Below are 65,657 nucleotides of genomic sequence, written 5' to 3' on the forward strand. Positions count from 1 at the left end.
AAGCTGGAGGGTGACCTGATGAGGGCAGTGGAGGAACAAAGAGCCTTTGCAAGATTTGACACAAATTAGTACTTATTAGTCTAGTCTGTTTTCAGCGCATTAAAATGAAGAGAATGCACAAATGCAGGGGAAAAATGGAATTAACTACTATTGAGGGGAAAACGGATGCAAAAGATGGGGGTGGGCATGTAGTCTGAATTTTACAGTTGACATGGCACATTGATATGAGGGGAGAAAATAGTGGTCAGGCCTGCTAAAGGGGATTATCTATTGTCACCTAAAGCATTACTTGATCAAACATTTACTGCATACAGCACACAGTCCTTGCAAGCTGTCCTTTGCAAAAAGGACAGTACTGCATCAGCAAAAGGGTCATATCATAGATAATTATAGATCCAAACTATGCAACAACAAAAAAATTAAATATATATATATATATATATATATATATATATATATATATATATATATATATATATATATATATATATATATATATATATATATATATATATATATATATATATATATATATATATATATATATATATATATATATATATATATATATATATATATATATATATATATATATATATATATATATATATATATATATATATATATATATATATATATATATATATATATATATATATATATATATATATATATATATATATATATATATATATATATATATATATATATATATATATATATATATATATATATATGTATATATATATACATACACATGCTATTTGTGCCATTGCTAGTGTTAATTTTGTTGTTGTAATAAATAAGTTTAGATTTAAATTTTTTAGTCAATAAAAAGTTTTGAGTTAAAATATAGTATAATACAACAATAACAAAAGAATATTCACATAGATGAAGTAAATTTTCTCCTTTTTCATTTCAATCAAACCAACTCTTGCCTTTGCTTCAGACACAGGTATTTTAGTTAGCTGGCATGTTTCGATGGAATCTCTCGTGATCAAGATGTGTGACAATAGAAACATGTCAAGTAACTCAAATACTTATTTGTCTGTGAAAATAAAAGAAAAATGTGGGTTTATTTAATAATTTGAAGTGAAGAAGTTTGAACAAAATTGTATTGTATTGTGCTTTTTATTCAAATATTAAAGGATTATTGCATTCATGCTCTTATTTGCAAACAATCCTATTTGAATTCAACCAATACATTTGGATTTTTGATTCACAAATTAAAAAGGTCCTGAAAGATACAGAGTTCATAGGACCTATTATTAAATGGTGAATTACAGGTAATGTTCAGCTTCAATAACATAGTAAGAAAGAGCTGGACTTCTCGGTAAATCTTCAGTTGTGAGGCTCACGTTCTGCCCAGTCTTGCCATCCACCCGGGTAATGCTGAACACTGAAATGGGGCACAATGTAATTGTGAAATGGGAGCTAGTAATTGATGGGTTAACCATGTTTTTTTCTTTTTTTAAAGTCCTAATTAGTTAAGGTTTTATGTAGTGTATTTCTTACCCTATTAAAAAACAACAACAAAAATAAATAATTTATTACTTCACTTCGGTATATTTAAATCAGAGTATATCATTGAGTTAGCTTTTCATTTAAATGAAATAAGTAATATTTATTTAACAATAATAGCAGCATTACTGAGATAAATAAAGTAAACTGTAAAAAGTAGGTACTCTAGTAATATCATCAGAAATTCGGGAGGAATCTTACTCATGAGCAAGATAGCTAAGAAATGCGTAGATAGGATGTTAGCCAAGTTTGTGATGCAAGATTATCCCGCAAAATAAATTACCATTATTATTATTATTTTTTACGAAAGGACACAACCCCCCCTGTTCTCCACCCGCATCTGGAAATGACTTACACTCCCCTGTGGTTTCTATATACATTTTAGAGGCTAATGATGTTTGTTGTAAATATTCCATGTTGTAAAATGTGTGTCAATAAGTCTTACTCTTTGTATCCCAGCTCAGAGGCTATATTAATTGCAGTCTTGCTCCTGATGCCTCGCCGGCAGGTGAACACAATGTTGTCGACTTGCTGAGGCATCTTACTCCCATACTTTTCAGTGAACTCTTCTGGACTTAATTGCAGAGCTGTGGGCAACTCACCCACTGCAAAGAAAAAAAAATAACACACATGATTAACCCAATAACAGTAAAGTTGTGGGCCGAACCACCAGAAGTGGCTTGTACCCGTTTCTAAAACGTAGATACCTGACTAGCCTGTACGGCTCCACGCCCTTGTAGCCAATATTTTCAAGTAAAAGACAAACAACACTTACAGGGGAGATTAATTGCGCCAGGGATGGGGCCATCTTCTCGAAGCTCCACTGGTTCTCTGACGTCTATAACGAAAGATTTGCCTGCGGCCAAAAGTTTCCTTAACTGCTCGTAACTCACATCAATGTTTGGTGGCATAGAACTGAACTGGCTGCACCACAACTCTGGAGCTGAAAGACAACATATTGAACCTGCGGTAGACATGTATGCGTACAAGTGCACATACAAATAATGGGTAAAATTACAGTGCAAAGATTTAAACTCGGACGGCCTGGCGGATGAGTGCTTAGCGCGTCGGCTTCACCGTATGGGAATCTGGGTTCAAAACCAGGTCGGTCCACCTGCGTGGAGGTCGCATGTTCTCCTCGGACCTGGGTGGGTTTTCTCCGGGTACTCTGGATTACTCCCACATTACAAAGACATGCATGGTAGGCTCATTGGACCCTCTAAATTGCCCATAGGTATGAGTGTGATTGTGAAATGTTGTTTGTCCCTTGCGATTGGCTGGCCACCAACTCAGGGTGTTCCCTGCCTCTGGCCCGAAGTCAGCTGGGGTAGGCTCCAGCACCCCCGCGACCTCCGTGAGGATAAAGCGGGTTCAGAAAATGAGATAAAATATGAGATGAGAAATTAAAACTCACTTGTGCTGACACGTCCAGTGCTGATAAATCCTGCCAAATGGATTGTCTCACGAGGCACAAATACACTAGGAAGGACGCGACTTTCACACAACAGTCGTGGAGCGACTCTGGACAATCTACTAAACATCCGGAGAGCCATGAACTAAATTACTTAATCGCGTCTAAAAAAATCGAATCTTCTGAAAGAAGCTACCTATATATGAACTATGCACTCTATCAAACAGGTCCACTATCTGCAAAAGGAGCATGCGCACTACACAAAACGATTCACGCTGACTTAGGGCAAAAAGCTCACAATACTTTTTTTTGACAGAGGCAATGATAATTGGGAGTATCCGATATGATATGAATCATCAAATGCATTCACAGATATACAATGAATGAATCACACTATTAATAGGATTTTTATTTACTATTTTAGGTTTTTATTTTAGTATTCATTACTATTTTTGATTTTATTGTTAGAGTTGTGCTTTGCTAAGTGAAATTAACGTTGTATTTGGTTCCTTGCTAAACATATTTCAGACGTCTGACTCATTTATTCCTCATTCACCTAAACTTTGCAACCACTCAGGAATGATTCGAATTTCTCGAACATTTTTTAATAACAGGACGTTAGTGTTTTCTAGTTTCCCATGAAACTTGAACGCAACGCTGCAGTTTGCTATATTGCTTCCGGGTGCGTCACGTGTTTATGTTGATATTTTGCTAGTTTAGACTATCAGTGGGTGATATTTAATGTTATTTGCATGTTTTAAGTTCGTTAGCCATACAATTGCATTTCAGTGTACTGGAAGAACACAGTCCTGTTAATTTAGGCGTTTGGTCTGGTGGTGAAAAAAAAAACAACCTGTGGGTAGTCGAGTTAGCATCACTGATTTAGGCTAAAATTGTCATTCAGTGGAATCCTCCAAAATTGAGGTGAGTTCCACAACTTCCCTGTTCATCACTATAGAATTGTACGAACAAAATGCTTTTGTGTCTCATCTGTGTCTTCGACGCCTATATATGTTCCTCAGTCGTTTTAGTATCGCGTGAAAGCATTTTTAAAGTCATCCATTGGTCATTGCCAGAAATGTTATATTCAAACCTATCCTATCCGAAGTTATCATTAAATGGAGAATTGTACCTTCAATATCCCGAGATCAGCAGTTATTGTTGGTTCACCTGCAATCTAATCAAAGGTCACCCTAGACTATTGTAAATTAATATCACTTGGAAAGTCTGCTATATATTAGATTATTAACAACCATTGTTAATAGATCAATTTTTTTTGCTGCGGGCTGTTGCCAAGTTAGACCCTGATTTGGTTGCCACCCAATAGCAGGGCCCAATGAGACTAATATGCATGCATGCACACAATCAAACTTAGGGACAATTTTCAGTGATCAATCAGCCTACCATGCATGTTTTTGGGATGTGGGAGGAAACCGGAGTACCCGAGGTAAACCCACCTAGGCAAAGGAAGAACATGCCAACTCCATCAGGGATTGAATCATCGATTTGAGAATTGTGTCCTGAACATGCTTCCAACATGCCACCTGTCCTTAAGAAATATTTTTAAAAAATGAACATAATCAAATTTAGTTTGAAGCTTTTTAGCACTTTATGTCCAGCTCTGGTTTGGCCTTTTCTCATGTTCATTTTTATTTGGATCTTATATGTAACCCAATGGAAAATGTTTCCGTGCTTTTAGCATGTTTTTCCAAGTAGAAATTAGGTTTGTGTTATTTTTTTGGTTTATATTAACACCCTCCCCCCATTTAAATCTACAGAGCTCCAAATGCGTCTTAAGGACCCCCTGTCCACGACAGCCGCCAGCATGACTAAGCGGACAAATAAACCACGGAAACCTCGAAATGAAGAATCATCAGATGAAGTCAGCGGTAAGTCACAAAAAAACAACATCACCATTCTGCAAACACATGGGTATAAAGCAAATAAATAACTAATAATAATTAAAATTCTAACAAAAAAACCAATCATTTGCATCAGCGACGGGGTTGATCCAATACAGTATCAGCATTGGGTTCTGATATTCTACTTTTCTGAAAAGAGATCTTTCTCTATCAAACGTGATCTTTGCTGGGAAGATTTAATAGATAGGCGGAGATTTCCAATTTGTTATATTGACTTCTTGAGTTGTATTTCTCAACATGACGAGAAAACCAAATTGATCAGCAAACAGCAACGACTGGCTACACTTCTTTATCTGTCATGACCACTTCCGAATCACTCTTTTGAGCAAATTGGCAGATTATATCTATGCACGCTTGCTAACTACTTTTGATCTCAAAAGGAAATCATTCAAATGAATTCCTCCACATTATCCCCATGCAAGGTCAAAATCTTGTAGATGTATGTGCCAAATGATCTTTTCACTTATAAGTTAAGTCAGCATGCATCCCTGTTTGTTTTTAGTGAGCACAAGCAGAGCGGGTCCCACCTGCTTGGGCGACAGAGCCTCCACTTTCGAAGCAGCCGCATCGGTTTTTATCGATTCTTAGCTACGTGCAGCCATTGACCAGGAAAAATGTAGGCTTAAAATGTTTGCGTCTTGATTGTGCTTTAAATAAACAAGCAATTTTTTTCTAAAAGTGTCGCATGTACCAAAAAAAAATGACGGTGGGGGGCATTAAGCGGTGACACTTTGTGCACCGGTCAATCATAATATAACAAAAACTAATTTAAATGAACTTGGATTACGATGCAGACACACTCAACAATAAATTTAATCTAACCTTACACTAAACCTAATTCTAATTTTGTTTGGCATTTTTATACCTTCTCCTGGCCGGGTTGGCTGTTTGCCCCGCCTCCACCCTGAGTTTCAGATGCAACCTATCGATGGTGATTTGCTTTTGTATTCCCCTCAAAATATTCCCAAAATGATGCACACAAATGTCCCCACAATAGGAGCCAATGGGAAGTAATGTATACTACTCCTCGTAACAGCGATCGCACCGCCATTTGCGCTGAGTGACGAGAAAAAAACACTGAAAAAAATCCAACGCTCCACCCAGTGCTCGTAGATATCTGTTATACACGACAGAGACGTGGCAAAAAAGTGGCTTTTTCTTATCTCTAAATGTTTTTCGTATCTAGAGATAATTATTTGCTCTAAATTTTACTCGTATCTCATAATGCTCGTATGTCAGGGTGCTCGTATGTCGAGGTACCACTGTGCTTGACCCATTCAGCCTCAACATACTGATGTTGAACCTGGACCTCAATGCTGAACTGAAACCATGATAACCACAATGGCTATTGCCTGAGACATTTATTCTGCTTTACCTAAATGCTTATTTGCTTTATTTCTTAAACAGGGTTGACTTGCCAACACGTGACAAAGGCAGTGGAATTGAACTCAATGAAAAAATCTGTGTTGTCCAGTTTATGGTGGGTATGTTGTGACTGTCTGAAGGAACGCACTATGATCACCAGTGAGCCAACAGCATTTCAAGACATCTTGGTCTGCCTCAAGTGTGGTTTCCAAGTAAGAGCTCAGCAATAAAGCTAATTGCATATCATATTATACATTCAAAGACATAACCACAAAAGCTTTCTTTTTATTCAGTGTTTCTGAAAATGTCCATGATTAATAACAACGCATAATGAACAAGTTTGTTGCAGAAGGAAACATGCATAATTACTATCATATTTATTACATTAATCTTATTCTTAAAATTATTGTAACAATAAATTGTCAAAAAAATACCATGTTATTGGACTGGATTGACTTTCTACTGTCTTTTACCCATTCCAATTCTGTTATTTATTTATTTCCTTCATTGCCAAGCAAAACTTCATATACAGTTGGATGGTATATTTTTACAGGGCTGTAACCACTCAGGGGTTGAACATGCTACCAAGCACCATCAAGCTTTTCATCCCGAGTCTCATTGCATCACCATAAGCTTGAGCTCCTGGAAAGCCTGGTGAGACACCTTTTCATTTTCATACAAAATGCACATGCAGGATGCCAATGAAATTCATTCCAAGCTGAGAAAATCAGAAAATTATGAAACTCAAAACACTTTATATCTTCTTGTTGAACTTTCTTTACAAGAATGTATCAGTAAGGTCATGTTACACGGTTCTGACTGAATCCTTTTGAAAAAATAATATCTGAGGGTTAATGAGTTTTACATTGAAATTCTAAGATTATTTTTTTCTGCTTTGCTCCTCTTTTTAGGTGTTTTGAATGTAATGAAGAGCTCTCCACTCAATGTAACAGAAAAATCCTGGCACAGGCCCTCGATTTTTTACAAAAGCACTCTCTCAAGGCAACATCAGGTAAGGCGTTTATCTCACAAGTCCTGCACTTAATTGCAAACACTTATGCTGCAAATTGAGTGATGGTAGACTACAGTAATAGAAAATGTAATTATTAATAGAAGCCCAACACAAAACCAATCCACAAAATTAACGTCACTAAGGTGTTCTCAATAACAAGGAAAAGGTCATAGTGAAGTACAGTTTTTTATTATTTGTCAAGGAGCAAAATTTTATTATATTGGTATAGTAAATACCCGCCACCTTAGTGAGGATAAAGCGATTCAGAAATTGAGATGAGATGAGATATTGTAAATATGGTGGCCCGGCTGATGAGTGGTTAGTGCGGTTGGCATCACACTTCTGGGGTCTCAGGTTCAAATCCAGGTCGGTCCACCTGTGTGTAGTTTGCATGTTCTCACCTGGTTTTCCGTCTACTCGTGCCCTGCGATCAGTTGTCTGTTATCTCACCCTTTTGCTACTGTGACATTAACATTTCCCAAATACGGGATGAATAAAGTTATCTAATCTAATCTCATACTTACCAAATAAGAACAAGAATCCGATCAACATGTTTTGACGTAATTACGAATAGTCCTCACACCTCATTGTGTATTTTCACAAACTTAATTTTATATTAAAAAGCTCCATTAAATGTTCCAATTTATAAGATTCTGCCTTATAGTACTTCAGTATTGTTGCTCCCCCCAGTGGTTAAAGTCATCATCATTCCTTAATTTCACTTGTCTGCTTCAGTAATTAGAAGAAACTCGTTTAGCTGTATCATTCTTCTTACTTATGACAAAAAACTTTTTCATGAGTAATATCACATTTACTGAAACTCAAATAATTATCAATATATTTAAAACGTGACTAAGTTTGAGTATATTTTATAACATGGGCCTTCTTACTCTTCCGACGCAATAGGCCACAGGGTAGGAATGCACATTGATGCTGGTCTTGAGCCAGTCTCACAGCCACAGCTGAAGAGTTACAGGAATGATGCTCTTGTGGTCACCCACCCTCTCTGTGCATGTCACATGACTGCACACATTAGTGAAATTAGGGGCTTGAGTGATGCTTTCCCGGCTGGGTTCCCTGAAGAACATGAGCAGCTGTGAGGGGCTCAGACCCCACTCTGTTATCCATTGTCTTTTCCTTCCTATCGTTTCCCCCTGGTTTCTCTATTTTTCTTGCCACCTCTGGGCCTGTGTGCAACACTAGTGGGAGACACGGTCCTGATGTAGTTACAAAAACTGGATCACTCTACGCAGCTGGAGTGTGCTTACTTCTATTATGAGCACCAAATTGAAGATAATGTTGGGAAGAACATTAAACCAAACATCCTTCACATTTTAAATGTTGTTATATTTTTCTGAGTAGACTAACCTAACCCCTAATATCAGTACAGGCTAATGAAAGAATAATTGAAAACTAAATGTTATTGCCTAAATATATGCCTGATGTAATTTAGATGTGTTTGAATGTGTATAATATTGTTTTCTCTTTAACTCTGAGGTACCGAGAACCATTTTTATAAACAAATTAGCACCAGGTATTTTTAGAGAAATGGGAGATGTTTGTGGGGCTTGAGGGGAATTTTTGCTTACTTAATAAAACAATGTAACATATAATTATATTATTGTTCTGGATTCTATAATGACGTTTCAGTAGATGAGTATTATACAAGCCACCACAGTAAATGTATATGGGAATTTAAGCTTTTTGGAAGAGAACACAGCATGTTCCCACATGTAAGTTTAAATGTAGTCCCTAATGCAGCTTTACTAAACCACCAATACGTGTGGACAATCTATATCTGAGCTGGATCATCCTTGCGTCTCTTTCTATTGTATAACTTACCTGTCTCCTTTCCTACCACCCAATTGTCCCACACCCGTTGGACAAATCACTATAGAAATAGGCAGCCATTACAGTACAGAATAGGCCATTTTTGTTGAGATGCTTGTAAAATTGCATTTGGTCTGAAGGCCAGGTTTTTTGTTTCATGTTTTTTTGTTTGTTTTATTTTTTTTAGATAGAGTTATGTTGCTCTCTTCCTAGGCTCCCCAATCACAAAGGGCCCCTAACACAAATCGTTTTTTTTTTCTTTCTTTTTTTCTTCAGAATCTACAATAATAACACTAAAAGTCGATTAACTATGCTCTCTCACCATCAAGGTCCTTGGTTCAAGTACCGGAGTTCCAGTATAAAGGCGATTTATGGTTTTCTTCGGGGGGTTCGCCTGTCCTACGATACAGCTGGGGTGTCTTTGTGAAGTAAATGAAAAGGTTCACCCCCTTTTAATCGAAATAAAACACTTTCAATTAGAATGCCGTAATTCCATATTGTTTTATTATGTTTATAGAGCTGTTTAATTACGCTCCTGTGTAAATATATATTTGATTCATTATACTTCTTAACATCTGTTATTACATTTTAAAAAATGCTGGCTGCCAAATCAGTATAAAATATATAATATTTTGACGTTTTGTGCATGGATTACCCCATTTTCGAAATAAACTATACATACAGATGACCCGTTGTACCCTTCCGAATTGGTAAACTATAACAATATCTATCTGTTAAAAATGTTCAACCAGTTATTATTATTGTTTTAATTTTTACAATTAGTGAACATTGTATTTGAATTTTATAAGAAACTGGACCGATTAACCATACATCTTTTAGATATGACATATGATCTTTTTTAATCCTTAGGAGTTTTGGCTGAAATATTTGCCTTCATATTTTATTTTTTTTATTCATTCACCTTTGAATTGAGAAAATTTAAAAATTATTTCAATGCATTTCTTGATTATTGTATTACTGTACACTTGTGTCTTTGTATAGGCGTGAAAACAGTTATTATTGTAGTAATACGTAATTGTGTAATAAGGGTGATCCTGAATTGCGGTTTTTAAATGATGACAGTTGGCCATGTACATTATCTGTAAAATTCGAGGGATTACTGTAATAGAATCCTCTAGTGCTTGAACTACCACAAAAATGAGAGAATATGATCTTAGGGGTATAATTAAGTTCACAAAACAATGTTGTGTGGAACGTTTCATTAGATTAACTGATCAAGTTTCTATTATTGTGCTAAATGTCTATTCTCTGACAGATGACTTTGGCCGATTGCTTCGACCACCAAAAGTTAAAATATGAAATGTGCACCAAGCTGTTTTTCTCACTTGTCTAGACGGGTCAGTGGCCAGTAAAAGGCCTGTCCCCTGGTGGTGCTTTCATGGAGGTAATCAAGGGTGATCTTATGTATCTTAATTCCCACCACTGTGCATGAAAGTAGGCCACCGTGTGTTCACGTCCATTTATGTTTGTCTGTATAAAATAATCCATCAATATCTCCTCTTGTATAGTTATTCTCTGAATATTACATCAACTTGCTATCTTTGAAAAAAAAAATAAGCCAAATCGTTTTGCATAGAATTAAATTCACTTGGTGCACATACTGTTTGCATGTGTATGTTTTAGTAAAATAACGCTGAGCTTGTCCGGCCTCAGATGGCAAGGAAGCAAGCTTTTTATGCCCTGTAGTCACAACAAATTAGTGAATTAATAAGACATTTGGTGTTGCTCGTCTTTCCTCATGACTGCTTGCTCTGCATGAAGGGAGATGGCTTTGCTTTGCCGCACTGTAAGCAAACAAGGAAGCAGAAGCCTCACTTTCCAAATGATGGTTGAGTAATCCCTTGAATTTCGGGGATAATGTAGACCAGACATAGCCATAATCGAAAAACCGCCAAGTGGGATCACCCCTATTATCACTACCATACTCCTTTTTTTGCGCTTATACAAAAATACAAGTACACAAGCACAATTACCAAGTAGTGTATTTATTTTTTTAAATGTTACAGTTATAAGCATATGAAAAGACTGTAATGTATGTATTAATATATAAATATAATCTTTATATAAAAAAGTAATTACTTTATTCCGTTTTTATAGATCTAAAACAATGTTTATTTTTTAAATATATTTTTAAATTTTACAAAATGATTTTTGAACTAAAAACAGAAAAAAAATGGATTAAAAAACTACTGTGATTGATTTAAAAAGTGGAAAATCAGGCAATATATATATATATATATATATATATATATATATATATATATATATATATATATATATATATATATATATATATATATATATATATATATATATATATATATATATATATATATATATATATATATATATATATATATATATATATATATATATATATATATATATATATATATATATTGTTTATATATATATATGTCTGTGTCGATTTGTCTAAAAGTTTACAATTCCTGTTTCTTTGGATGTCTCGTGAAAATGAGCAGGGAGTTCATTAGGTGTTGGTTTTGTTGGTTTACATGCATGCATGTGGATGAGTCTGAGCACTGTGGTGCTTTTCTTCACCCCGGGGAAAGGCTCCACTCTCTGTGTTACTGTTGCCTATACTCGTTGGCTGAGTAAGAAGGGCCAGGTGGTGGTGCATAGTGCGGCACAGTCAAGCGTGGACATGGCGCATGCTGACATTTGCCATCGTTGATCGCTGCAGGGAGAGAATAAATCTGCTTTTCCATATGCTTGTGCTCATTGCAACCCTTCCCTCCACCCACTACACCCCACAACTGTCCTCTACCCTCCCACCCCCAGTCTCAACCAGATGGCTCCGTGAACATTGTTTACCTTGGGTGGCGGTCCCAGATGCAGAGTGTGTCCATAGGCATCCCCATTCCGCCCAGTTAGTTTCCTAGTCCCTCTCCCTCTTAGCTAGTGCCAGTTTCAACTCTCGTGCTCAAGTAGCATTTTTGCTGTTGACTATATTCCATATATCCTCACACACGCTACAGTAACTAGACATGCTGTCTTTTCTTTGTAGTTAAGGTCATACTTGCATTTTTACTTGCCACATATTGTGTTAATGACAGTGTGGAAATGTACTTTGTTTTTCTGACTAAGGTTAGAGTTTCCCTGCTTCAACCTTGTGTGTTCTGACATATGGGAGCTCCCTTATGGCTTCATGGGTTATCTGCAAACCCCAGATGTTGTCAACACAGTAGGCCAGATGTACTTAGCACTACTAAGTGATATACTTTTACAGAATGTCATCCCAACATGCTTAACCTCCAATTAACATGTTTAATTCAAGCCGCATCGTTTAATGGACAATAGTATTAGATACCACTGAGAATTACCTTGAAGTTACACGTTAGAAGGATGTGAGCCTCTTGTTGAAAATGATTTAAAATATTGTTATATTTTTCTTTTTATTTCTTGTTCGAAAGTAAAAATTACAACATCTTAAGCTTCTGGTAAGTAATTTCTGTCATTACAAAGCATCAGATTCTCATCAAGATACTTATTTCATTTTTCAAATTGAATAAATAATACAATAATACAAGTACACAAGTAGAATTAGCAAGAAGTGTATTTATTAAGGCGGCCCATTGGATTAGTGGTTACTGCGTCGGCCGGCCTCACAGCTCTGGGGTCCTGGGTTCAAATCCATGTCGGTCCACCTTTGTGGAGTTTACACGTTCCCCCCGGTTTCCTCCCACATTCCAAAAAAACATGCACGGTTGGCTAATTGGACACTAAATTGCCCCGGTTGTCTGGCTCGCTTCTGGCCCAGAGTCAGCTGGGATAGGCTCCAGCACCCACTGCGACCCTAGGGGAGGATAAAGCGGTTCAAAAAATTAAGTGTTATATTACAATTATAGGCATATGAAAACACTATAATGTATTAACATCTAAATATGATCTATAAAATTAAAATCACAATGAAAATAGTTCCTCTCTTGATTTAAATAATAAAAAACTGGTTATTAGAGCTATACTCCAAGTCCTCTTTGTCAGATTCGAGAGGCATTTTTCTTACAAATATTGCTGTTGTTGTTGTCTTGACACAGTCAAATTCAATGGCTCTGTCATCAGTCTCCTTCAGAGTGGCGCAGCTTCATGGCTGTATCTACGGCGTAAATCCATCATAATGCTGGATCATTTTTTTTGCATTCCTTGGTGTTGGGGTGTCTTTGTCCACTTGAGAACTTCACCTCACAAGAAATTATTTTTAATTATTCCCAGCATACAGATCGCCACAAAACGCTTACAGCTCCAGAGATGAAAACTGTTCACTTTCTGTGTCTCATGTTTAACTGTGCAGCGGAGATCCTTAACATGAACAAGATTCCTTCCAGCCAGTACAAAAGAACACCACTTATGCCGCAGTGGCGTGCTACACGTTTAGCATATCAAGGATATTTAGGAATCCAATGCAGATGAGAAAGAAAAAAAACAATTTGTGATTTGTGATGGATTACTTCAGCTCTCAAGCATTATAAGTGAATGTCAATTACATATTGTTTGGTCTGCAAGATACCCAGACTTCATGCTTGTCATTTCTGTAATGGGAGGTTATGTAGGATTGTATTAATGTTCCATCACTATCATCTAACATTGATGGTAAAAACATTTAATAACAACAGTGATTGACTTATCATAACGATTTTGCCTGGATTGTGATATGCTAATACTAATAATTCTGCTGTTGTCTGCACCACAGTTTGTGGGCACGTGAACACTTTCAAAATAGAAAATAAAACGTAATTTTAAGCATAGCATTTGGGACATGTTTCAAAATTTCTAAAGCTATAACAATCTGGAAGTTTTTAAGTAATTTTCTGTACATTTAACAATACAAGAAATATTATCACTTTTTGTGAAGTGTTGTTGGAGATAATTAAACTGCTGGGAGTGACAGGGAAAAGCATTGCTTGTTGAAAAGTTTTTAATCAACACGTTAAACCATCCAATCCATCACCAATTTCTAAAATCATTTCATTTTGTATTTTTGTTGTTTTCATATTTTAGCAACATCCCCCAAGATAATGAAGTTAAGAGAGGAACTCTCTGATGATCATGACCTCCCGAGAGGCAAAAGCTCAATTGTCACCAGTGTCTTAACTCCTGTTAAAGGCATCAATAATCTCGGCAATACCTGCTTCTTCAATGCTCTTATGCAGGTTGGTACATTTCTAAATCAGTTATGCTTTGTCAAAGGTTCGAAATACTTTGGACTCCATAGTTTGATATTTCCAAATTACCCATAATGTGAATTTCAACCGTGAGTGTTACGAAAGGTTTGCGTCTAGATGTCAAAAATTAATGTCTGATAGCACCTTAAAAAGGAAAGCCTCGTAGATGTCTAATATGTCCGACTGGCACTACACAATATTTATATGCATTCTACAGTCCTGTCATAATTATTGTCCTCCTTCACAAACTCCTTTTTTTGGGCATTTTTCCTGCCATAATGTGTCAGATCATCCAACACAGTTTTGATATTTTTTCCCCCTTTCATGGGAAAAGAACCGTTGATGAATTTTAACACTAAAACTGGGAAACTATGTAAGTAAAACTAAAATTGCAAAATTTGGGGAGAGAAATACTTTTTCAGACCACAGTATATCACACGTCTTCACAATAGGCACATAGCCCTCCCTCATTGCAACAATAATCATTTACATCTTAAACAAGACTGAATATATGGAGTCACTGATTAATTTTCCAAGCTCGCTCTATTGTAAATTTACGTGAAGCTCCACAGTCCACTTATGTGATTGGAATGAAATCCTGCAACCACTGTAAAATAGTTTGAAGACCCCTGCCTCTCATAGTCAAACCAATGTTTAAGAAGGTTATTGTTGGTCAATTTTGACATAGTTTTGGGGAGTTGGGTATCGTAACCCAAGTGGTGGTATTTTCCAACTATAATAAAACACTTATTTTTTCTGTGTTGGCTTTTACAAAGCATATATTGACTTTGTATGTACACAGACGAGCTATTGAGGCTGTACTAAAATATATTCAATGCAGTGAAAAATACAATGCAAACGTGGTCATGTTTACCTGCCCACATGTGTGTCTTTCGGTTGGTGTAAAGCATGATCACAATACAATTCAACCATAAAGAAACCCTAGTCTCTCTCTGGTTATGTCATGGTCACTGTAAACTGACATGCTCCTTTAACAATAAACCTGTTTTTTTCTGCCATTTTGTTAATCACCCCTGCGACCTTCCTCTTTGATTGAAATTCGAGTGAGCGGGCTTTACTTGCTATTCCCTCTTTCACTTACTCTTTTTTTTCTTTTGTATTGTCTCCTTGAAAACTGCAATCTTCTTGGTCAAAACATGTAATTGTTAGAGGATGAGCTGTGTCTGTCTTCACAATGCCAGCTCCATTGTGCCTTTTCCATAGCAACTGTCTTCATTGCCAAGATGTGACCAAACAAATCTCTTGTGAGCAAAAGAAGATCTTCCCTCATAAGACTACTCCTAATATATCTTGCTTCATTTTAAAGGAATATGTGAGAAAGTGACCATAAATCCTTCTAAATTGGAATATAAGTTCACAAAAATATTAAAAATTACCACATGGAATTGCAGCATGGATGTTTAGATTGGATATTATCATGTGATTCAAACATAAATGATATCAAAAAACTATTTTCTTCCAGAATCTTTCCCAAACACACATGCTTATTGACCTCATCCAGGAAGTGAAGGAGAAAGGGTATAGACTAAAGATCTGCCCCCCAGTTGAAAGCCATCTGGTAAAACTTCCATTTTCTTTTCTTGACTTTTATATGCTTAATTTTTCTATTGCTAATTGTGAAGTTTCTTGATGCTTGTTTAACAAATTGTGTGATTGTATTACTGATAATGTTAATCATGGAAAAGTAAAAATCTTGATGACAAATCCATGCCTCCCCGGTTTTGAAATTAGATGCGCTTGTCGGCAGACTTTCAGTTCATAACAGGTTTAGAGGAAGATACTATTTGCGACTGTGTGACAGGGAATATTGTCATTTCACTTGTTATTGATTCATTCTGTTAATTGGCTTACTTTGGCACGAAATATTTATATTTACTTTTGCTAACTGGTTGACAATCATTGACATAGACATCAAAATAGAAATCCTGCCACCTTATTGTGTAAAGGTTCACTCGCCTGACTTCAGGGCAGGCTCGATTCCTGGTGGTGGCCGTATGATTGCGAGAGTGGATGGTCGTCTTTCTGCAGGCGTCCTACAGCGGACTGACGACCAGTCTAGGGTGTAGTCAGCCTTTCGCGTGAAGTCAGCTGGGTTAGGCTCCAGCAACTCCCGCAACCCTTACGAGCATGCGTGGTATGAAAGATGAATGAAATAGAGACCGTCATACTCAATCACGAGAAAGGAGGAATTATTCTACACAACATTTGAAAAAGTGTGTTGTGGATAATTAATGCACATGGCAAAGTCATGAACAAGTACTGAGTATCATTTAAGTATAAATGCTCTCAAGCGGATTTTATTATACAAATGAGAGCATTTGTTAACCAATATTATTGTGAGGTCCTTGATGAAATTTTATTTTCTAATGAGTGGAAGACCTTGAACTATGTTACTTCAAAAGTCCTGTAAAAATTTAATTTAATTCTATTTTTGCAGGCTCCATTAGTAGCAATCCTGCCCAGTCCAGAGCCCTTGACGGCAGCCATGTTTCTCTTCCTTCAGTGCATGAAAGAACCTGGAAAAGGTCCAGTGAATCCAAAGATCCTATTTAATCAGCTATGCCAAAAGTAAGACTATTTTTTATCCTTATTGTTCTTATTTGTAGGGATAGTAGCATTAGCAGTAGTTTTATTAATAGTTGTAGTAATAGTGTGATCATCATTTTAGCATCTAAGTTACACACTAAGAAATGTCCCCAATATGCGATTTTATTTTGATATTGTGGGACTGTTGCCTGAACTGGATTCTGGTTTAAGCATGATACATTGCAGCAGTTTGGTATTTCACTGTTGTGCAGGTGGGTGACCGGGATATTTGATGCTGGGTGACTAGGTACATCTCTGGTGCGGCTTTGACATTTATTCTGGTACCTAGCTTTTATCAAGCAGGCCCGTGTGTCCGTGTGTGTATGTGCACACATAGCAACCTCACCTGGTACCTTTTCAGCCCACAGCACTCATGCAGCCAATGTGCATTCAGACAGTAAGAATTGCAACCACCTGTATGCAATCAAATGTAACGTAACTAATGTTCCATTCCAGTCGCGTGCATTTGAAATGGAAGGTATTGTGTTAATTGTCAGGACTTAGTATTTATTCTGTGCCACATTGATTGAGACACATGTAAAGCAAAAGCTTATATTTTTTCCTTAAATTAAATCAAAGTCTGGAATAGTTCTTAGACTTAGATACAGCTATAGGGATTATAGTCAAACTCAACTCTTTTTGCTAATTTTTGCTTTTCTTTTGCCTAATATCTTGTTATTTTGCTGATGATGCATTATGTTAGGCACACTATATAGTTGAAAACCTCTTTAGAAAATTAAATATTGTAGAGAATACCATCATTTACTAGAAACGTGAAACTAACTGGAGTTACCAGAGATTGTTTCTTCAAATTCCTGAGCACGATTAAAATTTTCTGCTAGTGAGGAACTTTCAGTCTTGATCCTTAGTTGGACTTTTCCCTAATCAGACTCGTTATCAGATAACAATAAGTACGAGAATGATAGTTCACACCTTGAATAATTTTCAGTTGAATCTGATGAGGAAATTCATTATTATATGAAAAATTATTAAATACATTATTTAATGAGGTGGACACATTAAAAATGATACAATCACTATTTCATAGGAATGTCAAGCCAATTTGTCATTGTCTCAATTGAAATTTAACAATTAAACACACATCACTGGTCTGGCCTTTGCTGTATGCTCCAATTATTTTAGTTGTAGTTCTTTTCGTTTTGTACTTAATTACTTAAAGTTAGCAGGGACTTGCTTAAATAACATTCATTCACACAAGCTTTCAAACTTGTCAATGTGGCACCACCAACTTTGTTTTATGAGCTCGTTAATAATTGTCATTGTTACACCATCGACTTTATAGGATAAAAGAAAACATATTAACAAGACCATTCCATGAGTGTGTTTTTTCTTGACGCACACAATCTGGAATACTCACTCACAATTTAATATGCATACAGTTTTAAACACATCTCTTGTAGAGAATTTGGAAGACCTTTCTTATATTAAATCTGCAATCATAAATATTTTTTTAAGTTGAATATAAATTATAGTGCTTGATGCTCGTGCACTTTGTGTATATACACAAGATGGACAATAACGTCACCAAGGAACATTCATCTTCACTTGCTTCTTGGATTGATTGAAATTGTACGATGGCGACTGTGCACATAATACTGTTAGATGAAAAAAAGTACACTTTCATTCCTTTCTATTTACTTTTGTGTAAATGTCAGCATATCCACATCTTTGAAAGATATTTAGAAACCTTTATGAAAAGCCTTATATCCTTAATGGAAACAGCCAATGGTAACAATGGATTCTATCTATTGCTGTGACACATGCACACAATCCCACACATACAGTACAAACAACACGAGGCCAGTTGGACATGTTTGCCTCCACAAGAGGCCACACATCTTTTAGCTATAATATTAATTTTATTCACAGTTATTTGGATTTTTTTTAAAAAGCCTTGTGTTCTTTTGATAAGCAGGAAGGGATAGTCAAAAATGTCTTTCAATTGAGATCTCGCTTTTTGCCATAGTCATGTTTCAAAACTTGCATTAAAAATACCTGTAAATGAACAGCACATAATATACTATATATCACAATCGGGTTAAGAAGAAAAAAAACTGATTGGTCTGCTGCCTAGCAAAAACCTATTTAGTTTAATCGAATGTTTTAGTTTCATTTGTTACAATTCCAATTGCTAATCTAAAGACGTCAAGGAGTCATTGAAATTTAAACTCAAGTTTGCCAGAAATAAAAAGCTTTTTACTACTGATACAATGCAATTGTGCTATCTATCTTTATATGTGCTTTATGCATATATTGTACACCATACTGTAAATGATAAAGTGTTTGTGTCCTAATGGGAATAAATGCAGGAATACTTAATTATAGTCATTTGTTTACGGGTGGATTGTGGCGCTCATACGTGTGTTTTTATGGCATGAGCTTGTGTGGCCTTGTGTCTGGTACTAACTCATCCGGCTATTAATTGTGTTTGCACCGCAGCTGTTTGCATTGGGCAGATTGAGAGCAACGCTACAGGGCCCTTCTGCTTCCCTCCACTGGGACAAGCTTCCAGACCTCCTCTTTCTCACTAATTCCAACCAATTTTCAACTTTTATATTTCATCCCATTTCATTTATTTCCTTTGTTCGACTGAGATTTTACGTCATTTACAATGGATTGACTAAACCCTCGGGAGTATGGTTTACACTACAAGAGATGAAACAATCCATTGCCCTGATGTTGACCTTTTTCTAGTAATGGCGTATGTGCTCTCCACAATTTTCATCACTCCACCTACTTCACTCCACCTCACTTTTGAATGCAAATATACAGCAATACTAATTCAGAATTTTAGGGAGGAGGCAGTTGACTTAGGGCACCACTACCTGTGACCTATGCTAAAGACGGATTGTTGACCATCGATTAAGTACCGGTACTATGTTACAAGAATGTTGATTGACTTATACAGTTGATTTAACAAACTAGCCTGGCACTTGGCCTTTTGGACGTTGATACCAAAAACATACTTCTCACTTTGTGCCCTGCATGTGAATCCAACCTGTCTTGCGGTTATGTGGTTACTTTGGCCCAACAGGTTGATATGGCTCTGTCCTTTACCTCCCATCTGCAGCTGACATCTGTCTCACATCTGTTCAATGTGGACAGCCAGAGGACGGACATGAAAACAGCATATCCTCTCTGCGCATAGATGTTATTGCGTAGTTTGAATGACTCTCCAACAAAGAAAAAAACACTTCGATATGCATCTTAACTGAATCAAACCTATTGCAATAATTGTATATTAAATCTTAATTGACAGAAAATATTGATGGTTGCGTGTAAGTTATGATGTTTATACATAAACATTCCGAGTTAGTCTCTTAAAGCCGATTTAAAAGAATTCCTCATCTTTTGGTGTGCTTAAAATGGAATTGGCAATCCTGTGTCTATTCAAATAAAATAAATTATGTAATAATTATATCTCTTCAAATGTGAGCTGTTCCACAGGGTGTATTTAAACAGACAGCTTCACACACTAGCAAACAAAAACAATGTACTAACATGAGTATTTGGTTTTATTTTATTTGTAAACAATTCATTTCTGTAATTGTTTGAATTAAATTAAATTATCTTAACTAGGGCTTCACGCTTCAAAGGGTATCAACAACAGGACAGCCAGGAGCTTCTTCACTATTTGCTGGACTCCATTCGAGTAGAGGAAACTAAAGTGAGTAAATACCATTATCCCATTATCATTTCCTTTCTCCAAGTATAATATTTAATAATACATATTTCCAATGTTGTCCTTTCTGTCGCATTGCCTAATATATGGTTCTTGTTTTAAATATTTCCATTGATTTGCCAGTCTCACTTTATCCCAATTTTGTCAAAGAGATCCTTGATTTGAAGTTTTCTTTCTTGTAAGTGCTTATCATCAAAGTGTGTGTTTGCCGGTGGCGGTCATCCACCCTCCAACCCTTCACAGAGCAATTAGCAAACCCACTGCCTCCTTTTGGAAGGCAGAGATGTTCCCAGTTGCCCCACCAGTGCTTTCGTGAACCTAGCAGGGGAAGTTAGCGGGTGTGTTTAGTGGTCAGCCCCAGGCTTCACAGTCTCGGCTCCCATTCAAACTTGTGAACATTGACAGTTGTGCCACTTCACGGACTTGCAAGTGGTATAACCGACATCATTGTGTGATCTTGGGAAACCCACAGCTGCTGAATGAACACAGGGGCTGCCGCATTGTGCTTGAGGGTCACCCATCACCCCCTCCCTGCACGCACTCTCATCAGCCATTTTCCAATTTAATCAAGGAAGCATAGAGGCTGAGGTACAGCCTTTATTCATTTAATCAACCAGGCGTGCTCACAAGTACACAGGCATAATGGCTAATCTTCTGTGTTTTAAATCAATTCAATCTCACATTTGTGGAATAAAATGTTCTAGTGGAATTAGAACATCAAAATTCAACAGTTCTGCCCGGCATGAAAAATAACTGAAAAATAATTTCCCTTTGAACTTTGTATTTATGTAACATTTGGAATAGTCTAAACAAATATTGATGTAGAGTTTTACATGCATATTTCTTTTTCTGTAGCAGAGCACGAGAAGAAGGGAAATGCATGTGACCATCCTTTTAGGGGCCCTAAGTGTTTGTGTTCATTAGCGATTAGTATCAGAGATCTAAATATGCTAAACTGGTCAATTATCAGCAATTAACTGAGATGGTAGTTTTTACTCTCTCAGGGCATGGACTGTCCTTCTTCACCCCATCTTCAGTTTTGTTTCCACTTCTGCACCCTTGCACCAGCCACCCCTAGGACCCCGCACCCCCCTTCAAGACCCCCCTCTTCTTACCAATGTGGGACCGTACATGCTGTTATTTTGGAGTGGAATGGTGGGGGCTACTGGTAGTAATTAATTATGGGAACTTCAGATTCATTTTACTGTGCTGACTAAGTGGAACGAGAGACTGGCTGGACTAGGATTAACAAGGCTTTTTGACCCAAATATCCAGTCCAGTGCGTGGGTCCTGGCACAATGGGGGTGACTGGTCTCAAATACAGACACAGACCATGACCAATTATGTATTGATTGGTGCTTTACTGTGGCTGTGCCTCTTCACAGCTCTCTTACCAACAACTCGCTGACCATGTCACCTTTAATCAGACCACCCCCTCCCAAAAAAAAAAAAAAGACTGCACGCACGCACATGCAGCCTCCCCACACCCTCCACCCCACACACACACAAATAATGAAGATAACCCCATTTTAACAGTTTAGGACAAGGACAATAATTATTTCACTAATGATGCTTATAATATATACAACTGTCAATCTGATTCTATTTTTGTAATGTAACTAATTAAAAGAAGGTAAGAAACAAAAGGGATCAGTCAGTCATGCTGGATTTATCTATTTAAATTTAAAATGTGAAATCAGAATTGTTTATTTTTTGCGGTGAATTTATTTGTTTTCCAGAGGGTGAAAGCTGGAATCCTCAAGGCGTTCAACAATCCTACCGAGAAGACAGCAAATGAAGAAACCAGGCGCCAAGTCAAAGGTCCTTTTATACAGAACTCTTCAGCAGGCTAACAACCATAGTCCCATCTTGTGGCTGTTTAAGGAAATACCATTTCTAAACAGTTCACAAGTAAAACAGTCTTCCCTTTAGAGTTAAAGCAATAGTGTAGAAAAGGCAACCCCTAATATTTTTAGTAGAATGTGGATTTTAAATGCAATTTTGGTCTAATAACATCCTTATCATGCAGTTTTGAATGAATTGAACATTGTTTCTCCCTACCAGCATATGGAAAGGAAGGTGTAAAGATGAACTTCATTGACCGCATCTTTGTAGGAGAGCTCACCAACACAATTATGTGTGAAGAGTGTGAAAATGTAAGGATGGTTTGGCAAACAGAATTTATTAACCCCTCGGAGAGCTTTAATAAAATTGGAAAAGGTAGCCTTTTGCTATGGTGTCACATTTTGACTCTGGCACACTGATTTGTCCCTCAGATCTCAACAGTGAGGGAAGCTTTTATCGACATCTCTTTACCCATCATAGAAGAAAGGGTAAGTTTATAGAATATCACTTTAGATTAATAATAGATATATACCTAGGTATATGTATGAATTAGTAATTTTGCTTGTGCCTGTGATCCACTCATATGTGTTTTCTTGCATGCCAACTGATACACACTAATGCCACAGGTATCAAAGCCATCTAATATCATCAGGCCAACGAAAGAAAACCGTGAGCTAGATACCAACATGTCGGTCCTTTCAACTGTAAACACCGTGAACAGAAACTCAAGGAAGCTGAGTGGACAGGTAGGCCACCGCTACTATAGTTGTGTTTACCTATAAACATTCAAATATGAGGGATGGAAGAGACATTGCTTTTGTTTCTTCTTGCATATCTGTGTTTTTTTTAAATAACTTTACTTCTAAAATAAGTAACATTTTCATGCAGCCTTTTATGACTTAGGTAAAATGGGTGCAGCCACTGAGAAATATGGAATGTTTCAAGCTTTAACCCCCTACTCCCTTCCCTCCTGTCCAGAAGTTAAAGAAACAGTATTATCTTATTGTAGTTTCTGAAGAAAACACAATAGAAAAAATATTTTATCTAGGGTGGTTAATTTAATTTGAAATTCATCTTTTTTTTCAATCTGCTATTGTTGTCAATGCAATGTTCAACCATTAAAAATAAAATCCTCCAGAAAAAATATAGGAGGAAGTCTTCCAGTTCTGACAATGGAAAGGTGCCATGCTATGGTATTGAACAACACGAAGAAGAGGGGCTTGCAGGCGGATCAACCCAGTGTCTCTCTGCAAACACGATACCCAATTGCGGAAGCCTCTCGGATGGCAGCAAGGGAGGCGCTTCTCCCCAGGACAGCAGTAATGATGCTGACAGTGAAGCTTCAGAAAACGAATGTGCGCCACACATTTCCTGCTCCAGTCATGTCCAGTCTCACTCCACAACCAATGTCAATTCATCTGCTGTGTCTGTTCCTACCTCACCATCATCAGCTTCCAAGCAATACTTAGAGCCGATGATAAGCAGTTTGTCGAAAGTCAGCCTTGGCCTCAGTTCAGGGGAAAACTCTGCCCCTTTACAATGCTCTACTGAACTGCCAGAGGATGCCAAATCACAGGATAATCACCACCATCAGTACCACCATGGGGCATTCCAGGCACTTTCTCACAGTTATAATCCTAGCTCTAAGGAGTGCTCCATCCAGTCCTGCCTTCACCAGTTTACCTCTGTGGAACTACTGATGGGTAACAACAAATTGTTATGTGAGAGCTGCACTGAACACAGACAAAAACAGATGCGCAAGAGCAGCTCAACAGGTGGGCCAATTTCCTTTGCACCTTCTACAGTGGTACCTTTGCAAATACTTTGTTGCTCAAATGATTGTTTTATGGACTTGGAGATTAAATTTAAGACTGTAAAACATTTTTGTATCAGATGAAGATACCCCAAGAATGAACTTGAGAAAGAGAACAAAGACTTTTTCACGGTGCCCATGCTGAAAGGATCTTTACCGTCAATTTGCCCATTGTTGTATTTTTGCATTGCTTTTGTAGATAAAAAGGTAGAGAAGATCTACACTAGTGCAAGGAAACAAATGCTCATTTCCTCACTTCCTCCTGTAATGACATTGCATCTGAAACGGTTCCACCAGGTATGTCATTGTTTTGTTGTTTTGTTTTTTTAAGTATTTTTTTTTCACGTACCTAATTTAAACATGTCAACATTTTTAAAAATGTCAGTGTGAATCGCTAATATCTGACTATTGTCATTGTGTCGCCAAAGGCTGGAATGAATCTACGAAAGGTGAACCGCCATGTCGACTTTCCTCTGATCTTAGATCTGACCCCATTTTGTTCAGCATCATGCAAGGTAGAAGTGTTCTTTAACATTAGCTGGAACTTTATATATCTAGGTTTCTTTATATTTTATAATTTCTCTCATTGTTTTCCTTTTTGTTTATTGTATTTCTTTAACAGAACCTGGTGCATGGTGACCATGTCCTTTACAGCTTGTATGGGATTGTAGAACATTGTGGCTCAATGCGTGGTGGACACTACACTGCATATGTGAAAGTTCGCACTCCCCAGATGAAAATGAGACATCACAGGAACTTGTCAGGTCAGGGATCTTCACACTTTTCAAAGTTGTACAGAATGGAAAACACAATTTGAACTTTGCTCCTTACAAAATACATCATACTTCATGAATGCTTTTGTGCACTAGTTGTATGCTGTATGTGCACATGCTGTATGTATCTAATACAGTAATACTTTGGGATACGAGCTTAATGCTTTCCGGGACTGAGCTTGTATGTCAATTTACTCGTATCTCAAATATTTTTTTCCGATACAAAATAACTAAATACAAATTAATCCGTTCCCACCCTCTGAAAATATACCAAAAACAGGATATTACAATAGAAAAACATCTTTATTTTTTCTAATTCACCACCTAAAGTGACAAATACCTATCTAGTGGTTATGATCTTCAATACTAAAATGTGACATTAGTCGGTACAGACAGACGATACCGGCTACTGAGAGTGCGCGGACGAGAGACAAAGTACAGGAAAGACGACGGCAACGTGCTAGTAGCATAACCAACTTTAAATTTAACTTAAATTAACTTAGAGTACAAAACACGCACTTAAAAATAAACTTTAATCATACATTACACTAAATTTAAACCTTCTTGTGCGATGACCGATGCATGCCTCTCCATGCCTCAGAACCGAGTGTAACCCAATTCGTTTTTTAAAATGATCGAACCAGCCACGGCTTGCTTTGAACTGCTCAGCTGGTGTTGAAGACTGCCCTTTTTCAGATGCTTGCTTTGCTTTCAAGTCCATGCAGATTCCGCTGTCTTTTTCGCAGATTATTGACTCGGTAACACTATCTCCTTCTAACTGTTTATCTCTTATCCACGTTAAAAGAAGGCTCTCCATCTCATTATAAATGTCAGTATGCAACTTGGAAATGATGACTAGTCCTTTGGAAGGCTTCATACATGTAATAGAATCCTTCTGTTTGGGAAAGGTACATATTGTTGAGGTACTCCTTGTATTGGCGAGCCAGCTCAGTCACACGTACACCACTCATGATTTTCTATTATTTTTTTGCTTAATATCGATTGTCATCATACCCTTTTTCTACTTACTACCCTTCATTGCACCGGCTTGCTTTGGACCCATTGTCTTTCCCTTAATTCTGCACTAATTAACGCAAAAACCATGTTTAAAAGAAATGCAACCTGTACGACCGGTGCTCATGGATATCTAAATGGGGGAGATGCAGCGAGAAAGACAAAGCGATGCTGTCTCTTGCATACTCAACCGTCTCGTATGCTCGTATCTCAAGGCAAAAATCTCCTCCGAATTTTCCTCATAACTTAAATTTCTCGCATCTTGGGACACTCGTATATCAAGGTATTACTATAGTGTATTTTGTGTCTTTCAGGTCCTAAGGCTTCCAGCAGCAGTTCCCAAGGCCAATGGTTTTACATCAGTGATACTACCGTCCAAATGGTACCAGAGTCCAGAGTTCTGCTCTCTCAGGCTTATCTGCTCTTTTATGAGGAACTGATATGATCTAAAAAACTGAGGATGTGCTTAAATCTTACTAAAACAATAGTAGACATTTTTTCTTTTATAACATAATTTGGCTTTAATTAATCTAATGCATTGCTTTTTCTTTGCATTTACACAATTTCTTTTAAATAAAGAACAAAGTTGCTTTAACTACGCTCGATAGCGGGGTGTAGCAAGATTATCAAGCAAGAGACAACACTATTGTGAAAATATAATAAAAAATACATAGAAATAATTATGACAAAATAATTTATACAGGAAATCTATTGAGGTTTTGGGGTTGTTGTCGTTATGATTGGCGACAGTCGTAGGGCACTAGGGCGACTAGGGTGTTGTCTGCCTTTCAACCAGTAACAGCTGGGTAAGGCTCCAGCAACCCATTCGAGGATGGGCGGTATGGAAGATGAATGAATTCTCCGATTAATGAATGTGACATTCTGGTACGGTACATTGTAATTTGTAATACTGTAATGCAGTTGTATACAGATGTATAAAAAAATACAAAAATCAAACAAGATAATGGTGCTCATGGCATGCAAGGTTTTCCTTAAATAGAATGTCAATATTTGCTTTGTGTGAGATAAAATATCATGTTAAAATATTTCACATGACATACATCGAAAATATGGGTTTATACATACATGTGAATGAATTACATTTATGTACTGAATATTTATCAAAGCCTGTTTGTTTATTTTTTATTTTTATGCACAATAGCCTGAGTAAAAGCTGAGCTTAATGAAAAGCAGGCTTTGTCTGGGTGCTGCAGTCGTTGTCATTCTGTTTTTCCTCTGAAATTGTGGCAACAAAAAATCTCTTGACTGTCAGTGTGTATCCAATGGTGCTACATTCAAGCCATCTTCCCTGCTGATGTAGCCTGACAGGTGCAAAGCAGCACTGCTCCACAACATGTCGAGAGCTGGTAAAGAGGAGGTGGGTGTGGAATCAGGAAAAGGGCAATGTCTACAAACATTGCCTTGTGCATCCTCTTCTTACTACAAACTGTGACACACAAGTCACACTGCTGGAACATAAAAAAAACGGATTGTCAAACTGCCAACAATGGAAAAGCATTTTTTTCTGAAATGTGTTTGGCTATTTTTAAAATATGAGGGTGGCTGGCATGGCCTTTGGCTGAGGGACATGGTGCTGATGCATTAGACATGAGTTAATCTCAGTTAACAATAATGCTCCCCACCCCCTTTGAGAAGGTTATAAGAAATAAACTGGCCGGTGCTCTAGGGCTCATCACTGCCATCCAGCTGTGCAGGTTAAACGTTGCTGCTCCCACCCCATGCCATCCTGACTTCAAGCCTCACCCACTTTAATGCCACATCTCATTTAAATACCTAAATTGATAAGATACGAATCTCTTCATGTAAAGCCTTCCGTGTTGATTTCACGGCATATACATACATCATGTCAACAATATGATTTAAATGATGTATGAAATGTATCTAATATTAATTAGCATGGTAAAATGTCAACACATTAAGCATTGGAAATCAAGCAATGGGCACACATGCACACTTACACGTGTCATAATCTGCAATTAACGCCACTATTGGCGATGGTAAAGGTTCAAATTTCGCACATGCAGAGATTTAAGGGTCCAGGTAGTAAGCCCACCAAAATTAATTGGACACATTGATAAAAAAAAAGAAAACTATAGAGTATACATTGAAATACATTTACTAATGGAGGCTACTCCATTGTAGTGGTTCATCCAACTTTCTGTTTTATAATCAAATTCAAATGCAAATTATAGATTTATAAGGAAAGTTCCTGTTTTCGCCTTTTGAAATCAATAATTGCAACTTTATAAATCCAAAATGGTATTTGTTTTTGGTTTTTGTGTTGTTTTTACTTTAGAAAGCATTTTTAAAACATGTTTTAGACCTATAATAAACCTAATATTTAAAACCTTTTTATCCAGTTCTTTTAATGTTTTTTTAAATATACAAATATTATATCCAAAATGTTTCATCTATCCCCTTTTATTTTTCATTGTACACAAACTAAATTTTCAAAAAGCAAAATACTCTTTTGCCTTTTTAAATAAAAAACAAATCTCTCATCTCATCGCATTTTCTGAACCACTTTATCCTCATTAGGGTCGTGGGGGGAGCCAGAGGCGGGGGACACCATGAATCGGTGGCCAACCGATTGCACATCAAAAGGAGACGGACAACCATTCACACTCACACCCATACCTAGGGGCAATTTAGAGTGTCCAATCAGCCTTCCATGTGTGTTTTTGGAATGTGGGAGGAAACCCACGCAGGCCGGGGAGAAAGTGCAAACTCCACACAGGTGGAGATGACCAGAATTTAAACCCAGGATGAGTTTGCATGTTTTCCTGGGCTGCGTGGCTTTCCTCCGGTTTCCTCTGGGTACTCCTGTTTCCGCCCACATTCCAAAAACATGCATGGTAGGCTGATTGGACACTCTAAATTTTTCCCTAGGTGTGAATGGTCTTCCGTCCCCTCGTGCCTGCGACCCTAATGAGGATGAAGCGGTTCAGAAAATGAGATGAGATAATTGGAAGACATAACGGCCCTCTGGAATGAAAGCAAAACTACAACATTGCCCGCAACAAAAAAAATGAGTTTGACACCCCTTGATCAAGGTTATTTAGGGATAGGCTCCAGCACCCCCGGCAACCCTAATGAGGATAAGGTGGTACAGAAAATAAGATGAGATAATTGGAAGGCAAAACGGCCCTCTGGATGAAAGCGAAACTACAACATTGCTCTCAACAAAAAATGAGTTTGAAACCCCCGATAAAGGGTATTTAGGGATATAAATTAAACCTACTTCATTAATATATATATATCTGTATTGACCTCATTGATAGGGTTGTTTAAGGCTGTCGTAATTTTGAGTATTAGATCTTAAAGTAGATGCAGACATTCCTGAATTCTTAGGATTGTGTCAAACAGTACTGTGGATAGTGGACAGGAAACGGAGTGTCATTCGCATTTGCTCACACTAGCTTTCTCTCCCGTGGCAGCCATTTTGCACCTCCAACGCCTGAGCTCAATTGTTGGGAAAAGGTAAGACTACATTTTTACTACATACTATCATTTAGGCCGCTGTCATCGCAGCCTTTAAGACATAATGTAAATGAGAAGTACAAATTCCCCCTCCATTCTGATGTAAGTGCAGGGACTTACTTAGCCGTCATTTTTAGCGTAGCTTAGCTCGAAATCTTGTTAGCATGTCCGAGTATCTTAGCTCAAATTACATATGCTTTTTAAAAAAAATAACTCTACTCAATTTGTTACTTTACTGTGCTGTGTTGTGCGTTTTGGGTTATTGGATCGTTGCATAATAAACATGTTCAGTTTGCGCAGGTTACCCTGACATCGCAAGCCAGCTAATTTTAGCAAGATGCTAACGTTCTTGCCATACGACTCTGTCTAACATTTGAGCCATTTTCGATCAAACCAGCAACATTTTGGATAGGGAGAACGGTGAAATCGGGTCTGTCTGTTTGCAGGTTTGAACTCCGAAAGGAATGTGGGATCAGGGAGGCCAGCCCTGGCCGCAGTGGCCTCTGAGCCAGCAGCAGTGGATGCAGTCTTTCCAGCACCAGCAAGATCCAGGTTAGTAAGCAAAATAATTGGTATCCAACTAATATTTAAAATAGGTAATGATTGAAAATATTTCTTGGCGGAAAGGTCCGGAAGATCGTAGTTTATTTATTTGCGTTTGATTCATACCTTACTGAAATCTAATTAATTTCATACCATTTTAAAAACTGCCGATGCTCCTCATTTCTTGTCAGGCCACTCGGAACCATTCATTTTACAGTAGTGATTTTCTGAAATTTCACATTTTCTCCATCTTAATTTCAATTTTCACGGAGATATTTTCTGTCAGCACTGCATGCAGTCAGTCAGTGAGTACTGTTGTAAATGCAGACCCGATTAGCCGAGTCAAGTCACATTGGATGGCTTGCCTCACATGTAATGGTCTGTGTTTAGTAAAGCTAATATACTTGTTCTTTAGGTGTGAAAATCATAACCCTTTTTTTTCTTGGCTTTAGATGCAAGTCCACGTGGACCTGGTTCTGGACCTGGACTGCCAGGTAATGACTTCCGTGCCACCAGGTTTTTGCCTTTTGATACTTATTTTCTCTCTTTGCATAGGTCAAGTGGATTGGGCTGCCCTTGCACAAGCTTGGATTGCTCATAAGGAAACGACTGGATCAGAGCCTAACATTCAACCAAATGGGCCGGACATCCAAGGTCATGAACCGCCTACACAGGGCAACCATGGGTCGTTCCAGAGTGATTCTTCTTTTGGCAGAATGTGGCAGCCAGGTACCAATTTGTAAACATAATAGCAATTAAAATGTTCCCTTTGTATAGTATAATTTTTACGATGCCCAATATATTTTTCTTTATAGGGTATGTTAGCCAAGTGAGGGTTACCTGTTTGAGTGATCAACTATATTTGTTCTATAATTACCATTTTTAGAAAGCCTGTTGAGTGCAAATACAATTTCTTAAATTCGGCACACCCCACACGTGTTTTTTTTTAATTTTTTTTACAAAGCTGTCAATTCTCAATAATTACCATTTTTAGAAAGCCTGTTGAGTGCAAATACAATTTCTTAAATTCGGCACACCCCACACGTGTTTTTTTTTTTTTTTTTTTTTTACAAAGCTGTCAATTCTCAATGGATTAATTTTGGCAGCGTAATTGGAAGACGATTGCATAGGTAGCCTCTATCCCTTTAACATTTTCGGGTTTTTTTTTCATATGGAGGGTAACTAAGTATTATTAAGACTGACTGAACCACCCGTCTTTTGTTTTGAAACAAATTATATCATGTTGTTCTCAAGGAAGTGGGATTACACAGCACTGGTAAGTCTTATCAATATGCCTTCTCGGGATAAGCGCAAAATGGATGAAATTTCTAATAAAAAACCCAGCAGACACTAGCAGTGGTTGATTGGCATGTTGAAGCCGTCTCCAAAAGGACTAACATTTGTAAAACACATTCAATTAATGTAAAAGCATGATAATAGTTTTATTTAAATTGTCCTGTTTTAATGTAATAATATTTTTTTAAACTTTATATCAATTTGGCCCGAGTCGCATTCACTCTTGGTGAAAACAACATTTCCGTAAATGGGACAGGGGTACTCCTGAAATGGGGTCGACAGAGGTTGGCAGTTCTGTTCTATGTAGTTGTCTGTCCCGCACTATTGTGGGGATTTATAACTAAATTTTGTGTTTTCTGACGACAAGGTTTATTTTCCCTATCACTGAAGTAGCGATAACAGGTTATTGATTAAAATCTCTGGTGTCAAATACAAAGCGCATGCCCTTAGATATTTTTGGTTCAACAAGCTATACCGGCACCTCATTCAGTATTTTGTCATAAACAGAATGGGGAATGCATGGCCAACCGCCCCCGCCTCTTCCACCACCTCCTGAACAAACGTGGATTCCTCCTGGCTCAGCCCAGATGGATGTCGGGAACCCCAGCAAAGAAGGCAACAGCTCAGACAGTGCCGAGTTCAGCTCTGAAGCACGGCGTGGGGTTTTCCCCCAGAACAGCCATGGGTATGGGGCACAGCCCGACAGCTACGCCATGGCCCCCATGGCCATAAACCAGTTTGATTATCAGGTATGCAGATGAGGCAGTAAAGAATGTTGAAGCATTTGGGTTTTCCATAGAATTTTTGCCAGGTCCAATCACCTAGGTGTGTCAGTCATTGCCTCCTTGAGGCACTTGAGGGAATCTATTGGCATGTTGAGGATCCAGCATGGTTTGCTTTTCATTTTATAGCTTTTGGGCCAAAAAACATTAGCCATTTTGGCTCCCGCCATTCTAGAAGAGGACACTTTTAGCAATTCAGAGATATGACTGCATAAAATAACTTGTATTTTGTACTGTCTTTTAAACAGCATGGAGCTGCTTCATCTTTTGGTCCGCCGCCCTCTGGCTTCCATTCCTCATACTGGCAGGGTCCCCCTCAGAACAGACGAGATGCCCGACCACCTGGCTTCAGAGAGCGGCCTAGATCGCCTATGCAGCTTCCTATGAAACAGGAAGTCCCGGCACCACTTGGTAAGCCCATTTTCACCTAATTTTTACACTGCCTTTGATGGTAATATAAACATCCAATAATGTGGCCCATTTCCCCCTCCTGTAAATTAAATTGCTCTCTCACTAGTAGACGTCCAATCCATTTGAGCTGCCACACTCTTTGCCAACACTCCCAATTCAAATGGATTGGACGTCTGTTACCTTCAATCATAGCCAATGAGTTAAAGGGGAATGTTTTTCTTTTTATTTCCTGATTTTTATTCTTTGAACAAATTTTTGTATTGTTCCAGTGTTTCCCTTGAGTCTTTGTCACAGGCCCAGCCAAACTATAAATAAAAATCTGATTTATAGTCCCTAAAATACAGTAGTAACACGTTGCATGCTTATTTGGACCTTTTACCATTTACAGATGCAGTGAAAAGGCGTACACTACCCGCCTGGATCCGAGAGGGACTTGAAAAGCGGGACAGAGAAAATCAGAAAAGATTGGAGCAAGAGCGAATGGAAAAAGAGCGTGCAGAAATGTCAAAGGATGATGACAGACATCATGAGGTTGATGATGGGGTTGATGGACCTCGTGTGCCCCGCAAGAGTAAATTTGTAAGTATTTAACATTTATTCAGTCATTTTCCATTCTGCTTATCCTCATTAGGATCGCAGGGATGCTGGAGCTTATCCCAGCCAACCACGGGCAAAAGGCGGGGGGAACAATTAATAATAAGTTACGATTCTCTTGTAAAAACATTTTTTTTGTCGTGTGAATGCTTAGTATGTTGGCGGTCATAAATAAAGTTTGTGCTACTTGTCATTATCAGGACAGCGATGACGAAGCTAACGAAGAAAATGAAGGAAAGCCTCCAGTAAAAAAAGAGTTTTTCATGCCGAGTCCATCGCCTCCAGCAGAAGATAGTGAGCCTGAAATGACTGAAGAGGAAAAGGAATTCCAACTGGTCTGTCGTGCATTACAAATACAGTGGTACCTCGACATTCGAGCAATTTGAAATACGAGTATAATTTCGGGCAAATATTTATCTTGAGATTCAAGACAAATTTGATTTATGAGCAGAAAGCTGACGCGAAAGGCTAATGTCTCTGCGAGCACTGGGTGGAGCGTTGCATTTTTTCAGTGTTTTTTTTCCCGTTAGTCATTGCGAATGGCGAGGCGATCGCTAATACTAGAGTGAGATACTACTTCTCATTGGCAAGTGGTCGTGCGTTATCCTATTGTGAGGTCATTTGTGTGCAAATATTTTGAAGGGAATACAAAAGCAAACAGCCTTTGCTAGGTTGCATTTGAAAGTCAGGTTGGAGGTGGGGCAAATCGTGACCGGACATTTCGTCGCCCGACACTTTGTCGAACTGACAGTTTGTCGCCGGACAATTTGTCTACAGGCCATTGCACATAATTTGAAAGTTATATCTGTTTTAATAACATTTTTAATAATTTTATTCATTGACTTTTATTTTAATGTTGAGGTCCTTTAAAAAACTGATGTGCCGGGAGAAGTAAGGCATCAACATTTAAAACAAAATTGAAATTAAGTTTAGTGTCAGGTTGGATTAAATTTATTTTTGAGTGTGTCTGCATCGTAATCCAAGTTCATTTAAATTTGTTTATTTTCCGAGCGCGTTGCCGTGCAAAAAGTTAGTTCATTCCTACGGGTTACGAGAAAATCAACATACAAGCTTAGTCCTGGAACAAATTAAGCTCATATCTCGAGGTGCCACTTTAATGTAACAGCTCAGGGAGTTGGTGACTGACTGCAAATCTTTTTTTTTGTCGTTGTTTTAGATGGTCACCACAAAAACACTTCTCACCGAGATCCTTCTTGAGGTCACCAATGAAGAGATCCAGCACATTTCAAAAGAAGTCCACCGCAAAGCAACACGAGGTCTGCTTTGCTTTTGTCTTGCCCAGCTAACGCATTATTTTTATTTAAACGTCAAAAGAAAATCTAAGAGGTGCTCTATCTTCAAATCTGGTGTAGCAGCACTGGCTGTGCAAAAAAGGGAGTATTTGATATAATTGGCATCTACAACCATTCTCTGCTAATGCATCAGTCAGAGCTGAGCAATTAAACCCAATGGTGTTATACATGGTGCTGAAGGTCCTCTTTCCCAGCAGTTACAATAGGTTAGGACTGGAACCATGTGATGCACTAGTAAAGTCTGGTTCTTTCCCTCTCACACAGTTTTGATTTGGAATGTCTGGAAGTTTTTAACACTTTCTCTTTTCTCCCATTTTTTGTTTTGTTTTATTTTTTTAATTTGTTTCCTGTTACCAACGGCAGCTCATGTGAATAGTGCTTTATCTGTGATCCGACCCTTCCTCCTCTCCCCCATCCCTTCTCTAGCGACTCTTGCCTTTGAGAGAATGGCAATATGTGTTTTAACATGTTGTTCCTGTTGTTGATGTGAATCAAAGCTCCTGCAAAACAGCTGGCACAGTCAAGTGCACTGGCTTCTCTGACTGGTCTCAGTGAGTATCCATTTTTTTACAGTGGGTGGGAGGATTGGAATATATAAGTTTTTAAGTTATTACTATAGTTTGGGATAGTGGTAGGGAAGAAATATCACACAGATATTCAATTTAACCTCTAAGATGTTAGTGACCTTCTAGGGTTTTTGTTTTCTCCTTTTTATGATAAAAGCATGCAATACACTACCTATTTTTTGTATATGCTCCTAATTATACAATAAGCCTGCCATAATTTCTCGTGTATAGGACACATTTTCCCTAATGCATAAATTTAGCTTTTCACTGACAATAGTAGTTGTATAGCGACTCTATATTTCTGTTACCCCGTGCGGCTGACAGCACGGCATCAGAGTAAACATTTTAGAGGTAGTTAGGGGAAAAAAGCCTCCACCGCCAATTTGTGTTTTAAAGAACAGCACAAAATGGCAAATTTCGGTTGCTGCTTTAAAGAGTGAGTGATCACTGGTGCCAAATCACTCATGGGTGCATATTCTCACATGTACACAGCAATGGCAAACATCAACGCTCATTTGCTGCAATACTTGTGTTGGAACTATTAGCAAGGTAAGAGAACTCAGAACAAAAAATATAATATCTCTGAAGACAAGAGATTTGAGTTTGATTTATTAACATACTGTAGAAATACTTAAACTTTTAGCCTTATTATCAGCAGAACCATAGAAACTATAAAAATTAGCTTTTGGAGGGAGATTGTGTGGTTGCTTACTATACACGAGACACTATGGTTAGTTAAGGTAATTGTTTCTAAACAGGATTTTGTGATTCAGTTAGGGATACTAAGCAGCATTTCCCAATCTAAATCTTGGGGCTTCTGTGGTGGCAGGTGGGCTGGGGGATTATGGTTCAGAGGAGAGTGCAGACGAAGATGACCGCAGCGTCCGTGCCTCAGAATCCTCCGACACTGATGAGGAGGAGTTGCACCACCGTATCCGGGAGAAGATGGATACCTTCTACCGTAAGGAGCGAGAAATGCAACAGCTCCAACAAAAACATGCGCAAGATACTCAGCTTGCTTGTGGTGAGAATTCCTCCAAATGTTTAATTTCACATTTGCTAAACTGTCACTGCCTCGCACACTCACAATAGGCTTTTTTTCCTTTTGTTTCCTCAGAGGACTTCGCCAAAGAACGATTAAGTAGAGAAAGGGTTGAATATGATGAAGGCCAGTTAGAAAATTATCACAAAGAGGAAATGAAAGCGAGGGAGCCAGAACTCTTGGTAGAAAGGCGTAGGTCCCGTAGTGAGATTGAGAGGAGTGAGGTAAGGCATTTGGGCAGGGGAAAGGAAAGGTCAGGCAGGAGTGATAGCGGTTCACCAAACAATGGTCACAGCAGCAGCTCTCCTTCTACTTCCAGTCGTAGCAGCAGTCAGTCGTCCTCTTCATCTTCAACATCCTCTTCTCATAGTTCCTCGCGATCCTCCTCCCCTCGGAGGAAGCGGCGACGTAGTCGATCTTCGTCCCACAAGGCCCGCCGGCGAAGTCGCAGCGGCAGCTCTCGTAGACGTCGTAGCGAAAAGGTTCGGGACAGGAGGAGAAGTAGCGGAGAGCAAAGAGCGGGACACCACAAGAAAGACAACAGCGATTCCAGAGAACGAAGGAGTCGCAGGAGTAGATCTAAATCGAGAGAACGGGGCAGGGTCCGGGACAGGGAGAGCCGTAGTCGCAGCAGAGACAAGGGCAGAGAGGAGGAGAAGGACAGGAAAAGGAGCAGGGAGCACAGGGACAATAGTCACAACAGCAGACAAAAGCAGAAATTCTCCGGGAAAGATGAAGAGAGGAAGCGAGATAGAAGCCGTAGCCATGAGAAAGACAAGAAAAAAAAGGATAGAGATAAGGAGCGAGAGTTTGAAAGGAAGAAGGATAAACCGAGGACTAAAGAAAAGACCACTTCTTCCGTTAATGAGGAAAATGGTAAATTAAAGAAACGGAAAGAAACGGACTCTCATGCCGAATCGCAAGCTGACAGATACTGCAGACAGGATAGCAAATCCAGCAATAAGAGCTCAGCCAAAGGGAGCAAGAGATTGTCAAACTCTGATTCAAGCATATCCCCTACGCCGGATCATTATAAGGAAAAGAAATCTAAGAAATCCAAACGCAGTCGCTCACGATCAGTGGAAAAATCGCACAAGTCTGGTAAGAAGGCGAGCCGCAAACACAAGTCTAAGTCACGATCAAGGTAGTATTCATTTTTTTCTCCTATACTCATTCCTGTTATGTGTTCTCATTGTATGTCTAACTGTCATTTCTCACAGGTTACCTTTAACCATCATGTTTTAAATCTTAGGAAATAATCCATTGTTGGACAAATTATTTGTGAAGCCTGCTATTAACATACACAACTTCAGTTGTGTATGTTCGGTTATGATGTCAGCTCATGTTGAAATAGTGCTTCTAAAGAACAATTGTGACAATTTTGAAGACAAAAGTGAATCTACACATATGGTCTTCCAGCATGCTTGTACAGAATAGTTTTTTTAATGCCACTATGTATTGCAAATAAAGTTTTTTTTTATGTTGATATATGATGGGTGAAGCAGTAGGATTGTGTATTGTTTTTCTTTTTAAATTAAGTCCGAGATCATGTATCAGTGCACTATTAATGTTTCCATGTATTTCTTTCAGGTCAACATCCCCTAATCGTCATGGCAGACACTAAGGATTTGCCACCCCTGACACTAAATTCCATGAGTTCAAGTGGCTTGTCTCATTATAGAGGCAGTTGTGTAGGTGGTCATCCCTTTACCCTTCTTCTCCCATTGTAAATATGTTATTTTTTATAGTTTGTCTGAGCAGGAAGACTGGTTTAGATTTGTTTTTCTTGTGTCATTGAGAAAGCCCACTGATGTCAAGAGCTGAAGATGTATTGTTTTAAACTTAACAGGATTCACAGATTTTCCCACACAACATTGTAAGATGTCCAATAAAATTATTCGTCCTCGTCTGATCTCATTGGTCCTTTAATTTTGTGTAGCAGAAATTGTTTTATTCGTAGTATGTGGCTGTAGAATATTTTTAAGAAAGTAATTGAATCTTGCAACTTTGGAGTTTCTTGTTAGAACAACTATTTATACATTTAAAGGTGGGGTTTACTTCTAGTAGGCTAATAGAGATGCTCCTCTTGGGTGACAGATTTTAATTTATATCACAGGTGTCAAAGTGGTGGCCCGGGGGCCAGATCTGGCCTGCTGCATCACTTTGTGGCCAAAGAAAATAAATCATGAGTGCCAACTTTTTGTTTTAGGATAAAATTAAAACTAGTATATATACTCTTCATTTTAATTTGATTGGTTGAACGGTATATTCAATTTCCTAATTTCCCCCTTTTAATTCAATAATTATTTTAATCATTTTTTTTCAGTATATAGCTCAAAAATAATTCTGTAAAATCTAGACTCTGACACCTTTGATATATATGAACTCCTTTGCGTCTATTAAAAATTCAAGCACCAGGAACTTTTCTGCAAAACTGTTTCTGGCCGCACAGTGATGGCCTGAGTACCGCATTGCATGACAGTCCTTATCGCTATCATTTATATATAACTAGATGTCGTATGTGCTCTGAGTCAATGATACAAGCGTCGTTACGGGGGGAAATTTTGCCGATTTACATGTCCTAATCATAAAATATTTTTCATCACTATCCAACCTGGATCACAGCCACGCTAACGTGCGTTGTTAAAAAATCAGTTCATGAATGCACTTGTAAATAAATAATAAAATCTGGAGTAATCTTGTTTTAGTGGAGAATATCTCCAACGTACGTTAATTGCCCCAGATCCTGACCCAATATGTCTGTCAGTCTCTTACGTCCCCGAATCCGCCTTTAGACATCTAGTATCTATGAATATCAAATGTCAAGTAGTTTGTCATTAACATGTTTGTCAACAAGTTTGGCCGTGCTACGTTAGGCTTGTACAGCCGCATAATTGTACCGAGTAACGTGGTTCCGAACCAAAACAGCTGGGCCGTGGCTTGTAAAAAGCGATCACTGTGGCTTCAAATGAATGCAGAGAAGCAGATACAACAGCATGCCACGAACCATCAAGTCAGGTACGTTACCTGAGTGTTGAGGGAATGCTTTCGAACAACAAGCAATTCAGAGGAATGCGAGTGTACATTAGTCTGTTAGTTTTAGTAGTGAATGATTTTTATTTCTTGCCAAATTAAGTGGACGTTTATGGTCGTCAATGGCGAATGTGCAAAACAATTCGCATAACATCCACCAATTCTTATTTTATCTCGTCTGCCTTTTTGACAGGACCTTGAAGTTTTTAATAGAGAATAAGTGCTCTATTTACTAGAAATTTAGTAATTTATTACATCATGTATTTGCTTTCATGTATCATGTCATATGTGGCAATCATTGGATCTTATGTCTTATTTCATGAAAAACTTTGTCTGGTGTTGCATTTTGTCTTTGGACGTGATCTAGCGTGGATATGCAGTGTAGTACTACCATCTGGCAGTTAACCAACCTGCTAAGTGTATTTACTTAGATGGAGTTTGCAACATTTGCCATTTTGTACATATAGTACCAAGAGTAAAAGGCATGCAGGCAAAGGAAAAAACATGCAAACTCCACTCAGGAAGGCCAGAGCCTGGAATCAAACCCTTGGTTTCGGAACTGTGAGACAGACATCCACTGTGCTGGATCACATAAATATTCAAAATAACAGTGTTTTCAATATGCTAAAATGTCCTGTCGTATTTGTTTTTGCATTTTGCATGCTTTCTCTGTTATTGCGAGAGTTCTGCAATCATGTCGCACATTCCTAAAACTTGACTGTTTGCACTTGACTGGTGACCACGGTGTACCCCATTGATGTGTATGACTCGACAGGGATTCCCAATTTAGCTGATCCGTTTCTCCTATTGAGAATAAGTGGATGGATATATTCACTGAATAAATGGTTTTCATTACCATTCCTATGTGTAATGTCTGTGCATTTTACCCTTTCTTAAGTACACGATCAGTCCATCACACGACAGTGGACCCTGCTGAGCTGAAACGTTTTCAATCGCTGGCCGTCAAATGGTGGAATGGAAATGGAGAGTTCAAGGCCCTCCATGCCATGAATGACCTCAGAGTACCTTTCATAAGGTATGTGTTTGTACTACTGTTGGACATATTGAGGATGTAACTCCATTATCTTCATTAAGAAAGTTCTCTCTCACTCTCTCATTTTTTGAACCGCTTTATCCTCATTAGGGTGACAGGGGGTGCTGGAGCCTATCCCAGCTGTCTCCGGGCCACAGGTGGGGGACACACCCTGAATCGGTGGTTAGCCAATCGCAGGGCACATGGAGACGGACACTAATGCACTCTCACATCCATACATAAGGGCAATTTAGAGTGTCCAATCAGCCTACCATGCATGTTTTTGGAATGTGGGAGAAAACCGGAGTACCTGGAGGAAACCCATGCAGGCCCGGAACAACATCCAAACTCCACACAGGTGGACGCGACCTGAATTTGAAACCAGGACCCCAGAGCTATGAGGCCGACGCACTAACCACTCATTGCACCGGGCCGCCCATTAAGAAAGTTAATTCTATTAATTGCATATTAATGTCAAAGCCACCAAAGACAACATTAAGACCTTTCTCAGACTTATCTGAGTCTGTGTTCTGTACAGTTTCAGTTAAGAACATTGCATTTGTGTTCAGAGACCTTTCTATTGGAGTGCTGTTCCAAACAGTACGAGCCACAAAGGCAACTTTATTATTATTATTCAAAAAAACAAAAATAAAACATATTTCCACATCGCAGTACCTCCTTATAACCATGTAAACAAACTCCTTTGCAATTCATTATTGGATTTTGTATTTGAGTGTGATTAACCACAAGCATCAAAATCCTATTGATTTCAATTGAGACGTTTAATCATTCCATAACCCTAATAAATAGCCTTTAAATGCTTCAATCCTAGATATTGCTATATTTTATTGCAAGCACAACCTGGGGACATGTATTCTTGTGGTTTCTTAGATTCTAGGATTCTAATTGAAGTTGGCAGGATTCCAGCACACATGGATACATTTTCAGCCAGTAGCATTTGAGTCATCCCAGTGCTGCATGTGTGCTTGCTTTGATTGATAAGATCTGCTCTGTAGGCTGAGCATGGTAATCGCTACTTGAACCATCCAGCGCGGACTCCGTTGTCGTTCTCGTCCACCCCCACCGAAGTCCCTTTGGTGCCATTGATGTGTCGTTAGGGTGACAACATGACAGATCCAGTTCCCCTGTCTTGTTTATAGCTTATTTGCCTGATGCATCTCTTCCCTGGGGACATGTCTGAACAGGATTCACCATCATTTGCACTCTTGCTGCTGGATTGTCACCTTCTGACATTCCAACTGTGATATTCTTATTGCTGCTATGGTGCTTTCCTCTATAATAACATAATGCACATTTGGGACTCCCCGCTGTTTAGGGATAGTCAACAATTTTAATTATTCAGAATGCACATTACATAATTAGCATCTCTGTTAGCTAGCTCACATCTGTCAACTACTTGGTATTTGCGTTCTGGGCACAAAAGGGTTCCTGAGCTGTTGCGGTAAAGACATTAACGCAATCGCGACACCCTACTTAAACGAGGGTGTTGACAAGGTGAGGCAAGTCAAGATGGAGACAGTGTGATGAGGTTGGCGATAATCTGCATCTTAAATTTGGCTGGAAAATAGCTATACACTGCTTATTGTCCTTTGCTTTTGAAAACAAAAACATTTGATGTAATTGCAGCTCACAACCACCATTTAAAAATACCAAAAATTCAAAATTGAATTAATTGGCCCGGCAGATGAGTTGTTAGCGCGTTGGCCTCACAGTGGGGGACCTGGGTTCAAATCCAAGTCGGTGCACCTGTGTGGATTTTCTCCTGGTACTCCAGTTTCCTCCCACATTCCAAAACATGAATGGTAGGCTGATTGGACACTTTAAATTGCCCCTAGGTATGACTCTGAGCATGATTGGAAGTTTGTCTTCTTGTGCCCTGCGATTGGCTGGCAACAAATTCAGGGTTACCCCCGCCTCTGACCCGAAGTCAGCTGGGATAGGCCCCAGCACCCCCTGCGGCACTAGTGAGGATAAAGCGGTTCAGAAAATGGGGGAAAATTTAGATGAAAAAATAGAATTAACTGAGACTGAGAACTAAGTTGCCGTGATCCTCTCTGTATGGGAAAATTAACTATATATTTCTATTTAAACGGGTAGGTATTGTGCAATGCAAAACCCCCCTCTGTTCTGCTACTGTACACTAAACTTAAAAACTTTGAAAAAAAAAGTTAATGGCTAAATCCTCCCATACAATAATCCTCATGGGGATTGATTCAGCATGTTGGATTTTTCTATTTCATTTTTGCTTGTTTTTTTGGGCACAGAGATAATTTGCTGAATACACACAAAGCACAACATCCCGGGAAACCACTTGCAGGACTGAGATTATTGGATGTCGGCTGTGGAGGTGGCTTGCTCACTGAGGTAATCTTTGTATGTGCAGAACTGATGTTGAAAGAATAAGCAAACAAAACTCCCCCTTCAACACAATCTTATACAAATCTTTAAATGACTGTCATTTATGTCAGGTTGTCTTTTCTTAAGACTGTTACAGTGTGAGGAAGTGTTTTCAGCCCCCCCGTGCCAGCCCTCACATGTAACAATAGACATTGAAACGTTTGTCCAATTCAGCGTTTCTGTTGACTTGACTGGTCTCCGTTTGGTGGAGTGGACAGTCGGTCGTTTACAATTGTTTATGTGTTTGCCGCTGCTCGGTAGGGACCGAGCGCCTGTCTCAGCCTTCACTGCAGCCACAGCTTTACGAGCTGTACGGCGTGATCTGGGACGACAAAATCAGGTCCTGTATTTACGCAGCTCACACAGACTGTCATTAAGATGCCGACACAGGAGTAAGCCAAAAAGTCTGTCTGTGGGAATTGCAACAGGGAAACTGTCTCTAGATGTTTTTGTCAAGGGAATCTTTCCATCACTGAGGATCATCTGTGTGAGAAAGACACTGGCCTTGGGCAAGCCATTCACACTAGGATGCATTATTAGTTCTACTCCGCAAGGGGACACTAATACGTTGTTCCAATCACTTTTTTTTATCTGCTCCCAATTTGTATTGAATCAAGGCACACATTAAATATAACAAAATCTCAGCGCACACAAGGGATCAGAAATGAAGTACAGTGGCACCGTTACGTGAGCACTATTTGAAACCTTTTTGGGAATAAGCTGTTGGACGTTCGTTCGTTAAAGAGTTGTTTCATGAGTTTTCCCCATACGTAGTTTCTTTTTGACTTACTTATGCAATGATAATAAAAGGTACATCTCAATCCTCTCTTACATCCCACCTCTTTCATTCCTTCCCCAGCCTCTGGGTCGCCTGGGAGCCACCGTGTTAGGTATAGATCCAGTGGAAGAAAGTATTGGCACGGCACAGCTGCATTCGTCCCAAGACCCTGATCTTGCCGAGCGGGTCAGCTATCGGGCATGCACCCTGGAGGACCTCTCAGCAGATGTGGCAGAAGGACAAAAGGACCAGGGAGACGTCCTGTTCGACGCCGTTATAGCGTCCGAGGTTGTGGAACATCTGGCCGACCTGGAAACGTTCATCTTCTGCTGCAGCCATGTGATCAAGGTGTGTGCTTGCTTCCAGCTGCTCCCTCAAGTCTGGTACATTTCTATATCCCAGTGTGTGTATTCTTTTGAGGCGCATATGGTGACATTGGCTTGGTAGCCTCAGTGGGAATCGATTAGCATGTATTTTTTTTAGGTTTAGTTAGCACTAAAGAAAACCCTAGCTAGCCCGACCTTCATTATTCTTTTTCATTCATTGACACTGTGTTGGGCGGAAGCGTGCCGGCCTCACGGTTCTCAGATCGAGGGTTCAATCCCAGGTTCGTACCTTCCTGTGTAGAGTTTGCATATTCTCCTGCGTGGGTTTTCTCCGGGTACTCTCGGTTCCTCCCGCATTACAAAGACATGCATACTAGGCTGATCGATTCAAGGTGTCCCCCGCCTGTGGCCTGTAGTCAGCTGGGTTAGGCTCCAGCACCCCCGTGACCCTAATGAGCAGAAAGGGGGTTCAGAAAATGAATGAATTAAATATCAGTGTATATTATTTCTGCGCCAAAACTATTCAATTGTTGTTGCCTGTGTGCTTCTATTACTCCTGGCAAAACATTTTATGGGACATCATTAAATCTTAAGATGGTTATTGGACTAATTAGATGTCATTCTAACTGTATATATCATTTATGGTTTATCAAAAACAAGTATTTTGAGGAGTTATTTGTGATCAACAATATCAAAGCTGTTTTAAGCATTTTTCCTCGTCAACAATTTGGCGGTATATTGACCAAAACAGGCACTAATATTGCAAGAAATGCGCTGAATTGTCTTATAAGGGAAGACACAAATCATGGTATTACATGGACCTGATTCAACATTAAGGGTTTTCAGTATTGACCTTTTTATGTATAATCGTAATTTCTCTGTGCAGCCAGGTGGCTCACTCTTCATCACCACGATTAATCAAACCAACCTGTCATACGCGCTGGCCATCGTAGCGGCTGAGCAGATTCTGAGGATCGTTCCGAGAGGCACACATGAATGGGAAAAGTTCATCAGCCCCGTAGAACTGGAGCGCCATCTGGAGTCTAGTAAGTTACCAAATACTATCCCAGTGACTTCAATCTGTGGCCACAGAACATGTCAACAAGGAAGGATTTTTGATTATATATTTTATATATATATATGTATTTAACTTCTAGTTAATTTCCATATTTTTCAAAGACAACACAAGCAAAAATACAAAATTCCATTCCATCATTTATTTATTCATGAACTCTTTCAGTGGAGATGTCAATGATCTACTATGCCAAATTTGGTGGCTTTTTTCATTCCTTAGTGAATTGAAATTGATTATTTAACTTGTTTTTGTCGAATCTATCTAAGCTGGGAACATTCTAGTTCAAATGTAGAGGACAATAGCCCACTATGTTTTATTTCCTCTTCTACCAGATGGTTTCTCAGTGCAGTCAGTCCAAGGTATGATGTACAATCCGATAACAGGAGCCTGGAGTTGGATCAACAGCACCGCCGTCAATTATGCCCTGCATTGCGTTAAACTGGCCGAAGAGTCTGAGCCAGATCCCCAAACTGGCAACCCTGACAATTCTGCAGACACACACAGCCACTGAACATTACATAGAGAAAGCCCAAGAAAGTTGAACCAATTACTTATTTGCTCTTCAAGAGAACAAATGGCTATTTAAATAAGATTTTCCAGTCCCACATTGTAATTGCATTTTCGTGCTTCTAATTCAAAATCTAAACATGTGTTGGGAATTCTAAAAGTAAAATATTCTGTGTGAGTTTGGAGCCACGGGGCTCAAGTATTTTTAGCGCGATGAGAGGAAATGGGGGTAGTCACATGCTCCGAGGCTGGAAAGCGTTTCACATGTGAGTATATTATGTAATGGGAATAAAGGCAAAGGCAAAGAATAAGTCGCGTTTGTCTCCATGAAAGGCGAGTATGTTTTCAACAACGCTCAATTTATTCCCCGAGAAGGAAGAAGAATGATTAACGAGTGCCCTGCTGTATTTGTTTCATACCAAAAAGTGCCTAAAATTTCAAGTTCTTATTTTATTTTTAATTGAATATTCTATTTGACAGAACAACTGTCTGCACCAATTAAAATTCTAATCAACAACACCAAAAGAAAATATGTTGTATGCTTGCCAAAACTTGTTTCTTTACACATTAGCAACTTTATATGCAAACATTTTTCGACGTTAGAAGAATATACAACTTTTATGGTCGACACTTTAATAGTCTAGCGGTGGCCCGGTCGGCCTCACAGCAGGGGACCTGTGTTCAAGTCCAGGTCTGTCCACCTGTGTGGTATTTGCATGTTCTCCCCGGGCCTGCGTGGGTTTTCACCGAGTATTCTGGTTTCCTCCCACATTCCAAAGACATGCATGGTAGGCTGATTGGACACTGAAAATTGCCCCTAGGTATGAGTGAGCGTGAATGGTTGTTTGTTTCCTTGTGCCCTGTGATTGGCTGGCCACTAATTGAGGGTGTACCCTGCCTCTGGCCTGGAGTCAGCTGGGATAGGTTCCAGCACCCCCCACGACCCTAATGAGGTTAAAGAGGTTACGAGAATGAGATGGGACAATGAAGCATTCTTTGCATTTCAAATGTTAACTTTTAGTGGAGTGAGATGGCTTGAAAAAAAGGTGAGTTGATGTACAATACTAAGTAAAAAGGTTACTCAATATTTGGAAAAAAATACTGTTTTATAGCATCAAGACCAAAAAAAATCACGACTTTTCTACGTCATCTTCAAACTGCAACAAGGAGAAAAACATTGAAAGGAATCTGACAGACAATTTGGAATTATTTAATGAACTATTCATGGACAAAATATAATTAACATCAGTCTGTGATTGAGATATTTTTTAGGCCAGCAGAGAAGTCCTTTGCGGGCCCTGATGGCCCACCACTGTTGCAATCTCATCCTTAAGCGAACCTTCCCTCCCTCCCTTTGTTGGTGTCCTGCTGCCATCCTGCGCGCGTGTGCGCGCGCATGCATGTCGCGGGAGCGAGTAAGTAAGTTGCGGTGCGTCCTCCCGGCACACGAAAGCTAAGCATCCCGCTGCTTCCATTAAAGGCGATTTTGTGATTGAGACAGACACGCTGCCACCTGTTGGAAGGATCTTGACAAAATCTGCTTTGAGTGTGCAAGTGCTTGTCGTTTGTAGCCATCTGTAGGCATGCCCGGCCAACATTGTCCAACAAGACGCGATGATCGGGGGCTTCAACATGAATTTCCTCCTGCATTTCCGAGCTTGTTCCAGAGTGAGTAGGAGACAATATTCTCGCAGTAGTTTGTCTATTAACAAATGCGTCGACCAACAGAATATCAAATGTGAAATGAGCGTGATATGATTACATAATTCATTACAGCCACCCTGTAAGCGATGTTGAATTCAAACGTTTCAGAATAAAAGATCTTGAATAATAGTAGCCACTTGTTACAGATATAATATATAATGAGCTTATTTTACGGAAAACAAATGTTATTGTTGTGAAATGATTACATTGTAATCAAAACTTAACATTTTGAAGATGATGTTTTTAAGTGGAGCTGCACAAATAACGGCTGTCTTTAGATGGTTTTCTATGGCGAGTCTAATTTAAAAGTAAAGGTATTTTATTAGAAAACTTAATTTGTATCGCTGGTTTGAGTTGATTCTGTTGTCCCACTGGTCTCACTGGGATAAAGTGACTCGCTAGGGCGGGGTAGTCGGCCCTTCCACTCCAACACACAATAGACCGTCTCTGTTAAGTAGGCGGTATTTGTTACACTCCAACCGGATTGCAACTATAATTTTCAAAACAAAAGCAATGTAATGTCAAATGCAGTTTATCCTTCAATACACACACACACAGTTCAACGCTTATCCTGTACACAGGGGCATCGGAGCTGACTTGACTCCAAATATAAAACAGATCAGATTAATTTAACTGCTATAATATTAAATTCACATTTTGATGGAAATAATAATTTGTGACTGTGCACGTGCAGATTCTTCCTGTATTTTCAGTCTATTTTGATATTTCATTGTCTGTTGCCTATTCATTCATAAATTCATTTTCTGAACCACTTTATTCTCACTAGGGTCACAGAGGGTGCTGGAGCCTATCCCAGTGGAATTTGGGTACCCTGAATTGCTGGCCAGCCAATCACAGGGCACAGGGAGACAAACAATCATTCACGCTCACACTTTAGCTCGCAATTTAGTGTCCAATCAGACAACCATGCATGTCTTTGGAATGTGGGAGAAAACCGGAGTACCCAGAGAAAACCCATGCAGGTCCGAGGAGAACATGCAAATTCCACACAGGTGGACATGACCTGGATTTGAGCCCAGGAGCCCAGAGCTTTGAGGCCAACGTGCTAACCACTCAAGCCGCACTTTTTTTGGCCCGAGACTCCCAATTAAAAGAGAAATAAGTCTTGCAGAAATTCACAGTCAAGTCTCAGTTAGAGGCTCTGGTCAAATCAAGGGAATAGAGACAAAGATAATCACCGTGAGGCAATGTTCTTGGGCCAGTGTCGCTAGACTAAATGGGTGGAATTTATTTTGAAAAGTCGGTTCGGGAAATGAAGCTGCTGCACCTCCTTTGAACCCGATGGGGACAGCCGTTTCAGAGCAAAGGGAATTGGAGGCCGGGAAGGCTGAGCATCCTCCTCTTCCTGGGGAGGGAGAATTGAGGTGTTTACTCCCTCTGGTTCGTCGGAACAACACTAACACCCCCTTAAAAGCCATCATGTCGTAGATTGGAGCGGCCCGCACATGAAGCCTAGCAGGGAGCGCGGTGCCGTGGAGGAAGAGGGCTGGTTGTGACCGACGGAGGGAAGGGAGGGAGGGAAGGAGGATGTACTGGGCTGCTGGCTTCGCCTCTTCCCGGCCGTGTGTGGTGGATCTCGGGCGGAATCACAGCCTCCCCATCGGGCTGTGTGTGTCCGAGCAGCCCCAGTCGTTGTATGGATACATCATCGCCTTCCCTTTGCAGGACTACGGCGGCATCATGTCGGCTCTGGGCTCGGACTCCTGGTGGAAGAAGACCCTCTACATTACCGGGGGGGCCCTCCTGGCTGCTGCAGCCTACTTACTGCACGAGCTGCTCGCCATCAGGTAGGCTCATGAAAATGTCCAAAAACACAGACTTCACTGTCTGCTTCCTGTTTGGTTAGTTCCTTTCTGCTGCCGAAAATTTATCTCAAAATGATATTAAAGTCATGCGTTCACTCGTCTGCCAGTTCACGTGCCCACCCTGTCGGCACCTGAACGTGACAGAAAGGGAATACTCCTCAGCTGACCTTTAAATGCCGCTCAAACACAGTATTGTTTACAGTACTCCACTTTTTTTAATCCCTCTACTTGTGTAATGTGATACGATTAGTCCTTGGTTGGCAAAGCAGATTAATGGACTATAATTAGTATGCACAGATAGGAATGGTGGGATTTTGTGAGTCCAGGTGTTAATACCTTGTGTCTTAATAGTGACGTTCTCACTTCCTCCATGACAATCTCATAACCTTGCATTTCGTAAAAGCACTGCCGCAGAATCACGTGCAGCTGACAGAGGCTGACGCCAGCCTACCAGCATCCTCTGTTTGGGACATGTGATTTCATATTGGTGGAATGCAGTTGTTGTTGTTTTTGTTGATGGTGGCGCTCCTGTAGTGTCTATGATCAGAGGTCGGGGATTTGGATTTGAAACAGTACGTTTGTGCTTTTCGGTGAGTGCTCGAGGAACAGTTTCAGCACCACGGGGCAGTGGACAGCGACACAAACACACAGCACCATCGTACTGAGATGAGAATTTGTGTTCACGGAACCAATCACTCAGGAAGGCAAATTTGGACTTTTAGTCTTCATTTCCGTCGATATTGACATCATTCTTGTTTTTTTTTTTTATATTTGTGTGGTAGGAGCGACTCACATTATTCCTTGTGTGGGTTTTCTCTGGGTACTCCAGTTTCCCTCCCACATCCCCAAAACATTCAGGGTAAGCTGGTTGAACACTTTAAATTGCCCCTTGGTAGGAGTGTGAGCGTGAATGGTTATGCCCTGCGATTGGCTGGCCACCGTTTCAGGGTGTGCTCTGCCCGTTGCCCGTGAGTAGCTAGGATAGGGTCCAGAATCCCTGCGACCCTTGTGAGGATAAGTGTTTCAGAAAATGATTAAATGAATGAATGAATTTTCAGCACTTTAAATCCCCTGTATTAAGAGAATTTTGTATTATTTGGGTAAAAAAAAATCAGAAAAAGATACCTCATATTGTATGCAGTGCCCTTTTCGTGATAGTGTCTTTGTAGAATATTAATGTTGGAAGACATACAGGAGATGTGACATCAATGGTTACTTTGACCTAAAATCAAAATCATACCAGGCTCATTTACGCCAAGAAATACAGTAGAATGTCATAGCCAATAGGGTTTTTAAGCACATACTGTATGACTGCATGGCAGGGTACGGGAACTGTCCAGCCATTCTTGAAAACAGAGTGATGACTCAGTCTTTCAAGTATTGATTAAATCACATTATGAACTCATTTTGTATTTGACTCACCAACTTATGCGGTGCCAAATGTTACCAAATTTTAAATGCAAAATTCAATGTGTTTGCAGAAAGGAGCAGGAGCTGGACTCTAAAGATGCCATCATCCTTCATCAATTCTCCAGACCAAAGAATGGTGTTCCCAGCCTCTCACCTTTCTGCCTCAAAATAGAAACTTATCTGAGAATGGTCGATCTGCCCTATCAGGTTGGTGCTTGTTTTTTTTATCTTCGCACTATAGTAAACAAGAAGCCTGAAAACCACAATGATCTTCTGTATTTTATCGTAAAATGACATTCTATGGATTTTTTTCTACAGAACTATTTTGATGGGAAGCTGTCGCCACAAGGCAAGATGCCTTGGCTGGAGTACAATTATGAGCAGGTCTCAGGGTCAGAGTTCATCGTAGACTTTTTGGAAGAGAAACTGGGAGTCAACCTTAACCACAATCTCACGCCGGAGGAGAGAGCCGTCTCTCGAGCTGTCACCAAAATGGTTGAAGAACATCTATACTGGTAAGGTACAGCTTTGGATTTGACTTTTCTCTGGAGATGTTAATTAATCCCAAGCCATAAGATTCACAAGTGCACAAGAGAAAAAGAGCATGTGTATCCAAGATAATTATTCAAAATTTAAGTCTCGGACTTATTTACATGCTGATTTGACACGTAAACAAATAGATACAAGATACAATTACTTTCATACGCCTCTCCATCTTTTATTTTTTTAATTTAAAGTCCTGATATGAACTCAAAGGAGATGCTGTGACATGGTCCTCATATCAGACAGCCTAGCATACGGCTGGTCCAGAAATGATATTGATGGTCGTGTATGTCTTATCTGCACCAATTGTAAACGTTTGCTTAAGGTTATTACTAGGAAAAAAGGGTCAACCAGTTATTACGTCCTTTGGGTCATTTTCATTTCCCTCCCTTTTTACATTCATTTTACAGTCTTAACCTTTTATGTGGTATTATTTTAAACAGACCATGTTCCTCTTATTCTTGTGGTTTCGATGGAAATCATAAGACATTTTATGAACAATTCCTACATGATTGTTGAAATTCGTCTAAGTTAATATTTTTCCTCCCACTGTACCTATTCTCTTTTCAAAAAATGAAATTAGATTAATTTCAAAATCATAACAAAAAGAGTCTAGTGAAATAAGAATGGTGCAGTAACATTCCATTGGTGAGTCACTGGATGAGGAAGAAATCACTTTGCACATCCAAGCCTTCAGTACTTTTCCATTACTTTGTCAAAGCTACAACACACACACATATACACACGTACACACACACACACACACACACACACACACACACACACACACACACACACACACACACACACACACATATACACATGCATAAGGGCACACACACGTATACACACATGCATACACGCACAAACACATATACACACATACACACACACACACACATATACACATGCATAAGGGCACACACACGTATCCACATACACACACACACACACACACACATATGCATGCACACACACGCATGCATACACGCACACATACATACGCGTGATCGTGCACACAAACATGGACACACTCCCATTGTCTATTTTATTGTAACGTGCCTAGATAATCCATTTTACTTGCAGTATGTATTGACCGGAACCCACTTTGCTCAATGGTTGCTGCTCATCTTATATTTCCTTGCTCTCTTTAGTCAATCCTTGTGGCATCTTGAGACTTACATGCTCACCTCCTTGATGAATTATTTAGGGTAGGGCAGGGCAGTGCTGTTTGGTCGCTAGAATCCTTCCCTTGGAGAAGTGGATAAAAAAGACACAAAGATTCGGCAATTGGCCACCACAGCGACCCACAAAAATCATCATGTAACATTTTCTAGGGCTTTCTTTATATAAGAAAATGAATGCGTGAATAATTCAAAGATAACGGCGGGACAGATGCCCCCTTTCGTATGTGCGTCACAGTGGAAAAAATGTAAATGTAAAATAGAATTGAATGAGTCGCGATTGTGGAGAAAATGCATATAAAACATAGTATTTTTAGTAACTGGCCACCTTTAGTGCAGGTGGACTTTTTATCAATGTCGGTGCTATTGTAGCTAATCCAATGGGTTTCCTAGATTGCCGCCTGTCCTTGTGACATCATTAAAACCCACACCACAGTGCTACAGTCTATTAGTTTGTGTGCCCATGTCTCTAGCTGACATGGCAAAATGGCTGTGCTTGTGCCAGTGTAATTTTAAAAAAAATATGACTTTGTACATTATCAGAGGTCTCAGAAGTTCACCATCTGCATACTTAGATACTTTGAGTATCTATCATTCACATGAAAGATAATTATACCGAGTGTCGTCTGTTTTTAAATATTGATATAAATACAATAGTTATGAAGTCTACACACCCATGTACAAATTCCTGGTTTAGTATATTTTTTGACACTAAAATGTTTATAAAACAGCATTTTCCGATTTTACATCCCTCCGATTTTGGAAAATTGATTCTATTATTTATCAAAAAGGGTATAATTTTCCTTCATTTTTGTGTGTTTCTCACATTTTTCATACAAAATTGGGGCACTTTGACCAATTTTACAGGGTTTAGTTGATAGTTGTGTGAGCACTATGGGACAAATTAGAGAACTTATATATAAAGTACTGCTCTACTTACTTTTAAAGCCACAAAAAAAGTTCTGGCACCAATTAATTTTGTAAGTAGGTGTACGACTGTATTAATGCTTTTATTTTCTTTGTGGAGCAGGATTATAAAATGTCAATTTAATTGATTTTCACCATTTATTTGGAGTGATGGGAAAAGGGACAAAAGCAGTCCATTTAATTGCTAAAAACACATTTATCTATGCATAAAATATTTGCCACTTCAAATCAGAGTGGGACAACTCTGTAAGGGTCTAATGAAGTACAAAATAAACCAGGAGTAGAAAAGCAACCTACTTCCCCTTCAGCAAAATCCCTTTTTGATCTTTTTTGTTGTCTTAATTGCACTCTTATGGCCTATTCAAATCTGCAAACAAAAAACAGCACATGCTCTCAGGACCAAAGACAATAACCAGACAGATGTGCCTGGCTGTGTAGAGCAACCAGACAGAAGTGTCAAATAAGCCAGAGATTTTTATCCCATTTCCATCGAGGATGCATAAGAGCAGGCTCTTTGTAACAGGGTTATTGTGGCTATCCTGACTAGCTATAGAATTATGTCATCCTACGTCTTAGACTCACAGGCGGACTGAACGGGGAGGTCACACACTAATCTGTTTATGCAAAGACTATTTGAAGGATGTATAACTGTCTAAGACTTAATCTTATTAGTGTCTAAACACAGGACAACCTTCAGCACATTTGGGGGACCCAAACCTTGTTTAAAACACTCTCACTTCGACATAAATGCACAAAATTGAAAATTGCTGTTTCTATTATTTTCTTTATCAATCATGGAAAGGTCCAAACCTTCATTCCGATTTACAGCATCCAAGTCTCCATGTAATTGGCAAGCTGTGTATTATAATAACACTATTATTAATGTCTGGGTTTCTTTTTGAAACTGTACAAATCTAACCAATATGTTACCAGTACATGATGGATTGTGCTGATATCATTAAGTGGAAATTTGATAACATACAGAGCAGAAGGGCAGAGGAAACAGTGCTCTTTTATTGATTCTGTAACGGCTGAATCTGACTGGACGTAAAACTGTTTATTAGAGACAAAGGGCTGAATGGGAATAGGGATGAGTTGCATGTCGCTTAAATTATGAAAGCATTTGATTATTGTCATGGCATTTAACAATTGTGCAAAATGAGGAAATGAAAGACTCGTTGAACTGTGCTGTGGTGTCTGATTTAATTCCACTAGAGGGAGACAGAGTAGACATAGGTTGCTCAGCATGAGGATAAAATATTATAGATAAGGTGAAAGGAAGTGGGCCGGTGGGCGAGGGGTTAGGTTCTGGGGTTGAGGGTTTGATCACAGCTCAGTCCTCAATGTGTGGAGTTTCCATTTTCTTACCGGGCTCGTGTGGGTTTTCTCCGGGTACACTGGTTTCCTCCCACGTCCCAAAAACATGCATTGTAGGCTTTTTTATCGGTTCCTATACTGTTTTGTTGAATATATAAAGCTTGTTATTGTGTGAGTGTGTGTGTTGGCTGAATGGCTTGCTATTAATAATTCATTCTGTTACGTCTTTGGCGACATCGAGCGTGGAAACGTAGAGTGGTTGGACTCAAATGCAGGGAAGCAGGCAAAGGATGAGGATGGAGTGCTCTTACAAAACTTTCATTCTTTAGGAAGGAGTGGTTTCATGAAACTTAGCGACTTATACTTACATAACATAATCAAACCATGCAGCTGGTCAACAATGGGAAAAGGGAAGCCAGGAGGGACGACACGCTCTATTCATAACGTAAAGTAATTTAAATGAACTTGGATTACGATGCAGACACACTCAAAAATAAGTTTAATCTAACTTTACACTAAACTTAATTATAATTTTGTATTAAAGTTTGATACCTTTCTTCTTGGATGGGTGTATTTGTCCCGCCTCCACCCTGACTTTCACTATCGATGTGTTGTTTGCTTTAATATTCCCTTCAAAATATTCCGAAAATGATGCACACAAATGTCCTCACAATAGGATAACCCATGACCACTTGCCAACGAAACTTAATATATACTCCTCGTATTAGTGATTGCTCCGCCCAGTGCTCGTAGATATCTGTTACACACGAAGGAGATGACAAAGACAGTGCGCTAAAATTATAAACAGCCTCTCATGTCTTGGCCACCTGGCTTTCTCGTATTTCGAAGTGTGTCTAGTATCTAGAGATAATTATTTGCTCAAAATTTTACTCGTATCTCGAATTGCTCGTATGTCAGGGTGCTCGTACGTCGAGGTATATCACAATTCGCACTCACAATCATACCGCCACTATCGAGAATCGAGCCAGCGCCTACCCTCCCGGAAGTCAGACTATTCATTCATTACAATACTATTTATTAATTCATGCTTTTTCATTGTTGCTTATCTTCACGAGGGTCACAAGAAATGGTATACAATTAATGGTGTACTGTATCAAACTATTCCTGCAAAAATAAATAACACTAATTCTTCTAGGACGATGGCCTACTGTCAGTGGGTGGACAACTTGGAAGAAACCCAGAAGCTCTTAGCGATGAGTGGCCCTCTAAGCGACACACTGAAATGGTTGTTGACTCGCCTGAACGGTAGCATGGTACGGAGGGAGATGTACGGCCATGGTATCGGTCGCTTCTCCACGGAAGAAGTCTACACATTGATGGAGAAGGACATGAGGACTCTCGCCACCTTGCTGGGTAGGAGGGACTTTTTCTCTTGTGGGTCAGATGCAGTAATGCTATCTTTTAATAGGTAATGATAAATTGAAGAAGAATTGGTTCAAAAGCAAAGCAAAAGTGTTTTTTCTTTTTATATCTGACATTTTGGAGTCATTAGGGTAGATATCACACCAAAAATTCTACCTTTAAAGGCCAATGGATGGTAATATGTTGATCTCCAAAGCCTTTAAACATGTTTGCTTCCCACGTATATTTTGTTCTCATTCATCTTAACAAGTGTTGATGTCCAGATTCAGATTTTTTTGCTTTGAACCATTTTTTTCAAGGTATGTTTTGCCAATCCATACCCACAACTTTTTAAACCAGTAAAAAGGATTTGATCCCATGTGGGTCCTCACTGTGTGGAGTTTGCATTTTCTCCCTGGTTACTGCAGTTTCTTCCTACATCCCAAAAACATGCTGGTTGAAGACTCTAAAATAGCCCCTACGTATGAGTGTGAATGGTCGTCCGTCTCCCTGTGCCCTGCGATTGGCTGGCCACCAATTCAGTGTGTCTCCTCGTAGTTAAGTAAGTCAGCTGAGATGTGCTCTAGCACCCCCGCAACCCTTATAAGGCTAAGCGGTACAGAAAATGAATGAAAAATGTGGACATCTGCCATTTACAGTCCAGAGCGAGTTCCACGAGAGCAAATAATGTTTTTGCAATCAAAGAATTCAGTACTTTTCCACTCCAAAAAAGGGTCTAAATCCAGAGTTGGGAGCTAAATACCCAGATAGGTTTTAAAAACACTGCAGAAAAACAGAGAAAACCTCAGAAGAGACCCATTCTAAAAAAAATAAGCTTATAACCTTATGTTTAAAGTTCTGCACAAACTGTAAATGTGGTCTGTGCGGTGACATCATACCAGGATGACAATGCGTATTATTTGATTTTGTTTGTCCTTTTTCTACATTAAAGCACAAAAACTCTTCAAATGTAAGCTAATGTATTTTATCTTTTGCAACATATAGGAGAGAAGAAATACTTTATGGGCTCCAAAGTATCCACGTTAGATGCCACAGTGTTTGGACATCTTGCTCAGGCCATGTGGACTCTGCCTGGTACGAGGCCAGAACAGCTCATTAAAGGTTTGTATGACATAAAAAAGTTGCAAAGTTTGGCATTGAACAAATCTTAACACACAGCAACAGCTACATTAACAATATACAGTCATTTTCATCAAAGTTATATCACCAGAAATCAAATAAACTCCCAACATGATTCCAAAATCGAATTTTTCACATCGATCTAATGTCACCAAAAGTTGATTTTGATGAATTTCTAACTTCTGGTAATTTCCCTCTGCACCGGAAAATGATATCCGGTACCAAATTTTAACATTTTCAGGTTTCAACCTTTGATTACTTCACCTCCGATAAAAATAATATGATCTTGTTATGGCTGCTTGGTGATCGAGTGGTTAGCACGTTAGCCTGACAGTTCAGAGATCGAAGGATTTTTTTTCAAGCTTTGGACTTTTCCTTGCCCTGCGTGGGTTTTTTCCGGGTACTTTAGTTTTCCTCCTACGTCCCAAAAACCGTGAAAGGACGTTTCGTCGAAAGACATTTAGTCGACGGACGTTTCGTCGACCGGACGTTTGGTCGACCGGACGTTTGGTCGACCAGTTGGGGCGTTGACCAGACATCTCGTAGAACGGACGGGCCGTCGACCGGACGTTTGGTCCCCGGGTTCGCTCGCCGTCAAATTATGAGAGAGAGACAGAGTTACTGTTGAAAGCGAGCAACCAGGTAATCTCTCACTCTCAAAATTATAATCATAGAGATTCTACGAAACATCCGGTCGACACCCCCTCCGTTCTACCAAACGTCTGTGGACCAAACGTCCGGGTACCCCCAAAAACATGTCTGAACATTCTAAATTGCCCCTACGTATGAATGTAAGCCTAAATGGTTGCTTGTCTGTCTCCATGTACCCTGCGATTTGCTAGCCACCCATTCAGGGTGCTTATAGCTGGCTGGAATAGACTCCATGATCCTTGTGAAGATAAGCGGTACAGGGAATGAATGAGTGACCTTGCTGCTTGTACTCCTAGGGGAACTGATCAACTTAGCCATGTTCTGCGAGCGAATGCGCAGGAAGTTCTGGCCTGAATGGTTTGTGGAGGTGGAGGACCTTTACTACGACGGAGACAGCGAGAGCAGTGGAGGTACGGCTTCTCCCACGGCTTTTGTGGACTTCTTCTCCAGGACTGACACGCTGGACGAGAGCGACATCAGCAGTCACTCAGCCGCCCACACGCACACACATACACCCCACTCTGACCACTCGCTCTTTGACTCGGATGTGGGCACCGGGTCGGAAAATGAAACTCAGCTCAAGGAGGAAGCCATGCCCGACCTGGAGGTTTGACGTGAATAGTACTGGCAGATGGATGCTAGCTGACTCGCGGGTGGAACAGCTGTCACAATGACCCATTCAAAGGGGAACAACAGAATTACTGTTTCAACTCTTGTCTTGAATCCACAACACGTTACAGCTTCCTTTTGGACAAAGTGGGTATTGAGAGGAACAGCAAAGGAAAAAAGATCTCTACATTTTACTGTCTGGTTTGTTCCTTCCCAAAATGTCACAACGTTCATAGTGGCATTTTTTTTCTCTGCCTTATTTGTGTGGTAGAAGAAGTTGTGTGTGATGAGCAACAAGTAAACAGCTCGTGAAGGTACAGGTCAAAGCACCATTTTACCATTTGTCTTAAAGATGAACCCCATTCTAACAAATTGCGATATATCAGGTGGCTAAAAACGAATAGCTGTTATGCCTCAGCTATGCAGATTTAGCAGTCACATTTTGTCATGTTATTTAATTTTCAGGCTGTCTAGATGGATGTCTACATATTACATGTATGCATGTACACGTGTATCATGATCTTTGGCATAATGGCCGGATGAAAATTCCGCATCTTTTTGCCTGCAACCATGTTTTTTTATTGAATTATTTTATGTGTGCGAGCCAGTAGGAAAGTGGTTAGCGCGTCGATTCACAGTTCTGTGGTCGGGGGTTCGATCCCCGCCGTTCCTTACAGTGTGGATGTTCTCCCCGGGCTTGAGTGGGTTTTTTCCGAGCACTCTGGTTTACTCCCGCAACCCAAAAACATGCAGCGTAGACTAGTTGAACACTCTAAATTGCCCCTAGGTATCAGTGTGAGGGTCATTGGCCGTCTGTCTCCTTGTGCCCCTGCCCACAGATTCAGGGTATCCCCCTGCCTTGTGCTAGGTAGGATAGACTCCAGCACCCCCCGCGATCCTTGTGATGGTGAACGGTTCAGAAGATGAATGAATGTTTTTTAAGCGTTGAATTTGGCCAAAATGAAAGGAACAGCTTGGCTGTAGTTAACAAAATGACCACTAGATGGCAATAGCCCCATACCAATAATGGCTCTTGCTCACATACATACCACTAATAAGTGCAACTACAGTTCAATCAAAGAAGTGTTTGCAGTTTATTTCAACAGTGCCACTTTATTTTTATTTTAAAAAGATCATATATTTCAAATAGATATATATTTTTGATTAATGTTTTATTTATAGCTCTGAAAAGAGGTTATTTTTGCACTTGTGAAATTTTGTTTTCACCTTGTTTTTGTGTAGCTAAAGGTTGAAGTAGGTGATTCTAACTGGCTATATAAATTGGTACTAAAAAGTATTCATTTAAATTACTGAATACTTTTTAATAGCATTTGTGCAGCACACTGTGCTAATTTTGTAGGGAGGCGAATGTTACTGTATGTGTGAATGTTATCAAGTGGACAATTGATGGAAATACTCTTCATTGAGAGTCATTTTGATGCTCACTGACTGTAATAGTGAAAACTATGTATTATCTGGTAGGGAATATTACATTAGGCTATATTTCTAACATTTGAGATGTGAGGGTAAAAGGGTCAATGTGCTGCTTTGTCTTCTATTTGCGGCATACTCCGATTTATGCCCTTTGGATTTTTAATTTCTATTTTGGGGGCATTCAGGATGATTTTTCAAGTTTTAAATACAACATATTAATTGGAAATAAACCCTGAAATACCGCAAAACCTTACAATTAAAAATGATATTCATGGTTGTTCGTGAATTCTATCATTTTATTACTGTTATTATTAAGCGTCATGATAAAATCTTAATATGTTTGCATTGTTTTGTTAATTTGTTTCTTCCGTGATTGACTGTGAGCATCACATGGTTTGATTGTCGGTCGTGAATCTTTCCGAGCATTTCAGGATCATAACTTTTGCTGTTTTGATCAAGTGCTGCTTTCATGTTTTAGTTCCTTCAGCATTGCAATCAGCTGCCAATATTTATGTACATTTTATGCAGTTGGAACATTTAATTAATGTTAACCTGGGCCTTGTAGCATTGGATTGAGAAGAATGTCAAACTGAAACTGAACAAAAAGCTTTGTGTGTGGTGGGGAACTATCTAATATTTTACCCATTTCAAAAAGGGGGACTGACAGAAAAGGAGAAAAAAATGACTTTGTTGTGGTGGTTTATTAACCCCTTGAAACCATTCCTTCAGTTGGACCAGATTTCCCAAAACATCATGAAATTGTCTCATATCATCTCACCTCTACTTGTTTCATGTAAATATTGTATGTGTGACCAAAATGTACCATGTTGTGTAGAGCAGACTGAGTGATCATACTCTGGCTGCGTTGTCATAAAATGGGTCAACTGGATAATGTCAATAAACAGCGATGACAATTTTAAATCTATTTTTTTAAATTTTATCATTTTAAAGAGACTCGATTGAAAAACGTTGTCATGTTTGGTAAAAAATATTTCTCTGGGGTGCATTTCTATTCAGGCATTGTAACAAAAGGATGATTGGTATTTCAATATTAATTGTCAGCTAAATAGGGGTATAAAACCCCAATTACATTGATTTACAATGAATGGAATAAGGAGAAGGATGCAACATTTGCCGATTTTACAAATTCTACCACAATTAGGGGTTTATTCAAGGGCCTTTGATTGATTTAATACAATATTGTGTACACATTTACCCTGAGATGTTTCAATCACTTAATATTTAGAGTGCACTGATCTGCCAATAGTGAGGGAAAATATTTCATTGATTGTAGTTATAAAATAATGATAATAATAATAAAAACATTAGGTGTGTTTTTGCACATAAGTTGGGAATCAATAAAAGAGTATGTTTGAATTTGTTGTCCAAAAAAATGTAAATTACAACTATTCGATCGATATATTGTACCATATGGAGTAAAAACTAAATATCTTAAAAAGTCAACGAATTAGATTTACACATTATAACAAAACATTTTACTTAGTTGCATTTTAGTACCATAATCAATAAAAAAATACGAAAACATGATTTTGACGATGTTTTTGGTAAAACATTTTAGGCCTTTGAATGAAAGCCATTCCTTTTAATTAAATACATATCCAAATATATCTTGATTCATTTAATTTTGATTGTTCTCAATCAATCGACAAATCCATCCAGATCGATGTGCCCTTGCGGCTAAATTCTCGACTTTAGAACGCTTAACATCAAAAGGAGTTGTCAATGAGGAAATGGTTGTATAAAAGTTTAAAGAGTGCAAAGTAGCAGGTGGTGGCATCAAAAAGAGGCCAGACGAGTGGCAGAAAGCACGAGAGAAGAAGGAGGACAGGAACATTTGGCGCCGTGGGAGCACCCAGAAGAGGATGGAGGCGTATAAAGAGAAGGCGGAAAAGAGGAGTTGCTCGGGCAGGCAGCCCGCGAGGAGAAAGCGGGGGCCACGGATCAGGTAGCAAGCTCCTGGGGGACGGAGCAGGTGCGGACTGCGAGCGAGGCCTTTGGGCCTGAAGGGGCTGCCAGAGCTTACAACAATCCGCAGAGCTCCTTTTTTTTTAATTTGGCTTTGTGAAGGGCCCACCCTCCTCGCTATCTTTCTGTCTCTGTGCTCAACAGATCAGCGAGCCACAAAGAGAGGTAAACACAGAGCTAAATTAAACCGAGGAACTCCCCTGGTAGAGCAAAACAAATTAGTGCAGACAAATTACCCAGAGTCAACACACAAACAGTTGAGCATCTGCGGCTCTTTGGACCACCGAGCTCCACCCGAAAATCTACACCAAGACGATACCTGTACCGTATTTCTATTCACCAATAGTCAACTTCTTTGACAGTTCCAGACTGACAAACTGTCAATGTTATAAAAGAGAGAACCTTTTGGGGACATTATAACTTCATCTTGTTTTTCTGGTATCTGTTCTTTCCTAATATTTCTATTTTGCTTCTTGCTCATCTTGAGGAAATTGCAGTTTATACACAAGGTCAAAAGGTCATGCATATATTCTTTTTCTACCCCCCCTAGTGCTAGTCTCTGTTTGTCTTTCAGCTCAGTGGGACTCCTCCCTCAGTCCCCCAGGGCCCTTTTGGCCCTCTGGCTGTGGCTTTGGCCTGTCCATCTGCCTCCCACTGTTTAAGTCTGTTGGGAAGCGGTCTGTGGAAGACCCCTGCTTCCCTGTCAAACCCCTTCCCCGTGCAACACCCTCAGCAGCCCGCAGGCCAGCTGCTTGTTTGCCAGAATATGAACATGGCTGCCAGGTGCGCCTCAGGATTTGCAGGAGGAGCACGCTAAAGGCACGCTCACAATACCAACACATATGCTCAATAAGCTTCTCTACAACTAGGGGCCCTTCAACGCATATCTTTATACTGGTCGGCCAAATGCAAGGAAAAAAATCACAACCGCTTTCTTTACATTGGCCAGTGCTTTAATTTGTGGGCTCAGGTGTTTCCTCACAGCCTTTCAAACAACCCCGTGCTTACGGGGGCGGGACACCAACAGGTGGCGCTGTTTCCTTAACTAATTGCCAATGTATTTATTCATTGGCATGAAGACGCTTCCAGATGACTTTGGCTGGCCTGTTCACTTCTGATAACTAACCACCTGCTTAGGGCCACCAGGGCCGAGGAGCATTCATTCCTTCGTTCGCAAGGATGCTGGAGCTCATCCCGGGCAAATAATATATTGGACGTTGTGTGCACCAAGGGCAGAAATTAGGGGGCTGCTGGCAGTGGGACCGAACACGGGACCCGGTTTATAGCGGAATGGTTAGGTAAGAGGGGAGTATGAAACAAACATAAGAGCTGAGAAAATATTTAGTTTTTATATGTCAACGTGTCAGGTCTTCGTTCAATCACTGCCAGCCTCCCAATCGAATTGGATTGGACAATGGCAGTGAAAAATGATTACACAACGCCAAACTTCCCCATTGAAATAGATTCAATGTCAATGTCTGTCAACCATTCATCATCACACTCAATACCTAGGGACAATTTATAGAGTTCAACTAGCCTTTCGTGCATTTTTGGGGGGATGTGGAAGGAAAATGGAGTAGCCGGAGAAACCCCACGCGATCCTGGGGGAACAAAGTCCACACAGATAGGTTTAAACATAGGATTGAACCCCCAATCTCAGAAATGTGAGTCCAACGTGTTAATCACTTTTCCACCAGGCTGCCTAACGGAGCTTTGTAGAGTTACATTTAATATCAGAAAAAAATAGAATAGATCATAATTTCAAAGGTGCTTTATTGATCAATATTTAACCATTTCGGAATATAGCCATATTTTACTCACCAAAAATCCTTTTTACCCATACACAATATCCATCCTCCTTTCTTTCTTCGTTCTTTTCTATCGCCATAGAAGCTAATGTTGAAAGTCGAGCCTGTCCTCTCATATTTCTGTCATACGTTTTTATTCGATTAAGTGCTGAAAATATTTTTATTTATTTTTAGATTTTGCAAGATGATTTTTTTACCTACGAATACAGAAAAAATGATTAAAAAATTGCAATTGTTGATTTAAAATGAGGAAAATCATGAAATATAAAATATATCTATATCTTTCAATTTATTTTGATGCTAAAACAGAGAGTTGGCACTCATAATTTACTTTCCCGGGCCACACAAAATAATGCAGCGGGCCAGATTTGGCCCCCAGGCCGCCACTTTGACACCTGTGCCTTAGCTAATGTCTGCCGCAGACATTGCCTGCCCTTGCTTCTTCCTCCTCCTCCACCACACATCTCTGTAGTCATAAAGGTAGAAGTATTTGTGCAAGGGAAATTAACCAAACTACACAGACGTCTCAGCAACGCGATACAAAGCAAAGGTCTGCAGGGCAAGAAGACGAAGTCTGCTATTAGTGACACCTTCCCAGAAATGTCTGTGCACCTGCCTGGAAACTGTGGGTGTGCACTTGTGTGTTTAATTGTTGAAGGATGACATTACCATAGATTAGTCCACTTATTTGGACCCCTGATCTCTTTAACATTACATTCCGTTCACCCCCAACTTTGTGGGTATATTACTTTTGACCTAACACCCCAATTGTTGTTCTATAAAAACAATAATTTTAAATCCAGAACAAGACTGGAGGTGAAGGAGATATATAACCGCTTTCTTCTGATGAGCCCCATACTTTTCTTTTCTTAATCCCACCCGCTTCTATTTCATGCAAGCCAAGGGAGGTGGAGAAGGGGGTCCGGGGTGGTGGTGGTGGTGGTGGTGGTGGTGGTGTGCTGGCAAAGCCTCTTTAAACTCTCCGGCATTATAGAGGATTATTTTGTGCAGAGATCCTGGCTTATGCTTCTGTTTTTTTCTCTCCCTTTTTCTCCTCCTGCTTGTGGCAGACATGCTCGGTAAACAGGTTGTGTCACACTTGATTGCATTTGAGAAATTAAAAAGCAGCAGTGACAATAGGCCAGCGCTGGTGGATGAGGGCCCGGCGGGGTGGGGGTCGCGGTGGAGGGACACTGACACCGTAAGACCCGACTCTTTGGGGACCCCTGCTACGCTGCGTGACAGAAGCAGCCCCCGCTGCCACAACAATGCGAGGGCTCGTCCTTCAGAGAGCACTCCTCCCGTACTCTTCCCTAGTCTATCTGCAGCAGGCCATCTGCTTACCGCCTCTCTTTCTTCTCATTCCGCTTCTGTTTGTATCCAGCTCAAATATTCTAGTGTTGAACAACATAAACACTCTGCCAGGTTGTAGCTGTTCATGAGTGTTTTCAAGGCGTGTTCCCCTTGTGAGTCACATATAGTGTCGACGCAGGGAGAAACATCTGTGCCCGTCGGCAGGCTCGATACTAAAGTTGTAAACTACATATGACGTTCCCAGTATAATATCAACAGAACTAAATAGAGAGATATGCTGTTAACCGTAGTTTTTTTTTAAAAGAAATCTATAACACCACGGATCGTAACTCTTGTAAATAAACAAAACAAAAACCCTACATATGAAAATAAAATTCATAATAATAACATTGGACCAGCCCGGTGGAGTGTGGTTAGCATGTCAGCCTCGCAGTTCTAAGATTGAGGGTTCAATACCAGATTCAGACCTTCCTGTGTTGGGTTTGCATGTTCTTCCCAATGTTTTCTCCAAGGTACACTGGTTTCCTGCTACATCCCAAAAATATACATGGTAGGCTGGTTTGAACACTCCAAATTGCCCCCAAGTGTAAATATGAGCATGAATGGCTGCCCATCTCCTTGTGCCCTGCGATTGGATGGCCACCAATTCAGGGTTTCCACTCCCCCACCTCATGCACCCCACGCGACCCTTGTGAGGATAAGCAGTACAGATAATGAATGAACAATATTGACATCCCCGGTGGGTTCCGGGCATTCCTGTGTTTGGTTTCATGGTCTCCTAATGCCTGCGTGGGTTTTCTTTGGGTACTCGGATTTCCTCCATTATCCAAAAAACACATGCTAGGCTCCTAGAACACTCTAACACTCTAAATATGAATGCCCTCAGCTGGGATAAGCACCCCTGTAAGCCGTAGGAATAAATATATAGTAATATTGACATCCGATGAAATATGATAACAAGTCTATGTTTACACCAATGTGGATTGATGAATGTTCATTTTTCATGTTTTCATTTTCAACACCGTTTGGTCTCGTTAGGGAAATGGGGTGCTGGAGCCTATCCCAGCTGACTGATGCAAAAGATGGACTACACCCTAGAATGGTCGCCAGTCAGTCGTAGGGCACACAGAGACAGACAACCATTCGTAGTCACAATCGTCAATCGAGCTCACACTGGCCGAAAATTTACACCATTTCCAGTTGT

General features: G+C 39.5%; 5 protein-coding genes across 6 annotated transcripts; 4 read left to right on the forward strand and 1 right to left on the reverse strand.

The window, feature by feature from the left end:
* Positions 1-1,112: 1,112 nt before the first annotated feature.
* Positions 1,113-3,212, reverse strand: tstd3 (thiosulfate sulfurtransferase like domain containing 3). The gene is made up of 4 exons (XM_077721166.1): positions 2,936-3,212; positions 2,297-2,464; positions 1,967-2,126; positions 1,113-1,399 (listed from the first exon to the last, which is right to left on the reverse strand). Exons 1-4 carry the CDS (start codon positions 3,072-3,074, stop codon positions 1,342-1,344), a joined length of 525 nt encoding a protein of 174 aa, XP_077577292.1. The 5' UTR covers positions 3,075-3,212; the 3' UTR covers positions 1,113-1,341.
* On the forward strand, positions 3,194-26,620 carry usp45 (ubiquitin specific peptidase 45). The gene is made up of 18 exons (XM_077721165.1): positions 3,194-3,856; positions 4,711-4,821; positions 6,262-6,431; positions 6,773-6,873; positions 7,131-7,231; positions 14,102-14,253; positions 15,749-15,844; positions 16,724-16,854; positions 20,473-20,560; positions 22,315-22,396; positions 22,640-22,731; positions 22,852-22,908; positions 23,047-23,166; positions 23,559-24,195; positions 24,433-24,530; positions 24,662-24,748; positions 24,856-24,997; positions 26,335-26,620. Exons 2-18 carry the CDS (start codon positions 4,719-4,721, stop codon positions 26,463-26,465), a joined length of 2,388 nt encoding a protein of 795 aa, XP_077577291.1. The 5' UTR covers positions 3,194-3,856; positions 4,711-4,718; the 3' UTR covers positions 26,466-26,620.
* Positions 26,621-29,354: 2,734 nt separating this feature from the next.
* Positions 29,355-37,980, forward strand: pnisr (PNN-interacting serine/arginine-rich protein). Its single transcript, XM_077720470.1, has 13 exons — positions 29,355-29,521; positions 29,968-30,073; positions 30,517-30,558; positions 30,620-30,793; positions 31,868-32,109; positions 32,391-32,553; positions 32,942-33,132; positions 33,348-33,482; positions 34,325-34,424; positions 34,958-35,011; positions 35,856-36,050; positions 36,144-37,212; positions 37,659-37,980. The coding sequence occupies exons 2-13, from the start codon at positions 29,986-29,988 to the stop codon at positions 37,690-37,692; spliced, it is 2,487 nt and encodes an 828-aa protein (XP_077576596.1). The 5' UTR covers positions 29,355-29,521; positions 29,968-29,985; the 3' UTR covers positions 37,693-37,980.
* Positions 37,981-38,845: 865 nt separating this feature from the next.
* coq3 (coenzyme Q3 methyltransferase) lies at positions 38,846-45,549 on the forward strand. The gene is made up of 6 exons (XM_077720747.1): positions 38,846-39,086; positions 40,000-40,137; positions 42,420-42,519; positions 43,412-43,678; positions 44,543-44,702; positions 45,064-45,549. The coding sequence occupies exons 1-6, from the start codon at positions 38,911-38,913 to the stop codon at positions 45,240-45,242; spliced, it is 1,020 nt and encodes a 339-aa protein (XP_077576873.1). The 5' UTR covers positions 38,846-38,910; the 3' UTR covers positions 45,243-45,549.
* Positions 45,550-46,651: 1,102 nt separating this feature from the next.
* Positions 46,652-60,270, forward strand: faxcb (failed axon connections homolog, metaxin like GST domain containing b). Of its 2 annotated transcripts, XM_077720746.1 has the most exons (7): positions 46,652-46,906; positions 48,629-48,750; positions 50,250-50,385; positions 50,497-50,693; positions 55,306-55,523; positions 56,517-56,633; positions 57,599-60,270. In XM_077720746.1, the coding sequence occupies exons 1-7, from the start codon at positions 46,853-46,855 to the stop codon at positions 57,913-57,915; spliced, it is 1,161 nt and encodes a 386-aa protein (XP_077576872.1). In that variant the 5' UTR covers positions 46,652-46,852; the 3' UTR covers positions 57,916-60,270. The 2 variants fall into 2 exon arrangements, with proteins under 2 accessions (XP_077576872.1, XP_077576871.1); XM_077720745.1 differs by lacking the exon at positions 46,652-46,906 and having other exon boundaries at positions 48,209-48,750.
* The last annotated feature ends 5,387 nt before the right edge of the window (positions 60,271-65,657 follow it).

Source organism: Stigmatopora nigra, chromosome 7 (assembly GCF_051989575.1).
Source record: "Stigmatopora nigra isolate UIUO_SnigA chromosome 7, RoL_Snig_1.1, whole genome shotgun sequence".
Taxonomy (NCBI): domain Eukaryota; kingdom Metazoa; phylum Chordata; class Actinopteri; order Syngnathiformes; family Syngnathidae; genus Stigmatopora; species Stigmatopora nigra.

Bases quoted from the DNA above. Each gene is read 5' to 3' on its own strand.
- usp45 (XM_077721165.1), top strand. From the start codon at position 4,719: ATGCGTCTTAAGGACCCCCTGTCCACGACAGCCGCCAGCATGACTAAG. The intron at 22,732-22,851 runs GTAAGGATGGTT...TTTGTCCCTCAG, and splicing joins TGTGTGAAGAGTGTGAAAAT to ATCTCAACAGTGAGGGAAGC. The intron at 24,749-24,855 runs GTAGAAGTGTTC...TTTCTTTAACAG, and splicing joins TTTGTTCAGCATCATGCAAG to AACCTGGTGCATGGTGACCA.
- pnisr (XM_077720470.1), top strand. From the start codon at position 29,986: ATGTGGGATCAGGGAGGCCAGCCCTGGCCGCAGTGGCCTCTGAGCCAG. The intron at 34,425-34,957 runs GTCTGCTTTGCT...TGTGAATCAAAG, and splicing joins CCACCGCAAAGCAACACGAG to CTCCTGCAAAACAGCTGGCA. The intron at 36,051-36,143 runs GTGAGAATTCCT...TTGTTTCCTCAG, and splicing joins AGATACTCAGCTTGCTTGTG to AGGACTTCGCCAAAGAACGA.
- coq3 (XM_077720747.1), top strand. From the start codon at position 38,911: ATGTTTGTCAACAAGTTTGGCCGTGCTACGTTAGGCTTGTACAGCCGC. The intron at 42,520-43,411 runs GTAATCTTTGTA...TTCCTTCCCCAG, and splicing joins GAGGTGGCTTGCTCACTGAG to CCTCTGGGTCGCCTGGGAGC. The intron at 43,679-44,542 runs GTGTGTGCTTGC...TTCTCTGTGCAG, and splicing joins GCTGCAGCCATGTGATCAAG to CCAGGTGGCTCACTCTTCAT.
- tstd3 (XM_077721166.1), bottom strand. From the start codon at position 3,074: ATGGCTCTCCGGATGTTTAGTAGATTGTCCAGAGTCGCTCCACGACTG. The intron at 2,465-2,935 runs GTGAGTTTTAAT...GTTGTCTTTCAG, and splicing joins CACTGGACGTGTCAGCACAA to CTCCAGAGTTGTGGTGCAGC. The intron at 2,127-2,296 runs GTAAGTGTTGTT...TTTTCTTTGCAG, and splicing joins TGGCGCAATTAATCTCCCCT to TGGGTGAGTTGCCCACAGCT.
- faxcb (XM_077720745.1), top strand. From the start codon at position 48,491: ATGTACTGGGCTGCTGGCTTCGCCTCTTCCCGGCCGTGTGTGGTGGAT. The intron at 50,386-50,496 runs GTTGGTGCTTGT...TTTTTTCTACAG, and splicing joins TGGTCGATCTGCCCTATCAG to AACTATTTTGATGGGAAGCT. The intron at 55,524-56,516 runs GTAGGAGGGACT...TGCAACATATAG, and splicing joins GACTCTCGCCACCTTGCTGG to GAGAGAAGAAATACTTTATG.